This window comes from Aethalodelphis obliquidens, unplaced genomic scaffold (genome assembly GCF_003676395.1).
Source record: "Aethalodelphis obliquidens isolate GAN/ISIS:26980383/991018 unplaced genomic scaffold, ASM367639v1 scaffold38, whole genome shotgun sequence".
Lineage (NCBI taxonomy): Eukaryota > Metazoa > Chordata > Mammalia > Artiodactyla > Delphinidae > Aethalodelphis > Aethalodelphis obliquidens.
This window is the reverse complement of record NW_020837982.1, coordinates 18964775-19025776: the sequence shown is the minus strand read 5'-3', so window position 1 is coordinate 19025776 and position 61002 is coordinate 18964775. Positions and strand designations below refer to the sequence as shown.

The window sequence follows — 61002 nt, the reverse complement described above, 5'->3', positions numbered from 1 at the left end:
AGTGAGGGGCCCGGGTAACGCAAAAAAAAAAAAAAAAAAAAAAGGCCATTGGGATTTTGATGGAAATGGCATTGAATCTGTTTATTGCTCTGGGCAGTATTGCATCTTAACAATATTAAACCTTCCAGTCTATAAACACAAGATGTCTTCCCAGGTATTTAGGTCTTCTTTAATGTCTTTCAGCAATGTTTTGTAGGTTTCAGTGTACAAGTCTTTCACCTACTTGGTAAAAGTTATTCCAAAGTATTTTATTCTTTTTGATGCCATTGTAAGTGGAATTATTTTCTTAATTTCCTTTTTGGATTGTTCACTGCTTTTTGGACTGTTCATAGTGTATAGAAATACAACTGATCTTTGTGTGCTGATCCTGTACCTGGCAACTTTGCTAAATTTGTTTACTAGCATTAATAGTTACTCAGTGGAGTTTTTGAATTCTCTATATGTAAGGTCATGTTATCTATGAACAGAGATAGTTTTACTTCTTCCTTTTCAGTTTGGATATCTTTTGTTTCTTTTTTTTTTTTTTTTTTGCCTAATTGCTCTGGCAAGGATTCCACCGCTATGTTGAATAGCAGTGGTAAAAGCTGGCATACTCTTCTTGCTTCTGTCTTAGGGGGAAAGCTTTCAGTCTTACACCATTGAGTATGATGTCAGCTCTGGGCTCTTCGAAAACATCCTTTATCACACTTAGGAATTTTCCTCTATTCCCAGTTTGGTGAGTGTTTTATCATAAGGGGTGTTGGCTTTTGTGAAATGCATTTTCTGTGTCAGCTGAGATGATCGCGTGGCCTTTTTCCTTCGTTCTGTTAATGTGGTGTATTACATTGATAGATTGGGTAGCTCTGATTTTACAAGATAAGCTGGAAATATGAATTCCAACGGGAAATCTTCTTTCTTTGAAACGATAACATGCGTAAAAAAATTGCACGGGCCAAATCAAAGTCAGCTGAGAGCCAAATTGTCTCTGGGGCCACCAGTTTGAAATCTCTGATCAAGAAACTTAAACATTATTCTGCCCTTTGCCTTAGGAATTCCACTTCCAGGGATCCATCCCGAAGAAGTAATCCAAAATACAGGCAAAGTTTTAAACCTACACTTGAGTGTCATTTTTATTTTTATTTTTTTGCGGTACGCGGGCCTCTCACTGTTGTGGCCTCTCCCGCTGCGGAGCACAGGCTCCGGACGCGCAGGCTCAGCGGCCACGGCTCACGGGCCCAGCCGCTCCGCGGCATGTGGGATCTTCCCAGACCGGGGCATGAACCCGTGTCCCCTGCATCGGCAGGCGGACTCCCAACCACTGCGCCACCAGGGAAGCCCTTGAGTGTCATTTTTAAAGCCTGAAGTCGGAAAGTTCCTGAACACCCAGCAGTGGAGGTCTAAGGGTGCCGTGTTTGCCAGGGAACCGGGCTTTACCGCCACTTCAGGGAGGTTTTTATGAAGATGGGGGGCCAGCAACAGACCCAGGCGAACAACCTTTCTTTTTGGCACTTTCTGCATTTGATTCACATTTGAAAACATTTGAATCTCAGGAGCGCATTTCCATACACCAATTTCCATTTTGCTGCTTACGTGGTCCACCTCCGTTTGCTGGTGGGTCATTATACATTAATTGCTTTGGGCAGAAATCCGTCCCTCGGCTCCAAACATCCCTGTCCTTTATAAGCACTCGAAGCAAAAACCATCTGGATTGTGGTTTTTGGCGTGACTGGCCGCCAGGGACCCACACCTGTTTAAGAATTAAACACCAAGTACAACAGTGTCCCCTCTGTGCTGATTTTGGCCATTTAAACTGTAGCCTTAACACTAAGCGGCTTGGATAGAGGCTGGCCTTGAGATTTATTACTTTATGAAACGTGCCACACCACAGAGACCTGATAGTTCTTTCCGTGGGTTCATCCTGTAAATCCTGAATTCCATTTTGAGTATTCCAGGTCTAGGTATCCATGATGGTGCCTTAATAAGAAAAAAAAAAAATCCTGCTGCAGTTTTCTGTTTTTTTTAAAAATTTATTTAGTTTTGGCTGCGTTGGCTCTTCATAGTGGTGCGCGGACTTCTCACTGCGGAGGCTTCTCCTGTTGCGGAGCACGGACTCTGGGTGCGCGGGCTTCAGTAGTTGTGGTGCGTGGGCTTCAGTAGTTGTGGCTCACGGGCTGTAGAGCGCAGGCTCAGTAGTTGTGGCACACAGGCTTAGTTGCTCTGGGGCTTGTAGGATCTTCCCGGACCAGGGCTCGAACCCGTGTCCCCTGCATTGTCAGGCAGATTCTTAACCACTGCGCCACCAGGGAAGTCCCCCTGCTGCAGTTTTAATACCAAAGTGGGGATGGCCCATTCCTGCTGCATAAGGATGGGGCAGGACGGGGCAGGGGCTCTGACTCCCCAGAGTTGTGCTGGGATATCGTTGTAGAGGTGAGTGTAGGTGGGAACATGCTTCCCAGCCAGCAGGTTCAGAGCAGTGCGGTGCAGACCCCACCCAGCGGCCCACGTGCTCTGCTGGGCGCGGAGGACAGGGGCTGGTCCTGGTGGTGGTCAGGGAAGGCTGCATCAGGGGCCTCTGCTGAGTTCAATAGAATGCACCCAAATTCACGTCCCCCTGGCCTGTGATGTGGTCTCATTTGGAAATGGGGTCTTTGTAGATGTGATCGAGTTAAGAATGAGGCGTACTGGATCCGATGACTTATGTCCTCACGGGAAGAGGGGAGCGAGGACGCAGATGCACGGGAGGCGTCGTCCTGTGAGGACTGAGCAGAGGTGGAGCAGGGGGCCGCCACCCCCGGGAGCTGGGGAGCCCGGGAACTCCCTGGCCCCGGATTTCGGGGAGGGGGGGCTCTGGGCTCGGCCCTGGGAGGGATAAAATTCTGTAGCTGGCACCCCCGGGTTGGGTTGCGGAACCGCACAGACCCCGCCCGCACCCGCAGGAAGCCCGGCCCTGAACGCACCCGCGCGCCCCCCCCCCCGCCTCCGCCAGCAGGTGGCGCCCCGCCCGTTCGGCGGCCGCGCAGCCCGGGTGTGGCCTGTGTGGCATGAGAGTGGCGTCCGCGGGGCTGGGGTGCGCGGTGCCGGCTCCGCCCGGGCCACCCTGATGCTGAGGCCCGTGTCAGGGCCCCCCGACCTGATCCACCTGCGTGAGGAGGGGGGGTCGCCGCTGCGAGGGGAACCAGTCCGCCGTCCTCCCTCCGGGCCGGCCGCCAAAGGACACCGGGGTTCGGGAAGGAGCGCTCGGAGTCTAAAGTCGGGCGGAGCCAGGCCCAGCTCCACTCCCGCAGCCCACCCCAGCGCCCCCGCCACCCCAGCCTCAGTTTCCCTGGTGACACTGGCCTGAGCTGCGCTCCACGGAGCTTGTGCACGTGCGCGGCTCTGCCCACAGACCCGGGCCGACAGCAGAGGAACCTCTGCAGGTGGTCTTGGTTTTTATTTTGGGGGGTTGTTGTTTTAGTATTTTTATTGTGGTAAAACATACGTAACGTCACATTTACCATTTTAAAGTGTACAGTTCGGTGGCATTAATGTTCACGTTGTTGTACAGCCATCACCGCCATCATCTCCAGAAATTATTCATCTTCCCAAACTGACACTCTGTCCCCATCAAACCCTCACTCCCCACCCCTCCCCCAGCCCCCGAGAACCACCCTTCCACTTCCTGCCTGTGTGGATTGGGACTCTAGGTGTCTTACGTAAGTGGGATCGTGCAGTACTTGTCCTTTTGTGCCGGGCTTGTTTCACTCGGCAAAATGGCTTCAGCTTCACGGGTGTTGGAGCCCGTGTCTGAATCTCCTTTCTTTCCAGGCTGAATGATATTATTCCGTTGCATGCATAGACCACACTTTGTTCATCTGTGGACAGACATTTGCTTGCTTCCACCTTTTGGCTGCTGTGAATTGTGCTGCTCTGAACATCTGTGGGCAGGTACATGTGGGAGGCACCTGTCTTCCCAGGGCCTGCCTCTGAAGGGCCCCCGGAAGTGTGGGTGCCGCCATCGTAGGACAAGCACACGCTCTGGCATCAGGTGTGGCCTGTGTTTGCAACGTGCGTCCCACGCCCGGGCTGGGAGAGCATACCCGGATTTGCAGCTCATTCATCCTGCAGGCGCCCGGCTGAGCTGAGAAGGTTTCTGAGGCAGAACCACCTGTGCCTGCCACTCTTCTTCCTAAAAAGGCACCGCGTTCAAAGAGCTTCTCCAGAAGAAAGGCAAAGAATCTGTTCACCTTGAAACCTCATCGCTTATGGTCCTTAAAATCATGCACACGTAATATTTATGTAACTGTGTTCACGTGACACATAAAGGCTTCCAAGCTGCCTGGTGCGTTCAGGGGCAGAGAAGGAGGGAGAAGACGTGAAGATCTGCTGTGCCTTGTCTGTCCACAGCCCAGCAGTCCGAGACCAGCTGGGGGACGGGCACTGACCACTCAGCGGCTGCACAGCGTGGGCCTCCACTCTCGCACACCAGCAGGATTTTCACTGCCTCCTGGAAAGCAAAGCCAGCCAGTGGAGAGGCAGATGTTGGCTCAGGACAGAGACAAGCTTTCAAATGACTAGAGAAGTGACCTTGAGAGGTGGTGAGCCCCGTGTCCCCAGAGGTATGCAAGTAGAGACTAAAAGACCATTGGTGAGGGATACTATGACAGGCAGAGAACGGGGGGTGGTTCTTGGAGGACTCGGTGGCCCAGCAGTGTTGATGCTTCTGAAGGAATGGTGTTCGCCACGCTGCCTTGACTCTACAGAGCCTTGGGAGGCAGCATCCACCCGGACAACAGCAGAGCAAATAACGGCACGAGCTGCTGCACGAGGGCCCTGTAGGGAGGGCCTCCGAGGCCTGTGCTCCTGGCAGGAGGGCTGTGTTAAGAACGTGGATTCTGGAGCCCAGGAATCTGGGTCCAACCCCTTCGTGAGGCAGGACGGGACCCAGGTGGAGGATGTTTTGATGGAGGTGACAGTGAGCCTTTCCCACAGCCGGGAAGGAAGGGCCTCCACTCTAGACAGTCCTGTCCTACTTGAACCATCACCACCACTGTCATCATCCCTGTGGGAGTCTGCTGTGTGCCAAATACTATTTCAGTAACTCACTGAATCCTCCCCAGCCCTCCATTCTAAGGAAATGGAGGCCCAGAGAGGTTCATTAACTTGCCTAAGGTCACACAGCGGATCAGTGGTAAAATCCAGTAAAGCTGGGATTTGTGGGGGCTCCAGCTCTGCGTGCCTGTGCGCAAGCCGGCTGCCTGCAGCCCCCACCTCCGCTGTGATGGGACCCACAGCCCTTCGAGCCCTCTGCCAGAGACACCTCCTTGACCACAGGCTGCGTCAGTGATGAGTCACCTCCTTCATTCCAAGGAGGAGCTGGTTCCGGCCTGGTTACCGCTGGGGTCCGCCCGCAGACCTCTGCAGCCTGTCTCCTCCCAGAGCCCCTCGCCAGTTGTCGTCACCCGCCTTTCCGCAAGCCCTCTCTTCGGGAGCTCCCGAGTTTACACACACACACGCTATGGTTATTTCTTAGATTGCCTGCTTCCTGGCGACATCGTGGGGGACGGTGACCGGATGAGTCTGAGGCTCACCCCGGGAGGAGCACCTGGGGCAGGCACCCCCATCTGGAGGGCCAGCTCGGGCTTTGCCTACATCAGGCATGAGCAAGCGAGGGATGTACGCTCTGGCAGTAGCCTGGGTCTTCAGTGACCTTCAGGTCAGGGGCAGCCTCCCAGCTCTGACACTTGAACAGGCCACGTTCCTTCCTTGGGCCTCAGTTTCCCCCCCGGACCTCTCAGGGGTGGATGCGGTTAATGCTCGCCCACACCCGCCGGGTCCCTTTCGTCAGACCCATGCGTCGCCCGAGCTACCGTGTGTGCTCACCTGCAGGGCTCACTCCTGCACCCTGGCCTGGGCTCCTGGGGCGGAGCCGCTGAACTGTGGGTGGCCCCCCATCCACCCCTGTCCTCAGCTAGTGACTGACGAGGGCTGGAGTTGAAAGCCCAGGTCCCACCTCCTTCCCCGAGATGGAATTTATGCCCTGAGCCACCTGCAGCATCCAGCTGGGGTGGGGCTTCTCCTGAATAAACCACTCACACCAGTACTTGTCGGTGGGCTCCTTCCAGAATCAGCCCCCCACAGAGCTTGAGCCCACCTGACGTGACCCTGTAATAGAAGCTTCCTTATTGCTTATCTCGGAAAGCACCTGTGGTTAATAGGCTCTGGTGTTTACCTGCCGTTCTGGAGGAGAGGCCATGCCCCTTCCCGAGGGGCACCGCGTGGCTCTAACGAAGCGGGAGAACCAGCAACACCGGCAAAGCCCGTTTAAAGCACTTGGTTTTAGGGATCAAACTCACCTGCTTCTAGCAGTGGCTGGCATTGGAAAGTCCCTTGTCTCTCGATATCCCAAATAAGGCAGAAGGAAACTGGGCTTGAATGTTGAGCACAAGAGCCTGCTCATTGCCTGCGCAATATCTAATCTCCCCTTCTCTCAAGGTGACCAGGTGAGCAGCTAAGACTACCTTTCCCGCTTCCCTAGCAAACAGGTTGGCTAATGACATACAAGCAGAAGTTGTTGGGCAGGACTTCCAATAAAGCTCCTAAAGAGCTCGTGTGTGCTTCTCTTATTTTCTTCCTTTTTCTGCCTGCCTGGAACGTATACGTGATGGCTGGCCCTCCAGAGGCCATTTTGTGACCTTGAGGGAGGAGCCAAACTCTAACTATGGCAGAACAGAAAGAGGATTGAGGGTTCCCGATGATGCTCTAGAATTATCACACCTGTCCTGGGAGTCCCTGACTTCTTTGATCTGTGAGAATAAACCTCTATTTTATCTAAGCCCCTATTTCCCAGGTCTCTGCTACTTATAGCTAAATACAGTTTCTAACTAGTATAGATGTTACCACACATCTACAGTTTGTTTTTTTGTTTTTTTGTTTTTGTTTTTTTTTGCGGTACGCAGGCCTCTCACTGTTGTGGCCTCTTCCGTTGCGGAGCACAGGCTCCGGATGCGCAGGCTCAGCGGCCATGGCTCACGGGTCCAGCCGCTCCGCGGCACGTGGGATCTTCCCGGACCGAGGCACGAACTCACGTCCCCTGCATCGGCAGGCGGACTCTCAACCACTGCACCACCAGGGAAGCCCATGTCTACAGTTTTGATCCGAAGTGAAACAGGGTTCTCTCTTCCCAGTCTCTCCTTCACCAGGCCCTTCACCTGGCCCTGCTCACAGAGACTTGACTAGAAGGAGCAGGTGACCGCTCACATCACCGAGAAAACTACACCAACCCTGCGGCCCAGGACTGCTTAAGACAATCGGAGAATTGCACCTTCTAGCCTAGGGCCAGAGTGGGGACTTCCTGGTTCTGCACAGAAAAGGGGGAAACGAAAGTGGACACAATCCAGGGCTTTACCATCTCCATCTAATGAATGACAGTGACAGAGAGTCAAAGTGCCGGAGCGGCACTGTTCATAATAGTGGGAAAAACCCTGGGAACAGCCACATGCCCACGAGCAGTAAGATGGGTCACTTGTGTGTCTTCACCCGGTGGGCACGACGTCACTGAACGTCTGCTGCTGCTCGCGGAAACACACCTCTTGCAGGCGTGGCGTCCAGAGAAGACACTGGATACGGGTGACTGTCGGCTGTGTGATTTCATTCTGAACATGAAGTTCAAAACCCGGCAAAACCGATGTGCGGGTGGGAAATCAGGATGGCCGTTACCCTTGGGAAAGGCAGTAGTGGGGCGAAGGGGGCTCTGGGCTGTGGTCCCACAAGCATGGTCACTTTTGAGATTCAGTGAGCTGTATAATTACGATTTGTGCAAATGTCTGCGTGTGGGTTGAACTTACAGAGAATTGGTGGTGATGGACCCAGAGGAGGGAGGTGACCTAGTTTGGCAGATGTAACACAAAGCAGGCTCAACACGTGGTGGGGTCTCAATAAGTGGCATTACGACCCGAGTGGAACTTTCGGTGGAAAGGGCTGGGTGCTCCCTAAGGTGTAGGTCAGCTTTTTTTTTTTTTTTTTTGCTGCACCGCGTGGCATGCAGATCTTAGTTCCCTGACCAGGGATCGAACCCTCACCACCTGCAGTGGAAGCTCAGGGTCTTAACCACTGGACCGCCAGGGAAATCCCAACGTGGGTCAGCTTTGAAAAGGAGCCTCGCTCAGGAGAGGGGCCGTCGCTGTGGCACTTGGGGCGCCGTGGCCAGTGCAAGGTGGCGGGGGTGGATGGTATGTGCCTGGGCAGGCAGCCTAGACCCCCCCCCACACAAACAGCACTGGCGGTCCTTCCCAGCCCCCCACCTGAGAGGCCCAGCTTGTCTGTGGGTGATGGGGCCGGGGCAGTGGCAGGAAACCCCGTGTAGTACGCATCCTACATCCTACGCACGGCTCTACTATACACCTTAGGTCTCTTTACGATAATTGCCTAAGGTAGTTATTACCATTGCAATCAGAGTGTTAATCAGGGTTCTTTTGGTTGCAAGTGAAGAAAATCAACTCAAACGGGCTTAACGAGAGAGTAAGAGAGAGAAGGAAGGGGAGAAGGGGAAGGGGGAAGGGGGGAGGGGAGAAGGGGGGAAAGGAGGCGTCCACATAGATCCACCCCACAATTCGTAGCGGCTATGCGGTTTCCCATATTGTGAACATACTATCATTTATTCTCCTTTTGATAGAAATCTGAATTGTTACCAACTTGACGGAAGGCCGCGTGTGTGGACCTTTGCACAGCAGGGCAGATACTCCTCCCGGGCTGCTTCTCACAGCGGGCATCTGGGACAGAGGGGAGCACGCGCGCGGATCCTGTAACTCGGTGGGTGTGCCAGTGCCCACCGGTAGCTCTGCACCGTGAGGCTTTCACCCCAGGGCTCTCTCCCCACATCCTTGGTGATGTCCGAGTTTGCTTATCAGTCTGCACCAACCTGGTGGGCCCGTGGCATCTTGTCCATTTGCTCCTGCTTCTCTGCTCCCGGGTCACGTGTGCTCTCGTGTGTGTCTGACGGCCGGGGGCATTTGCGCACGTCGCCTCTTGGTGTCCTTTCCCGCATTGCGATTTGTTTGCCTGTTTCTTGCTGATTTGTACAGCCTTTTTACGTAGTGGATGTTAACCCTCTGTCCTGGTTGACTGGTTACTGACGTTTTCTTAGTTGATCATCTCACTTCCAGCCCTGTTGACGGGGGTTTGTGCGTTTGTTTTGCCCTGTGTTTGGCCTTTGGGAGCGTTTCACGCTCACGTAATCAGATGTGTCATTCTTTCCCTCTGTCATTTCTGGTTTCTGTATTAGGAATCCCCACTCTTAGGCTACATTCTTGGCCTCCCGCTTCAGACTGGCCTGCCATTCTCTCTAGGTTGACTCGCCCACATCCCATTCTCTCTGGCCCTTCATGGAAAGCCAGGTGGCCATTCTCTTCCCCCTGTTCCACAAGAGCAAACTCCAAGCACCCCGTCCAGGACCCTCCACCCTCCCGTCCACTTCTCTGACCCACCTTGGGGTCCACCTCTCACTTTCCTCCTCTCTGGAGCCTCAGAGCCCAGCCCGGTCGCCCCTCCCTGACCTGACAGCAAAGCTCAACACACCTGCTCACCAGCACCGCCCAGCCTGGGCCAGGAGTCAGCATGCAAGGTCATTATTTCTCCAGAAGGGAGTCATCGGGTTGTCCAGATGATTCGGGAATGATCTAGAATCACCTGTGGCTTTGCCCCAGGTCTGCCCTGCTGGTGCCTCCTTCCTGCCTTCTCAGCCCGAACTCCCCCGTGTCTGTCCCGCTGCCCGTGATGGAACACTTCACCTACAGACCAGGCTTGTCACAAGCTTGCGGACAGGAGTCCAGAGAAGCATGCCGTGCGAGCTCCTGCAGCGGGCTCTGTGGTCCTCTCCTCCCCTGCTGGCCAGAGGCAGGGTGCGTAGGGAGCTCGGGCGGCCTTGCAAATATCTCCACGGATGGAGCAGCTGTAGGAAAAAGGTCGCTGTCAATGAACCACATCCCGCCGGGTCGGCTCCCAGGCCGGGACCTGGCAGCCTCCTCGTTGCTCCTGGCTCCCGGGACCATGCCCGGAGCTCCTGGTGCCCGTGCCAGGGTGGCCTGCGTGGCCAGGAGCAGCGGTTCCCCTCCATGCCCTCTGTGGGCTCCGGAAGACCCCGCCCTGCAGGTGGCAGGCAGGGGGCCCCTGCAGCCATGGCCAGTCTGGTCCTCACCTTCCCCTCCTGTTTTCATTGGCAAAGGGCCCCAGCCGATGTGGTGGGGAGCCCCCTCTCAGGTGCGCCGGCGGGTGCCTGGTTCCCAGCTGCTTGGCAGCCGGCTCAGGTCAGCGCACATTTCTGCAGCATCCACTGTATCTTCTTGGTTCCCGTGGGAGATCTTGCGGAGTGCCTGCTTTTATTTCTTCTATGACCCCGACCCTTGCTTCTGCTTTGCCGAGTGCCTGCTATATGCTGGGCTCTCTTCTACGGGCTAGGGATGCAGCCTTGAGCAAAGATGTCACTTTGTGTCCTCCCGGAAGCCGGCAACAAGACGAGCTAGAAATGCAAGGAACATTGGGGGACCCCCCTGCAGTAAGTGGGAAGGGGGCCTGAGCAAGCAGGGGGCGGCCCCAGCCCACAGAGGAGTCTGTGGGAGGGCCAGCAGGGGCCTCGGCCAGGCCAGCGGTGCAGCTGGAGGCTGTCGGCTGACAGCACTTCTTGTGGCAGCGTCTCTGGAAGGGGCATTGCCTGCGCAGCACACCCCACCCCGGCTGCCACGGCAAGATGGTGTGCAGCTGATATCCTCCCAGGTTGCAGGGGGCAGACAGCATACCAGCCGCATCCTCCTTCTGGTATAGAGGCCGGTGCCAGCGTCCGGAAGGAAGAAGCCACCCGTCCTCCCTCCTTTGCTCCCTGCTGCTAAGGACAGGGATGTGGTGGTGAACCATCTCGAGCCTCGTGGCAAGACAAACGCCCTAGGGGTGGCCGGAGAGGAGCCGGGGCCCAGCGACTGCCGAGCAGAGTCTCCACGCCAGCCCTGCACAGCCTCCCTCCAGACCAGGTGCAGGAGAGGTGGATGCTGTCTGTTTCAGCCACTGGTGTTACAGGTGACAGACCCTATATCCTAAATATAGGGATCGCATTCTTTTTTTAAAAAAAATTTAATTAATTAATTTATGGCTGCATTGGGTCTTTGTTGTTGGGTCTTCGTTGCTGCACGTGGGCTTTCTCTAGTTGCGGTCAGCGGGGGCCACTCTCCGTTGTGGTGCGCGGGCTTCTCACTGCGGTGGCCTCTCCCGTTGCAGAGCTCAGGCTCCAGGCATGCAGGCTTCAGTAGTTGTGGCTCGCAGGCTCTAGAGCGCAGGCTCAGTAGTTGTGGCGCATAGGCCCAGTTGCTCCGCGGCATGTGGGATCTTCCCGGACCAGGGCTCGAACCTGTGTCCCCTGCATTTGCAGGCGGATTCTCAACCACTGTGCCACCAGGGAAGTCCCAGGGATCCCATTCTTTTTGTCCACAACAGGACTCTGTCCAACAGACAGTGGCTGGAAAAGATCCCATCAGCCCCCAAGCCCCAGCCCTTAGCACGGAAGCTTAGTTGGGGGGAGGGAGGACGAGGGTGGAACTCCTTTGGGGCACACGATGACGTTTTCTATTGGTAAAATATACATAATGTAAAATTTGCCACTTTAACCGTTGTAAGTGTTTAGTTCAGTGGCATTAAGTACATTCATGTTGTCGGGCAGCCATCACCACCATCATCTCCAGAACTTTCTCATCTTCTAGGCTGAAACTCTGCCCCCGTTACGCCCTCACTCCCACCCTGCCCCCAGCCCCTGTGACCCGCCCTTCTACTTCCTGTCTCTGGATTGGGACTCTAGGGGCCTCCTATGAGTGGAATCATACTGCGTTTGTCCTTCCATGTCTTGCTTATTTCAGTAACGTCCTCAGGGTTCATCCATGTTCTAGCAGGTGTCAGTCTCCTTCCTTTTTAAGGCTGAGTAATATTCCATCGTGTGGATGGACCCTATTGTGTCGTCCATTCATTTGTCGGTGACACTTGGGTGGTTTCTGTCTTCGGCTGACTGATGCCGCTGTGCACATGGGTGTACAAGTATCTCTTTGAGTCCCTGCTCTCTTTTCTTTTGGGTGTATTTATACCTGTAAGTGGAATCGCTATATAACAGGTTAATTCTACACATGACCTTTTAACTCGTTTTTAACTTACTTGGAGCCTGAGCCCTGACAGGGCCGGGTCCCTCCCACACCAGCTGGGAGGTGGTCAGTCCTGTCCTCTGGGGCCGAGCCGGGCCAGAGCCCTGGGCGCCGTGGCCCAGGAGGCCTGAGGCATGTGGCTTTCTTGGGCCGGGGTCCAAGGCCCCGTCTCCAGGGCTGGGGGGCTTGGCATGGGGACCCCTAAGAAACGCTTTTGCCCATGACGGTGTAGCTGCCACCAGGAGGGCCGCCCGGGAGGGTCGGTGACCCGGGGCCGAGATGCAGCTCCAGCCACTAGCTCTCCAGAGGCCGAGCGGTCAGGGCCAGCGTGGCCGCCGCAAACCACCCCAAGCTGGACGCCCTTCAGGCGGACCGGGGGACTCCTCGGGAACGAGGGCGCTAGGCCTCCCCTCCTGAGTCACGGGAAGGGCACGGGCTGAGCCCAGAGGCCCCGGTCTTCCTCCTGGGGCCTCACCTGGCTCCCAGGTGAGTCCCACCTGCCAGACCCTGGGTGGGGGCTCTCTTTGGGGGTAAAGCCCCTGCCGCGTCCCCCAGAGGAGGGGGAGACACGCGGGTGGGCAGGGAGGGGCCGGGGGAGCCCTCAGGCAGGACCCCCGGCTGACTGCTGGGAGGCTGCTCTCAGAGGAAGTTGCGAAATCTTCCTTGGGACTAATTTGGGTTTTGGTTCGGGGCCAACCAGGCCTCTCTTTATGGCTCTGACAACGTTCCCGGCGGTAGACATTCCTTCCGTGACGTGGCTTCATGAACACGAGACTCCCGGGTTCCTCACCCCTTCCTGGGGGGCCGCCTGCTCAGCCTCTCCGAAAGCCTTCGCACTGGGGAGGGAACGACTGCCAACACACGGGACAAAGGGCTGATTCCCCTCCTGTACCAGTAACGGTCTCGCCACGGGGCGCTCGGTCAGGGGGGCCTGGTCCCAAGCCCTCTTCGCGGTGGCTCCCCGGGTGCTCATGGAGGAGGAGGCCTGGGGTGCCGCGTGGGCAGCAGAGCCAGAGCTGGACCCCGAGGGAAGCAGTGCCCTGGCCTCCCTGTGCTGCCCTCACGTCAGTCCTAATGACCGACAGGCGGTGACAAATGGCGGAAAACAGACCAAGGACACAGACGATGCACAGAAGGAAAGAACGCCAAATGGGTACCCCTGCATTCAAGGGAAGCAGCGAGGCCCAGTTGGGACATGCCGGACTGGCTCATGTCTTAATGGCTTCCAGGGAGTCCGCAGCCAGGGAGCCTGGGGCAGGTGCCCCGCGTGGCGGGCGTGGCGGGCGTGGCGGGCGTGGTGGGTGTGGCGGTGGTATAACCTTTCTGGAATGCCGAGACGCCTGCCACCAGGCAGGACCCGCCAAATGCCCTTAAACGCCAGCAGTGTCCCCCCAGTCCTCCCACCTTAGAATCTCCCCGAAGAGCCTGCTCAGAGGCGCGCGCGGCAGAGATGAAGGGATAAAGCATTGCTTACGCAGGCGAAAAATACACAAATTAAAAGGAAATCGTGGGCAGGCTGCTGGGGAGCCATGCAAAGGGATGCTTTGGAGGGAATTTTTGTTACACAGGAAAATGCTCATGATATAATGTTACACGAAAAGACCAGGATACACAACTGTGTGTGTTTAGGGAAAGAGGGTACGTGATTGCTTGCGAGCCAGGCGTTGAGCGGGTGAACGGGGCGCCTTCCTGAGGACTAAGGCACCAGGTACCAGGGCCGGGAGACCCGCTTCCCTGCCTTGTGAACGGCTGAGATCTCTGTCGTGTACACGTATTATTATTATTATTTTGCGCGGCATGTGCGACCTTAGTTCCCCAACCAGGGCTGGAGAACCCATGCCCCTGTAGTGGAAGCGTGGAGTCTTAACCACTGGGCCGCCAGGGAAGTCCCTACATGAATTATTTTAAAAGTTTCTGTTCTGAAATAATTCCAAACCTACAGAAAATTATTAAGAGTAAAAAAAAAAAAGAACTTCCGGGGCTTCCCTGGTGGCGCAGTGGTTAAGAATCAGCCTGCCAATGCAGAGGACACGGGTTCGAGCCCTGGTCTGGGAAGATCCCACATGCCGCAGAGCAACTAAGCCCATGTGCCACAACTACTGAGCCTGCAAGCCACAACTGCTGAGCCTGTGTGTCACAACTACTGAGGCCCGTGCTCCACAACAAGAGAAGCCACGGCAGTGAGAAGCCCTCACACTGCAGTGAAGAGTAGCCCCGTTTGCCTCAACTGGAGAAAGCCAGTGTGCAGCAATGAAGACCCATTGCAGCCCAAAAAAAAAAAAAAAAACTTCCGTGACACCCTTCACCTTGGGTCACCGTGGTCAGCGTTTGATCACGTTTGTTTTCTCACTCACACTTTGTGCTAATGTGGAGTTATACGATGCCGCACGTTGTGCTTTACGTTATATGCATCATACGTGATGATTACACGCGGTGATGTATCACGTGTGCACGTTTACCGAGGTGTTTTTGTGAGCCACTCGCTGGTGAACTGCAGACCGCATGTCCTTCACCCTGATGACTTCAGGGCGATCCCCTAGGGTCCTGAGATCAAGGGCGTTCTCTTCCCCACAGCACAGTGATGGAATTCACAAAGTTAGCGCAAATAAGTCTGGTATACAGTCCATATTCAGACTCTGTCACTGGCCCAATAACGGCCCTTTAAAGCCCTTCGCCCCACTCCCGTCTCCCAGCCAAACCAGGGTCACATCTATTTCACTTCCTTTAATCCTGGAAGCGGTTCTCAGCCTTTCTTCGTTTTCCATGACTATAGACAGTTGCTTTGTATAAAGTCTGTCTTCGGGTCTGTCTGGTGTTTTCTGGTGATTAGATTCACGCCGTGTGTCTCGGGGACATCGCCGCAGCGACCCCGCAGGGGAGTGAGCCTGAGCTAGGAGGCTGAGCGTCCTTGCCTGCAATAAAAATCCTTGTACTAGTGTCGTTTGTACACGTGCAAATGTCCCTGCAGGATAAATTCCTAGGAGGGAGTTTTTAGGTCAAAAGGCACGTGCATGAAAAAAATGGGACTCCCCTGGCGGTCCAGTGGTTAGGATTTGGTGCCTCCACTGCAGGGGCCACGTGTCTGATCCCTGGTCGGGGAACTAAGATTCCACATGCCACCTGGCGTGGCCAAAAAAAAAAAGTGCACTCCCACCAGCAATGTGTGAGGGCTTGTGCTCCACACCAACACCAGCAGTGTCATCACTGCCAACCCAGAGGTGAGAAATGGAGTTGGACTGTACTTCCAATTTGCACTTCTATTTTGAATAAGACTAAACATCTTTTCAGAAGTTTGAGACTCAGTTGTATTTCCTGTTCTGTGGGCTGTCTGGTCACATTCGTGCTTACTTTTCTGTTGCAATTTTTGTTTGTCTTATTGGCTTGTGGAAACTCTTTACTATTACGGAAAGGTGAGTCTCGAACAGAAGGACGCAAGGATGGCAGCAGAGGGGGAACGTTCTTCCCTGAGGCTGCCCGTGAGTTGTTTCCTAAATCTCTGGCCAGACATGTTCTTGCCACTTATTCTTTTGCTCCTGTGAGCCAAGTACACCCCCTGCTTGTTTTGTTTTGGCTTCATTCACCAGAGTGGAGTTCAGTGATTTAACGAACTGTGATGTGTCTGCCTTCTCCCCCCCACAAGGTAGAGGTCCCAGGAAGGGTCTGAGGGGGTGTTCTCCCTCCTGGACTCCCTGCTTCCTCTGCTGCCCCCTGATTCCCAGGTCCCAGGTGCCTGGAGACCCCACCAAGCATCTGCAGCTTCCTGTGTCCCATCCCCTCGTCCTGGCCGGGGCTGCTGCTCTCTTTACTTAGGAGGTGGTGGCAGGGCCTGGGCTCAGAGATGGTTTGTGCTTCCGGCTCTGGGAATGTGGATGGCGGGTGCCCCTTGATGACTGTACCCCAGAATCTCAAGGTCAGAGCCCATGGGTCTCAGGGAGCCTGGGGCTGGCTGCCTCTGTGGATGGAGGAGATGCAGTGGCCAGAGGTTGGCTTTCACGGGGAAGGACTGGCCGCCCCTTAAAGGCTTCGTGGGAAAGCTTGGTGCTGGCTTGGAGGAGGCGTGACTCTTCGCGGGAACCACCCCGCCTTACGTGGCCACTGCGTAGCCCATCCAGGCCTCCCCTGAGCGCTTTCTCTGTGACACCCCTCCCCTGGGGAAGTGCAGAACTCACCCATCAGCCCCAGAGTGGGGCGGCCAGCAGCCAAGGCCTGGTGGGAATTGGCGGGTCAGTATCCTGACAGCCAGTGGGCTGGTGACTGGGGGCTCCTGCAGGCGGGGGAGCCCACCGGGGCTCCTTCCCTTCCACTCACCTACAGTTTTCCGGATCCCCTCCACCCAAGCCACCCGCCCTCAGAACCTGTCTCAGGCTAGGGGACCGCAGAGCCAGAGGAGCTCGCGCAGGAGCCCTGGTTCTCCCCCTACCCGCCCGAGCCACGAGGTGTAATCCGACGCTCCTGACCCGTAAATTCCGCAGAATCGGAACCAGCCCCTTCTTGCTCGTTGCTGGCCCCCAGCCCTGGTAGGAGGCACCTGGTGGGTGGTGTTGGGCTGGGGCTCCTGCAGAGAAGTTGGCGGGGGTGGGGGGGGCCCCTGGGGGACTGAGGCCTTTCCCCAGGTGAGCTGGCCACAGGAGTCGGGCGGCCGTTCTGCAGGGCTGAGTTCTGTCTGCAGCAATCCCGCCAAACCGGCTGGAACCTGTCTGGCTGGGTGCAAGGCCCCTGGGACCTCGGTCCTCCCACTCAGGGGCCGTGGCGTCAGGCAAGGCCCACAGAGGCATTTCCACTGCTGGGCCCCTCCCTGGACAGAGCCCCCCTCCAGATCTGCCTGGGGGCCATACCCTGGGACGGCCTAGTTCTTCTACAAACCCAGAATGGACTCTAGAGTTTGCTGGTCGTCACTGAACACATCCAGTACGCTGGACACCAGGCTGGGGATGAGGACACAATGATGGGTAGCAGGATGTCATGGGGTTTCTGGCCTCCTAGGGGAGCCCAGCCTGGATCGTGTGTCCCGTTCTCAAAGCCTCCAGTGCTGGGCAGGGAATGAGTGGGCAGCTCTGAGGGCCGAGGACAGAGGGGCCGGTGTGGGGGCAGATGGGAAGGTGGCTCAAAGAGGGCGGCCTGCAAAGACTAGTTTGGGCCCGGCGGAGGCGAGTGCCAAGGCCCTGAGGCAGGAAAGAGCAGGCATTTTGAGACCCCAAAGGGAGACCGGAGGGGAGAGAAGTGAGGCAGGGGGGGAAGCGGGGAGTGGGGGGGGGCGTGCAGGTGGAGCCTGGGGGCCCACCAGGAGTGCTTCTGGGTGTGCTGTGAGCGGAAGCGGATGGGGAGCCAGGCTGTGACCGTTCTTGAGACGCAGGCCCTGGGAGGGGTGTGGGCATGAACAGGCTTCACACAGCTGCCCTCTGCCCACTTCACAGTCGAGGAAACTGAGGCTTGGAGACAGGAGGGAATTTCCCCAGTTCCCCCAGCAGCACCCTGCAGCCCCCTGATGCCAGGCTGTTCTCTGCCTCCCCCGACGTCTTGATGCGGGCCTCACGTGGCCAGGGCATCTGTGTCCCCAAGGGGGGGGACGGAGGAGGGAGGGGTTTGCCCACACGAGCCCCGGCCTGCAGCCCTGCCCCACCGTGTTCCGTGTTCTCACGGCTTGGCTTGATCAGTGTGCTGTCCGTGCTGGCCAGGAAGCAAGAACACGCAAGGACAGGGGACCGCCGGGCCGCGGAGCCGACCAGCAGATAAAGGAGTGCACGCGGAGGCGTCCTCCTCTGCTGATCAAGGTCCGACCCCACTCACGAGGCCGGGTGACGGGACCTTGGGTCTGACCTCACCTCCTCCCGGTACTCTCTTGTATGGGCCTTCCTGACCCCTTCGGCCTCCAGGCTCCCAACTGGAATGAGAGGATCCTTAGAGATCCTTCCAGCAAGCAGGGGCTGAAGCCCGGCCAGTGGCTCCTGGCCCCTCGCCCGTCAGCCCCACGGGGTGCCTCCCACCGAGGCCCCGGCAGCTGGGCTTCCGTGGGGCTGGGACCCCTGTCGTGGCCCCCGGGGCTGGTGCGTCCTACCCCAGGGAGAAGGCCGAGAGCAAGGGTCTCTTTCACTAAGGAAGCTCCTGTCCCCTCCAGACCTCAGTTTCCCCTGCAGTGAGGGGTGGATGAGGGGTCTGGGAGGCTGGGATGCATTCCCAGAATCCCTTGGAGTCCCGGGACCGCCCACGCCCTTTGTCCCGCGATCCTGAGAAAGGCCAGGCTGATGAGGCTGTGGGTGGGAGGAGGGGCCTGGCCGCTCAGCTGCGCTGTCGGGGCCCCGGAGGTGGGGGGCAGCGGCCTGGGCTCCGGGCCGCCAGGGCACCACCCTCCTGGCATTTCAGCGATGCCGCGACGCGCCGGCCACCGAGGGCGGCCACAGTCTTATTTTGCAAGGTTTCCCGGAAAGAATGCCAAGTGGTGTAGGAGGGGAGGCGTGGCTGCCCTGGGCCCACCCCCAGCTGGGTCCCTCTGAAGCTCGCTCCTGAGCAGCGCTATTGTACCTTCTCCCTGGAGGATGGGACCCGCTGGCGTCGTTTCTGGGCTCATCCCATCTAGCGGGTGGGGGGCACGGTGCAGGACCACTCCCCTCCCTACCACCTCCAGCCCGGCCTCTCCCCTAGGCCTAGGGATGCAGTTCAGCCTCCGTGCCTAAAATTCCACCCTCGAGGCACAGTTCTTGCCAGGTAAGGCATCACCTTGGGTGAAAAATGTAGGTTTCCCTACTGTGAAATGCAAGCAGGATGGAATCGAAACGGGCTCAAGGAAACCGGCCGCTTTGCTCCGACGCCAGGCTGCGAACACCCAGAAAAAGCTGCTTTAAACAAGCAAGCCTGACAGATGGAGCTGGTCCAGCCTAGGGCTGCCTTGCCCAAGGAGGGCCCTGAAGGATGCTCCCATGGGTTAGGGGAGCGAGGACCCCAGATGAGTTAGGGCGGTGTCCCGGGGCCTTCCGTCGGCTTCTGGTGCCATGAGGTATGGGTGTGGGGTAAACGGAAGCCCTGAGTGCCCCCGCCCCCCGTGGGACCTCAGCCACCTTTGCCCCACTGAGCACCGTCTTTCAAAGGGCGTCACTGTGGTCCTCCTCTCAGAGCTGCTGGGAGCAGGGGCCGAAGCCGGAGCCAGGGCCGGACACACGCTTGGTGCTCAGTAAACGCTGGTGATGCCATAAGTTGCACGTGGCCCCCAAGCCCGTTTGACCCCCGAGCCCTTTTCCATGGGGCGCGCCCAACGGTGCTTGGCAGTGGGATGACCCCCTTGCAAGAGGGTGAACTCCCCGTCGGTGGGTGAGGCAGGTCACCAGGGTCTGGCTGGAATGGCCTCTGGTGGCGGAGGGGGAGGCTGCAGTGGCTGGGGACCCAGGCAAGGCCATGGGAGCCGGGTGGGCCCCTTCCCACACGGTCCGAGCCCACCACGCTCAGAAAATATCCACACTTCCTCTGAGGGCTGCCCCTGGTCTGGGCCTGCTGGGAAGGCAGCCAAAGACCTGGCAGGCGGGGCTCACGGCGGGGCTGTTCAGTAGCATCCCTGTCGCTGTGACACTGGGGTCAGGAGGAAAGCAGGAACTTGGGAGAGACGTTCAGGAATCCTTTTTGTTTTTCCTTAGTGTTAGACCCTTCTGTTCTTTAGTATGTCAGCAACCATTATCTCCCTTCAATGCCCGGAGACTCATTCTCTGACTCTTTCTATATGTGTGTGTGTGTATGTGTATATATATATATATATATATATATATATATATATATATATAAATAATTATATAGTTTTTTCATAATTGGTTGCACTGCGTCTTAGTTGTGGCAGGCGGGCTCCTTAGTTGTGGCAGGCGAACTCTTAGTTGCGGCATGCATGTGGGATCTAGTTCCCTGACCAGGGATGGAACCCAGGCCCCCTGCATTGGGAGCGTGGAGTCTTACCCCCTGAGCCACCAGGGATGTCCCCAGTATACATATATATATATATTTAAAATAGTTATTATTTTTTTTAATTTTCAAAAAAATTAAAAAAAATTTATTTTTGGCTGCGTTGGGTCTTCGTTGCTGCACGCGGGCTTTCTCTAGTTGCGGTGAGCGGGGGCTACTCTTTGTTGCAGTGCGCGGGCTTCTCATGGCAGTGGCTTCTCTTGTTGTGGAGCACGGGCTCTAGGCACGTGGGCTGCAGTCGTTGTGGCCCGTGGACTCTAGAGCGCAGGCTCAGTAGTTGTGGCGCATGGGCTTGGTTGCGCCGAGGCATGTGGGATCTTCCCGGACCAGGGGTCGACCCTGTGTCCGCTGAATTGGCAGGCAGGTTCTTATCCACTGCACCACCAGGGAAGTCCTATATATATATATCTTTTCCCATTTTTTTTATTGTGGTGAAATTACACAATATAAAATTTACCATCTTAGCCATTTTTATTATTTTTTTAATATTTTTTCTTAGCCATTTTTAAGTGTACAGTTCAGTGGCCTTAATAAACACGTCCACATCATCGTGCAACCGTCAGCCCCATCCACCTCCAGAACTTTTTCCTCCTCGGAAACTGGAACTCTGTACCCATTACAACTCCCCCATCACCACTCCTCCCCAGCCCCTGGCACCCACCATTCTGCTTTCTGTCTCTCTGGGTTGGGCTCCTCTAGGAACTGCATGTGAGTGGGATCATACAGTATGTGTCTTTATGTGACGGGGGAAGCCCTATATTTTCAAAATATATTGATTAGCACTAAAAAATTATGAAACCTTTCGGACATCCATAACAAATATCGACGTTCTCACCCCTTGGACTTAACAAATGGTCTTCTTTCCAAAACAAAATTAGACTACACATCAGAGATGAGTTGATAAGTCAAATGTATTCCATCCATATAACGGAAAATCATTCAGCCTCAAAAAGAAAGGAAGCACTGACACATGCTACAACGTGGATGAACGTTGAACACATTATACTAAGTGAAAGAAGCCAGTCACAGAAGGCCACACAGCACGTGATTCCACACGTGCGAAGTGTCCGGAATAGGCAAATGCATCGAGACAGAAAGCGGATGAGTAGTGTCTGGGCGTGGGGGTGTGTGGGGAGCCTGAGCAATGGCCGCTTAACGGGTCCAGGCTTTCCTTTTGGGGTGAAGAAAATGCTGTAAATTTCGATCAGGGTGAGAGGTGCGCAAATCTGTGAACAGAATCAGAGGAGGGAATTCTGTCACGTGTGACTTACACCTCAGTGAAGACACGTGTCAGTTTGCTGGGGCTTCTGGACAAAGCCCCGCACGCTGCGCGGCTTCAACACCGCAACCTCCTGTCCCCCGTCTGGAGGCCGGAGCCCACCCAGGTGTCGCAGGGCTGGTCCTGCTGCGGCCGTGACGGGAGGAGCCTCCCCAGTCTCGCCCCCGGGACTGCAGACGGCCGTCTTCTCTGACGCGTGTCTGTCTCTGTGTCCAAATTTCCCCTTTTTCAAAGGGCACCTGTTATGTTGGATTAGGGCGCCACCTTAATGACCTCGTTTTAACCTCATGAGTCCTGTAAAGGCCCCGTCTCCAAGTAAGGAGACATTATCACCCTTCCCGGCACGTGGTTATTGACACAGAGGCCAGGAGGATTGAGGGCCGGGACACCCGGAGGAACCGGCCTGGGGTCCTGGTCGAGGCCCTCACGAACTGTGCAACTTGGGGAAGTCACGTCCTGACGGAGGAAGGCTGTTGGCCCCTGGCAAGAGGCCAAGTCGGCAGCATCTGCTCCGTCCAGCCCAGCCCAGCCGAGCCCAGCGTCCGCCCGCGGATTGCCGAGTGAACACGTGTGGAATAAGCGTCTCACGGCTCATGGTATAAATCCTCCCTCATTGATGACAGTCAGTCACTGGACCGCTCTCCAGGCCAGGCCCCCTGCTCAGTGCTTTACTCCCGACCCTCCCTGCGGGACCCCATTGTCCAGGAGTGGGCTCACCACCCCCCCCAGAGGTGGGGGCCCAGCCTGGCAGGGGTGGTGCCTCCCCAAGGCCGCTGCTCAAAGGAGCAGCAAGATTGAAGCCAGGCTCCAGAGCCTGTGCTGCTTTTTTCAGAGTTACTCATTTAAAAAACTCGTAACTTCCACACCGTAAAGCGCATAGATCTGGTGTGTAGCTCACATGCGCGTGGCACCCAGATGGGGACCCAGCGTCTTCTTTGAGCTCTGTCCTTGCTGTTGGTTCACCAGCATTTATCCTGACCCCTCCCTTTGCAGGTGAGGAAGTGAGACCTACGGTGTCACAGCAAGAGCAGGACAGTGCTGGGACTCAAGCCCCATGTTCTCTGGGGCCACCATGTGCTCCGTCTGGGTAGGACCTGGGCTCACTGTGATGCCGAGAGCTGTCTGCTAGGGGCTGTGCTGGCTGTGAGTTCCGGCTCCCTGTGCACTAGCTCTGCGAAAGGGGGCAGGTGTCCCAGGCCTCCACTTCCCCGTATGCAGAAGGGGCATGATGACAGCACGTCCTCCTCAGGGGTGTCAGAAGGGCTAGAACATGCCTGCGTTGGGGAAGTGTTACACACATGATTTTATTTATTTAATTAATTAATTTATTTTTTTGTGGTACGCGGGCCTCTCACTGCTGTGGCCTCTCCCGTTGCGGAACACAGGCTCCGGACGTGCAGGCTCAGCGGCCATGGCTCACGGGCCCAGCCGCTCCGTGGCATGTGGGATCTTCCCGGACCGGGGCACGAACCCGTGTCCCCTGCATCGGCAGGCGGACTCTCAACCACTGCGCCACCAGGGAAGCCCACGCACATGATTTTATAACACGGGTTGTTTTTTATTTATTATTTTTTAAAATAAATTTATTTAGTATTTTATTTTTGGCTGCGTTGGGTCTTTGTCATTGAGTCTCCATTGCTGCACGCGGGCTTTCTCTGGTTGTGGCAAGCGGGGGCTGCTCTTCGTTCCGGTGCGTGGGCTTCTCATTGCAGTGGCCTCTCTTGTTGCGGAGCACGGGCTCTAGGCACGCGGGCTTCAGTAGTTGTGGCACACGGGCTCAGTAGTTGTGGCACGTGGGCTCAGTAGCTGTGGCCCACGGGCTTAGTTGCTCCGCGGCATGTGGGATCTTCCTGGACCAGGGCTCGAATCCGCGTCCCCTGCATTGGCAGACGGATTCTTAACCGCTGCGCTACCAGGGAAGCCCCACGGATTGTTTTTTACTCTCATTATAAAGTCTCAGCGTGTGGTGGAAAGATCAGATAACGATCTTTATTCCTGGAGCTGCCCAGACAGTCTTGGTTGGGGGGGCCTTCCCCCAGCACCTCCCCGGCTGCCCTCTCGGCCTGGATGGTCCGACGGCCTCCACCTTCACCTCCGGGTGGGGTCAGGAAGGAATCCTGGGAGGTGGCTCACAATGAGCCGCATTCTTCGGAGAGGCTGCCCCATCCACAGTCCACCCCGCTGATGTACGCCTGGGGTGCAGCCAAGCGCACGCAGGGGCAGGTCTGCAGCCCCGTGACCCAGGGAGCCACACGCCTGCCCAGGCCTGCCAGGCGGCCCAGCTGAGGCCACCGCGGGTACGACTCCCAGCTGCGCCTCTTTCCTTGGCTGCGTGACTCTGAGCTTCAGGGTCCCCATCCTGAACCGCAGGCCAGTCCCCTGGAGAGGCCACACCTGAGGTCAGCCCCGAGGTTGGGCAGGGCAGGAAGTGGAGGCCTGAGGCTGAGGGGAGAGCTGTCACGTGGGAGGTGTGCCCGCAGCCTCGCCAGCTGCTGGCTCTGGGACCAGCCGGGCCCCTCCAGGCCAGGCCCGCTGCACACCCTAGGCACCTGGGCCAGTGACCTCCCACCCCTCCCGCTCCCTCAGAGCCAGGACCCCTCCCTCCAGGCCGTTGGGGGTGGTGACAGCGTGCCCTGCTCCCCTGGGCCATCCGGTCACTCCAGGAGCCTCCGAGCCTCTCCCACGGCCCAGGCGGTTTTAGAAGGAAACTTGGGGAGGGGGTGTCGTACGGAAGGAAGCAAGTTGCACAACAGCTCCGTCCGCACAGAGCAGACCGTCCGGTACGGGAGGCATGAGATTTCAGAGTGAGGTGCCGACCCATGAGGGTGAGAAGGGCCCTGGGAGCCGTTCCAGGCAGAGAGAGGGGTGGGGCAAAGGTCCTGGGGGAGGGAGTGTCGGGCGTTTGGGGGGGCAGACAGCAGGCCTCTGCCCACCGCTGAGGACAGGGCTTACCTGTCCCGTTCTTAGGGCCTTGGGGGCCCCTCCACTAGTGATGTACGGCTATGCCATCCGCTGTTTTTAGAGAGGACGTTCTTCCTAAGATGGAACCAAAGCCTCTCCCCTCGACGTGAAACCTCAGCCTCCCTTCTAGGCCCCCTGGACCCAGAGCAAGCTGGCTCCTGCCGCCACCTCCTCACCGGCTCCAAGGTGACCATCGTGGTGGGGAAGTGAATGGAACACCCGGTGACCTAAAGCATCTACCCATGAACCCAAGACAAACCAGATGGGCCTGTTTTATCAGCCTCGGACGCAGTGAGAGGAGCCAAACTCTGGAAGAGCAACTGGACCCAGGGCAGCGAGGGGAGGCTGGGGAACTGGTCTGAGCGCTCCGGACGGGGACTGGAGGGCTTTCAGTCAGCCTGTGGGGGAGGGGAAACAGGTGGACGGTACTAGTGAGGGTGTTCAAGTGAGTGCCCAGTAACTGAGAGGAGAGAAGGGAGCTTGGGGATCGAGTGAACCTTTGCTGTGCTTATGGTCTGTCTCTGTGACTAGCGTATAAGCTCCATGAGGGCAAGGGTTGTGTCTGTCTGGTCCGTGCCTGTATCCCCAGGGCCTGGCTACAGTAGGTGCTCAGTACGTGTTTGTTGAATGAATGAATGACTCCTGTGGGCTGTGAACCCTGGTGCTACCCAGCTCTCTGAAGGGAAGGCCAGTTCTGCTGGGGAATTGCTGTGTGACCTCAGGTCAGGATCTTGCCCTCTCTGGGTTCAGTGTACTAATCTGTAAAACAGGGGACTGGACCAGAGGGTCTCCAAGGGTCCCTCTGGCCTAAGGCTCTGAGGCTTCCTGCGTCTGTTACTCACCCCAGCTGACCCCCCATTCACCCATCGCCTCAATCCCCCAACCCTCCCCCAGCCCCCCCAGCTCACCTGTAAACAAAAGGCTTTCAGGCAGTACCTTGGTGGGCTGTGGGGGCTGTGTCTTGGAGCAAAGACTCTTCGAAGGCCAAAGGCAAGGGGCCCCCAGGAGCCACGCCAAGGCAGACTGGTGGCTGCAATGTGTGGAGGGGACGCAAAGGAGTGTACTCTGGGGCCTCCAAGCCTGGACTCTGCTGCTGGCCCACCCTTGGCCTTCTCACCCTATGCCTTGGGCTCGGGAGCTGGAGGGGGTGCTTGGACCTACGTGCTTCTCACGGGGACCTGCAGGAACCAGGGAATTGAGAAGCTGGTGATGATTGTGACCTCTAACCCCCAAACCCTGACTCCTGACCTCCAGTATCCAACACTCCCACATACATGCACACATATGTACACTCAGTGGACACGCACACAGTTACAGACACTAACATACACTCACACGGACGCACAGACACACCCGAGACGCCCATACATACAATAGACATACAAGCAAACACAGCTGAACAGAGCAGACACACACACACATGTGCGCACCTGTACACACATGGTATAAACACACAGGCAGTCCCACAGAAACACAGATATGTAGGCATTGGGGCCAGCCAGCCAGGGCACCTGCCCACAGACACATAAACACAGAGGATCATCTCACACGCATACAACAGAGACACAGATGTGCACATCTGCACGATGCGCCCTCACACTCACGGTTGTGGACCCACGGATGAACGTGCCAATACTCATGTAGGTACACAGCATGGCCATGCCTGTGTACACTCTGAAAGACGGCCAGACCCACCCAGACGTGCACAGACACGGACACCCGAGGGGATGCCGGATCCATCACTCACACGCATGCGCGCACACACATGCACAGTGACCTGCCCAACAGAGGGTCAGCACCGGCCCCGTGGGCCCCGAGCAGACCTCCGTCCCAGCCTGGCCGCGTGCAGGGCCGAGGCCGGGAAAGTGGCAGCTCCCCAGCCCCCACCCCGGGGAGCTGGCGGTCCTCCAGGCCCAGGAGCAGAGGGGGCCAAGGTGGGGCGGCCCCGCTGACGCCCGGGTTGCCTGCCTCTTGGCACCCAAGCCCTCTTCTCCTTGGCTGTGTGACCCTGGAGGCCTTCTCCCCACGGCCGAGTGGGTCCTAGAAATTTGGGTAGCAGCCTGGATTTCGATTTCTTTTGGAGAATGAGAAGATCTGTCGGGACTGGTTCCAGGTCCCGTAGGACATTTCAGAAGGACGGTGGGCACCAGCCCACCTCTCCCCCTTGCCCTGGGGCTGCAGCACTGGGAGTCTGTGCACCCAGACCTTATTCTCCTGCGTGTGTGTGCGTGTACATCCATTCACCTATGTGCACACACCTTCTCAGTGATATTTTTACAAAAATGGGCTCGTTCAGCAAAAACTGTATGAGACCAGACACAGATTTCCCCTTTAATATATCATGTGTACGTTCTTATGCTAAAAAATATCTACCTTCAGGAATTCCCCAGCCGTCCAGTGGTTAGGACTCCGAGCTTTCACCGCCCGGGCCTGGGTTTGATCCCTGGTTGGGAAACTGTCCTGGAAGCCGAGGGGTGGGGCCATAAAAAAAAAGAAAAAAAAACGGAAATACCTACCTTCTGGCTCTTTAAAATACTACTACATTTTGAAACAATTTAGATTTGCAGCAAAGAGAGCACAAAGGGCTCCTGTCCACGCTTTACCCAGCTTCCCTGAATGTGAATGTCTTACTTAACCGTGGCACATTTGCCGAAACTAAAAAATTAACATCAGTGAATTATTATTATTTAAAAAAATATTTATTTATTTATTTATTTGGCTGTGTTGGGTCTTAGTTGCGGTACATGGGCTCTTCGTTGTGGCACGCGGGCTCTCTAGTTGTGGCATGCTGGCTCTAGAGTGCACGGGCTTAGTTGCCCTGCAGCATGTGGGATCTTAGGTCCCCAAACAGGGGTCGAACCCATGTCCCTGGCAGTGGAAGGTAGATTCTTAACCACTGAACCACCAGGGAAGTCCCAACATTAGTAAATTATTGTTAACTAAACTAGGGGCTTTATTAGGATTTTGCAAGTTCTTCCACGACTGTCCTTTTCCTGTTCCAAGACCCTGTCCAGGACCCCATACGGCATTCAGGCCAAGCTGTTACCTTTCCTCCTGTTTTGTGACCTTGACAATTTTGAAGGGCACCGCTCAGGCGTCTTGTAGAATGTGGGTCCATTGGGTTTGTCTGATGTTTTTCTCACGATGAGACTGCGGTAATGGTTTTGTGGGGGAGACCCTTCTCGGGGCATCCCATCCGGGTACCTGACGTCCACATGATTTATCACTGCTGGTGTCCAGGGGCGGAGCATCTGCTGGGCTTCTCCACTGTAAACTACTGTTGTTGCATTCCTGCTCCATGCTCTGGATGTCAATCGTGAAGTCAAGCCACGCTCGAGGGAAGGGGGAGTATTGTGCGCGTTACCACGACCTGGTTTCAAATGACAGGGACAACACTCCATTGTATGGTTCTGTCGTCGTTTGTTGAGCTGGGACCCTAATGTCTTACACTTCTTCTGTTGCTTTCGGTTTTTCCTTTTACAAACAAAGCAGCAAAGAACAACGCTGGAGCTCAACCTCACATTCAACAAATATTTTCCAAGCAGCCTCTCTGTGGCAGGCGCGCGGCACACCCGGCAACAGTGTCCGCCTCTCTCTTTCATCTTGTTTTCCTAGAACAAATTCATGGGTTGGGATTGCAGGGTCAGAGATAAGCATATTTTTAAGGCTTTTGATAAGTGTCACTAAACAAACCTGCAGGAGAGTTGTACCAGTCTGTCTGTCCCCTGGATTGGCTTCCTTTTCGTTTTCAACCTTTATTATTATTATGAAAATAACTCACGTTTTTTTGAGATAACTGGAAGTTACCAAACATATTAAAGAATTATTATTTTTTTAGGTGTGATCATGGTATGTGGCTGTTCTAAAAAAATAGTCCTTGGGACTTGCCTGGTGGTACAGTGGTTAAGGCTCCATGCTCCCAATGCAGGGGCCCCAGGTTTGATCCCTGGTCGGGGAATTAGATCCCACATGCATGCCGCAGCTGGGAGTTCGCATGCCTCAACTGGGAGTTCGCATGCCTCAACTAAGGAGCCTGCGTGCTGCAACTAAGACCCAGTGCAACCAAATAAATAAATAAATGTTAAAACAAAAATTTTTAAAAAGAAATAGTCCTTATCTTTTAGAGACACACGTTGAAGTATTTTTGTTGTTGTTGTTGTGCAACTTCCTTTATCGCAATATTTTATTGCAGTGGTCTGGAACCAAACCCGCAATATCTCCAAGGTATGCCTGCGTATGATCTTTGCACACGTTGAAGTACTTACTGAAGAATGGTATGAGTTTGGGGTCTGCTCTAATATAATATGGGAGGGGAGGGGAGGGGAGGAGGGTGCCTGAAAAGAGGCTCTTCCTGAGCTGGACTGTTGAAGCTGGGGGTGGGGACACCAACCTTCATCACATGACTCTCTATAAAAACCAAAAGTTTGTTTTCAAAAATTTACACACATGATATAAATCAATAGCTTAGCTGAGAGTCCACGTTCTTGTCCCTCCCAGGGTTAATTTCAGCAGTTTGGTGTCTGCGCCTCTAGAACTTCTCTGTGCAAATACTGTGTATGTTGTCTCTGTATCCACTTAAGACAGGAGGGAGCTACCAAGACACACACCATTTTCCTACCAGCTTTTAAACTTCACCTTACGTTGCAGACGGCTGGCTGCTTCAACCCTCTCATTCTTTACTAGCTTCGCGGTGCTCCCCTGTATCAAAGAACCATCATTTATTTATCGGATCCTCCGGTGGTGGCCAGCTGGCATGTCTCCGCGGTTCTGCTCTTGAGAACAGGGACGCATCCTTGTGTGTAACATACCTTTGTGCACGTGAGCAACTCCACACCTATCTTTCTAGAGGGAATCACTAGGTCAAAGGGTGTGCATGCTTAAAATTTTAATCGAATGGCGAAATTGCCCTCCTGCCGGACTTTGTATGTCCAGTGCCTGTCATTCTCTTCAAGTGCATTTTTGAGGACTGTTGTCATTCGGTGTCTGCAGGAGTCAGAGCTGGAAGGGGCCTCCATGATCCTCTGATCTCCTTCCAGGGCAGCCGCACCTGAGCCCCGGGGAAGGGCGGGGCCCGCCTGCCCACAGCACCCTTGGCCGGGGTCGGGTAGGGCAGTGGTTATGGATATGCTGCCCACGTCTGAATTAGGCCTCACCGTTTACTGGTTGTACGACCTTGAATGCTGTCCTCGACCTTCCTGGGCCTCAGTTTCCTCACCTGTAAGCTGGGAGTAATACTAACCCCAGGCGGCAGTCAGGGAGGGGCTAGTAAGCTGCATTTGGACCATTTGGGGTGGCTTTGGGGGACAGCTGGGGGATGGGAGGTTAACAGTGACCCCCATCAGGCACCACTTGGCACTGCCAGAACTGCCTTCCAATGGTGGTAGTTGGGTTCAGTGCGCTTATATGTGATGGAACCTAGCATCCAGCCTAGGGCACACTGACAGTGCTCCATGACCATGGAACCCCGAGAGCCGACGTGATGGCTGACAGGGGCTAGACCAGGACCAGGGAGACCCACCTTCCTGAGAGACTGACCAGGACAGGGAGGCCCGACCGAGAGGAAAAGAGGGGACCCAAGGAAGAGGGCCGACCTGGCCCCCCGCTTGTTATTGTAAATAAAGTTTTATTGGAACACAGCCTCGCCCACGTACTTATGTATTGTCTATGAAGCCTCCACGGGACAACAGCAAGAGGGGGTTAACTTGCGACAGAGACCACGGAGCCTGCAAAGCCTAAAATACAAGCTCACCAACCCCGACATAGAGGTTCTAGGCATAATAAAAGCTGAAAGTTTCAGAGCAGTTACTGTTTCAGATACCAAACTAGACACGTCACATGTATTAATATATTTTGTCCTCACACAATAACCTATGAGTAGACACTGTTTGTGGCAGCCAGTCTCAAGGGGGCCCCCGGTGAAGCTCACGGAAAGGGGACTGAGGCCCTGGGGCAGTGCCCGGGGCTGGGGCAGCTGTGCTGACTCATAGAAGGCGGAGGGACTTTGAGACCCTGCTGGCTTCTGCCTCCCCCTCCTGGAGCACTTTGGGGATCCCTGAGCTGTGGGGAGAGCCTGGGCACCACCTCACTGGGCTCACACTAGACCCCCAGGCCAGGCCAGCAGGACGGAGCCGGGGCCCAGTCAGCCCGCACAACCTAGAGAGGCAATAAAGCAGCAGCCGGTGGCGCTGGGTCGGTGGGTGGTTTCGTGCAGCCCTGTGACCTCCTGGGCCCTCCTGGGCTGGCGACCTCGTGGGCTGTCCCTCCCACTCTCCCTGAACCAGTGGGCCGCGCCCCTGCCCCTACAGTAACTCCCTCGGGGAGTTTTTCCAGATGCCGATTAAATCCGAATATCTGGGAATCGGGGCCCAGAGTAGGTATTTTTTAAATCGCTCAAGACTGGAGAACCACAGCTCCATCACTGTTTCCAAAACTCGCCTAAAGGTCAGGCAGGCCTGGCAACCCATGGCTTCCAGAGTGCCGACAGGCCCTGGTTCGGCATTTCCAGGGAAGGCCCCGTGAGCTGGAGAAGCAACACATCCCCCAGGTGAATCTTATTACCAAGTTAAGAAGCGGAGGGGGAGAGGAGGGCCAGCCCCCAGATGGGAGGATTGTCCGGGAGTTTCCTGTTCTGTGAAACACAGGCTCACCAAATCCCCAGCTGTGCCCTCTTGGGTGGTCCCAACAGAAGTAAGTGCTTATGTGGGCCAGAGTCAGGCCAAAGGGTGCCCCTCCGAGCCTCACTCACCACGGCCCAGACTGGGGACATTCGCGGGGCCGCCCAGCCAGTGGACTCTGCGGCAGCGGTGAGAAATCGTGAGGCACTGACACACATGACGGCACAGGGTGCACAGACCCACGGGTGAGTGAGAAAGCCAGACACAGAGTGCACATTCCACTCACACGCGGTTCAAGGGCCGAGTAGACTGATCCGCGGTGACCGAGATTAGAGCAGTTACCTCTGTGAGTGTGTCCACGCGGGGGTTCCACAGCTGGGTCTAAGAGTGGATACGCACACGTGTGCATACACAAGTCCCGCTCCTTACAGGATGCTGTCAGGTGTGCAGAGCACGACTTGCCTGCATTTGGGGCCCAGGTGAGAGAGCTTTGCTTGCTTGCCTGTTTATTGCCTATTTGAGCTCTACATTATCCAGAGATGTCTGCAGTGAACAGATCATAAGTGTACAGCCCGATGAATGTTTCTGTGTTCATGTGCAGTATTTGACCTTGTCCCAAGTGCTGTTCTAGGATCCCGGAAACGGAAACCAAGGCTGGAAGACACCCTGTTCGCGTGGGTTTTATACTCTGGTGGGGGAGAGACAACAATATGAGACAGAACGGTCAGTTTTCGTTGGTTCACACTTTGTGAGTGCCTACCACATGCCGGGCGGTGAAGCAGGCGCGGAAATGCAGCCGGAACCACAACCCAGCCCTGCTCGGACAGTGCCACAGTCTGGTCATGTCTGGAGAGCCCCACTTGGAAGGGTTAAGTACACCCGTCCGTCCTGAATATTTCCCGAAGTCTCCCACTGACTCTGTCCTGATTCAAGCCTCTACCTTCGCTGCTCTGTGGCCTGTCGGAGTAGTTTCCTAATCAGTCATGTTTCTGGTCTCCACCTCTGCTTCATTCTCCAGGCCAATAGCCCTTCTTAAGTGTTCAATCTAAGGATTTCACTTAATGGTTCCCTACTGCCCAGGCAGCTCTGGGGTCAGTCTGTGTGGGCTTGAATCCTCACTTGGAGAGTGCATGTTGGGACCACAGGCAAGTTCTTCAAACGCCCTGAGCCTCGTGTGTTTTCTGTAAGATGGAGACAAAACAACAATAATAATAAACACCAACATCGCCCATCTCCCTGAAGACGGTGAGCTTTAATCTGCCGTAATAGGTATTCGTTCAGCGAGGGCTAAACCTGTGCGAGCACCGTCTGTTTACTGTTCCCCCTCACTCTCACCTCTCTGTGCTACTTCTGTCTGGAGTGACTTCCCTTTGCCTTCTCCTGGCTGGTTCTTATTCAGCTCAGGTCTCAGCCTGGCACTGCCTCCACCAAGGAGCCCTCCCTGAAGCCACAGACAGTGCTGGGTGCCCTTGACTGGACCCTCACAACACCCCGGATTGAATTTGTCTGTCTGCCCTCTGTTCTTATTTGTCTCCGCTTGCTCAAGTGTGAGCTCCTCCCAGGCAGGCCCGAATCAAATGCCTCTTTATTTCCCCAGCTGCAGACCCTTGCCATTCAAGGCAGGCACTGGATGTGTCCGCTGACTTGAGCGGAACCTGCCAAGCATCTTCTTTTTTCTTTTTATTATTTATTTATTTGGCCACCCCATGTGGCATGCGGGATCTTAGTTCCCCAACTAGGGATCGCACCCATGGCCCCTGCAGTGGAAGCACGGAGTCTTAACCACTGGACCTGCAGGGAAGTCCCCCAAGGATTTTCTTAAGGGAAGGGGCCTTTGAGTTGGCCTTGAGGCATGGGTAGGACTTCAAAAAGTTATTTTAAAACAAGTTACACATGCACACAATATCAAATCCAAAGTAGGACTTTAAAAAGTTACTTTAAAACAAGTTATACATGCACACAATATCAAATCCAAAGAAACAAAAGGGCTCACAGTGAAAATTAAAAGTAGGTCACCTCTCACCACCCAGCTCCCTCCCCAGAGGCCACCATTGGTGTCAGTTTCTGAGTATTCTGTGCAATTGTCTGTCTTCCCCACCACACACACACTTTTTTATTTTGCAAAAATTTAAACCAACAGAAAATTTGCAAGGATCGGACAATAAACACCTTTTGCTTGGATTCACCAATTAACATTCTGGCACATTATGCTAAATATTTGATAGGCATTATATCATGTAATGCTAACAATAAGCACACAATCATGCCAATTTTGTTGATGAGGTAACTGAGGCAGCGGGTAGGTGAAGGCACTCAACCAAGGTCAAGAGCTGGCCTTCCCCCTTAGGTGACCACAGGAGTTTGATCCACCTTTTTTCAGCTCTCTTGGGAGGAAAGTATTTTCTTACACTGACTTGAAATTCACCTCCCCGGGTTGTTCACCGGATGCTCAATGGAAAAGTACACAGCCCTGGAAGCAGTTGCTGCTTCTCCTAAAACCTTCCATTCCCTTAGCAACAGCTGCTGTCGCTGCCACTAACACATGCTTCAGTGTCGCCTCCTCTGTGAGGGCTGAGTTGGCTCACCCCCCGTTTGGAAACTCCCATGGTAGACTCCTGGCTGCCGGCAGGATGACCTTTACGCGCGCCCGAGCTTGGAACCCGAGGCGTGGGGTGCCCTGGCCCTCGGGAATCCCTCAGCCTCATCCGTCCTGCTCCTTCCTCTGCTACCTCCACCCCAGCCCCTCTCGACCTCTCACCTTCTGCTTGAATTTCCCCTCCTCTCTGAAGCCACCCCTAATTTCCCCAAGGAGCCCCCCTCTCTTGGCTGCTGAGCCTTCTGCCTGCGCCCCCTTTACAGTCTTCTCCAAGTGGTCTTCTGGCCAGGAGGCTGGATAGTGGACGATTGGAGTGACAGTTGGGCCGCCTAGTAGACCCCGCACACGCACACATCGGAGCCTTATTTTCCTCAAGCACGTAGTGGGGACAGGAATGCCTGGCTCAGTACCTGGCACCGCGTCAGCCCTTACTAATCTTCTGCAATAGAACTGACAGCTCTTCCGGGCTGACATCTCTTAGTCACCCCCCGCCGCTCAAAACCCTACGTCCCTCTCCTTAACTTCTCTGCGCCTCAGTGTCCGCCCTCGTAAGATGGGGATGGGGATGGGGAGGCTGTGAGCCTTCGCTGAGCTCATGCATATCAAGTACTTGGAACAGTATGTAGCCTTGCTGACCGCCACGCGGGGCCGGCGCATAGTGGGTGCCAAACTAATCGTCTCCGCATGGGCGCGGGACCGCGAGGTTGCAGGAACTGTTTGCAGAGCCAGCCCGCCGTCCCCGTCCCCGCCCCCGCCCCCGCCCCCGCCTCCGCCCCCGCCCCCGCCTCCGCCCCCGCCTCCGCCTGCAGGCCCCGCCCCGCCTTCAGGCCCCGCCCCGCCTTCAGGCCCCGCCCCTCCCGCAGGCCGCGCCCCCCTCCCGCAGGCCACGCCCACGCAGCTGTCAGGACCGGCGGCCGCGCGCCCGTCCACCAAGCCTGAACTCCCCACCACGCCCCGCCTTACTTCGCCTACACAAGTTACCTTGCGCCTGGCCGCCTTTTGTCCCACCCCCGGCTCCCATTGGCCAGGGGGTTTCTTTGTTAGCCAGGACGCGTCGCTGCCATTGACCCGCCGGGCCGCCGATCGCGCCGGGAAGCGGCCCCGCCCCGCGCACCGCCACGCCCCGCGCGCTGGCCTGTCGCTCCCTCGCGCGCGCCTGCCGCCCTGGAGTGCGCCCGGCGTTCCGCTCCCCTTCGCTGCGGCCGAGGGCGGTGCGGGCACCGAGCGCGGGGATCGGCGGGGCGGCGGCGGGAGTGGGAGTGGGCGCGCGAGGCCGTGTCCATGGGCCCGGGACCGGCGGGCGGCGGCGGCGGCGCGGGCGGGCGGCGGGGGCCGCGCGCTCTGTGAGGCGCCGGCCTGCGTGCGCGGCTGGAGGCGGCGGCCGGGGATGCGGCGGTGCCCGGCCTGAGCCCGTTCCCGGCCATGTCGGCGGCCAAGGAGAACCCGTGCAGGAAATTCCAGGCCAACATCTTCAACAAGAGCAAGTGTCAGAACTGTTTCAAGCCCCGCGAGTCGCATCTGCTCAACGACGAGGACCTGACGCAGGTGAGCGGGCGGCACGGGCGGGGCGGACAAAGCGGCGCCCGCGGGACTGAGCGGCGCCCCCCGCTCGCCGCCCGGTGACTCATGCGTTTCGGCGTCTCGAGGCGCCCGGCCGAGCGCGGGAACAAAGCGCGGGGCCACACTCGGCCGCCCGGCTCCGCGCCCTCTCCCACCGGCGGCCACCGGGCGGGGGCGGCCTGGGTCCGGGTCTCGCTCTGGGCCGCGACCCGGGGCCGCCGGCGGGGGAGGGGCTCGCACGGCCTCCCCGCCCCCAGGGTCGCCGCTCCCGGCCGAGTCTCTGTCTCTCGTCCCTGGGGGGTTTCGCACGCTTTGGCGGCGGAAACCCGCCCACAGCGCGGCGCCGGGCCGTCCCGCGTGCCCCGGCGCGGGACCTGGGCCCGGCCGGCCCTTCCGGAGCTGGGCTCTGCGGCCCCGCGCGGCCACTCCCGCTTTCCCGGCCGGCCCCGCCCCCCCCCCACCCCGGCCTCCCCCCCGCCTCCCTCCCCCCCCCCAGGCCTCCGTCCCCCCAGCCGCCACGAGCTTCCCTTGGTCCCTCTGCGCGAGGCCGGGAGCCCCTTCCCGTTCCAGCCCAGCTGACTTCGTCGTGGGCGCTCCTTCCACCGACACGCTGCTTTGGAGTGGACTGGCCTGGCCGTTTCTCTTGCTGCGAAGTGTTTACACGGCCGGCCGAGTGGGTGGCAGGGCAGGGGTGACGGCCTGGGACCGGCTGCCTTCCCCAGTGGCCAGAAAGAAACTTCTGGTACCCGAGACCCAGAGCTTCACCCCGCACCCAGGGCTGCGGAGTCAGAGCGTTAGGACGGCAGGGTCCGTGTCCTGGTGGTGTGCCGGGCTGTGGTGGGCTTCTGAGGGAGATGCTCTCCTCTCCACTGGACGCCTTGCCCTGGGAAGCAGTTCATGTGGCCATGAGGGTCCTGGACCAGGAGTCAGGGGACTGAACTTCTAGGCTTGGCTATCACTTGCAGCTGCGTGACCTTGAACAAGTCCCTTTGCCTCGTTTTAGTTTATTTTCCTTCTCTGTAAATTGGGAGCAGGGATCCCTGGCTCTCCTGCCTCACTAGGCTGTTGTGAAAAGCAAGGCATGACATCGTATGAAACTTTTTCTTCTTGCAGTTTAAAAAACAAATGAACAGGAATCACCTACAGAACAGTAAGCTTGGATTTAGGAAGTTTCTGGTTTGGCAAGTGTTATTCTGAGAGAGTTTTCTGGTTATTCCAGGCAGCTGCCTAAATTGGGTGTTTACACCTCCTAGGGCTTGTTTTCCGATTCTTAAACTTAGATGAATTAGAGTGGAATCTGCATATTTGAATTGAGTCTGTTTTTAAAATGCTGATTATTAATTGGATTTGGTGGGGAGGGGGATGTCACAAATTTAAAAGTACCTTAATCTTGCACTGTATTCACAGTTGAATTGTGGGTTTTGAAATAGGCCTGGGCCCTCCAGGGCACAAGTGGAATGGTCGTTTCTGAAATGAGTGGGGTTATTTGTGCTGGGAGAGACTAGGCCAGCCTTCTACCTCTTGGGATCTTTCAGGAAGAAACTGTTTTTGAAGAGAGACGGAGGGAGACTCAGGGTTGTTGCCAGCAGCCTTAGCTGCTGCTCCCTGCATCCGGCCCTCCCCCAGCCTCTTACTCTCATCCTCATGGCTCCATTAGAAAACCTCAGCCAATCGGTTCCCATCAGTCTCCTTCAAGCCCCTGCTTCCTGTTGCCCCTCCCACCCTGAGCTTATTTTAGACCATCAAGGCTGGAAGATAGATCAGTGATCATTGAGGCCACCTCCTCTTTAAGGCATTTATCCTTTAGTCCTTCTCCTATGCATTTCTCTGCATACATGCAGACTCAAGTACAGTTAAAAAACCTATTTAAACCTAAACTGTATGTGCGTTTTTGCTCTGAGATATATTTTGTTTTTTCTGCTTAATGATGTTTTATAGCCATTTTCATGGTAATACATATCAATATACCAAACTTGTTTTTTGCACATTGTACCATCAGGGATATTTTGCATATTGTACCATCAGGGATGTACCATAGTTTAACCATTCCCTTATTGGTGGACAGCAAGGTTACTTCCAGGTTTTGCCATTATAGACAGTGAATGCCTCAACGAACAGCTTTCTAACTGCTTTTGGGTGTGTGTGTGTGTGCGTGTGTGTGTGTGTGTGTGTGTGTGTGTGTGTGTGGGAGAGAGAGAGAGAGAGTGAGAGCCCGAGAACGCATGTGCGTGCGCGCACGAAAGCAAGTATTTCTCTGGGGGCAGATACGTAAAAATAGAATAGCTAGGTTGACATCAAGTGCATTAAATTTTTTTTTTTCTACAGATAATCACCAAATTGTCTTCCAAAAAAGGCTGTATCATACCATTGCCAGGATTGGGTATTATCAAATTATTTAATTCTTTAATAATTTCCCTAGTTACCAGTGAGATTAAGCCTCTTTTAGTAATATTTATTGAATATATTTTGTTCTTTCGTGGATTTTCATATTATTTGCTCATTTTTCTATCGGGTTAGGGCCCCCCCACCATTGATTTGTAGGAGCTTCTGTATATACCCTAGGTCAGCGGTCCACAAACTTTTCCTAAAGGTCAGATAGTAAATATTTCAGCCTTGTGGGCCATAAGATCTTAGTGGCTACTACGTAGCGTTGCCATTGTAGCACAAAAGCCGATGTGTGAAGTTGCTGTATACAAGACATACACTAAGGGGTATGGCTCTTTCCAGTGAAACTTTTATTTACAAAAATAGGTAGCTGGCAGGATCGGCCTGTGAGCCATGGTTTGCCGACTCCTGCTCTAGATGTTAATCTGGCACCTGTCATACATTGTCTTTAATTGTATGGTCATTTCTCTTTCTCATGTGGTAGTTTTAAATATGACAGTTTAATTCCCATGTTTTTCTTTATAGTTTGTAGTTTTATTCTCATTCTTATGAAGGTGTTCTTTCCAATGTTATAAAATAGTCTCTGATGTTTTTCTTAGTTCTTTTATGGTTATTTTTATGCTTAGCTTTGCTTGTTCGTTTGGTTTTTGGCTGCACCGCATGGCTTGTGGGACCTTAGTTCCCTGACCAGGGATCGAACCCAGGCCCTTGGCAGTGAAAGCGTGGAGTCCTAACCACTGGACCTCCAGGGAATTTCCTATGCTTAGCTTTTTAATCCATTGGATTTGTGTTTTAGGAAGATAATTCTGGCTAAAGGCAGAAGTTCTAATAGATGCTCTTGAAGAAGTCCAATTAAATGTCAGTAAAGGTCTTCTCTAGGTCAGTGCTGGCCAGGAGGGAAAGGAGTCGTCAGACACCAGGGACAGGATATTGGCAGTTGATCGGAGTGGGGATTGAGGAAACCTGTGTGGATAAAAGTACCCTTAACGGCAGTTGAGAATAGCAGATTTGGAGTAGATTTGAGGGAGCGGGGAGGAGTAAAAATAGTGTGGTAAGTTTGACTTGGAGGAGGTAGAGGTCCAATTTGGTCCTTAGGTGGAATCACCCACTTAAGGCAGTAGGCGGTTAGAGCTGGAGGAGGGGTGGGGACCAGGTGGGAATTCTGATGTCATGGGAGTGAATGGAGTCACTCAGGAGGCTGTGTAGAGTGAAATGAGAATAGAGGGAGCAGAGCAGCAGGTCTGGAACTAGGGTTCTTGGCTTCCAGGTCCTCATCCCAGCCAGGGTTCCTGGTGGGTATTGACCTGACATGATGTCTCATTCTCCTGCTGACTCGTGCACTATTAGGAATCACTTTTTGTGGAAGGAGTACCAAACTTCAGTTCTAGTCCCTGGTCTAGCATTGTTTTGTTGTGGGACCTTGGCTGGGTTGTTTCTCCCTCCTGGAGAATGAGCAGGTTGGTCTTGATCTTTCCCAGCTCTTCAGTCCTTCTTTGTCCCCCCTCAGCCCTCCTGGTCTAATTCTGCCCCTTGCTGTGTCCATACTCCGCTGCTGGGACTGCTGGGGCCTTGGTGTAGGAATCCCAGACATAGAGGTGGGTGGGCCAGGAGTTGGCCTCAGTGAATCATTTCATCAGTCATTTCAGTCAATCATTTCATCATTTCCCTTTGTTCCTGTGACTTTCTTAGAAGTTCCATGGTATGGAACTTCTTTATTTGACTTAACATTCATCTCAGAAACAATGGGAAGATTCCATGCCCACCCTTTTTAGAAGATTTGTGATTATTCACAGATTGGTAGGTAGTTTGGCAAGGGGTGTGTCAGAAGTTCCAGACCTTACAAATGGCCAATAAGCACATGAAAAGATGGTTATCATCATTAGTCATTAGGGAAACGCAAATTGAAACCATAATGAGGTACTACTTCACACCTACTAGGATGGCTTTAGTAGAAAAGGGGAAATATTAAGTGTGGTGAAAATGTGGAGAAATTGGAGCCCTTGTGCATTGCTCGTGGGAATGTAAAATGGTACAGCCGCTGTGGAAGTCAGTTTGGCAGTTCATCAGAACAATTAGCGTATGACTCAGTGATTCCATTGCTAGCATATACCCAAAAGAATTGAAAACAGGTATTCAAACAAATAGTTTTATGCATATGTTTGTAAGAGCGCTATTCACAATATCTAAAAAGTAGCAACAACCCAAATATTGATCAGTGGATGAATAGATAAACAAATTGTGGTCTAATCCATACAATGGAATATCATTCAGTCATAAAAAGGAATGAAGTACTGAGACATGCTACAACATGATGGACCCTCAGAAACATGATATTAAGTGAAAAGAATCAGACTCAAAAGGTCACATACTGTATGATTCCACTTATATGAAATGTCTACAACAGGTAAATCTGTAAAAACAGAAAGCAAGTTAGTGGTTGCCAAGGTTCTGGTAAGGGGGGAATGGGGAGTGCCTGCTGATGGGGTTGGGGTTCTGTTTTCGGGTAATGAAATGTTTTAGAATTAGATAGAGATGCTGTTTATATAACATGAGGAAATTACTAAATGCCACTGAATTATGCATTTTAAAGTGGTTAATTTTATGTGATGTGAATTTTATCTCAGTTAAAAGAATAAACGTGCAAAAATCACACACACACACAAATTCCAAACCTGCCCCCTGCTCCTTGTGTCATTGGAGTGAATATCTGATTGTTTCTAGAGTCTAGACAAGGGATTGGCAAATTTTTTCTTAAAGGGCCAGATAGTATATATTTTAGGCTTTGCAGGCCCATAGGAAAAATCGAGGAATTTAAGTAGGTACTTATATAACTCTTGGAAAATGTAAAAACCGTTCTTGGTTTTGAGACCTTAAAAAAATAGCCAATGGGCTAGATTTGGTCAATGGAACGAGCATACATAGCTTGCCAACCCCCCTGGGTTAGACCAGCCCTGTCCAATAGAAGTGTAATGCGAGCAACATATGTAATTTAAAATTGTCTAGTTGCCACATTTAAAAAGTAAAAAGAAACAGGTGAAATTAACGTTACGTTTTATTTAACGTATCCAAAATATTATCATTTCAACATGTAACGAGGCTGTTATATACACTTCTACCTTTACAGCACCTTTGGTCCGGACTAGCCACTTTCCCAGTGCTCCGTAGCCACGTGTGGCTGGCGCCTACAGTGGTGGATGGGCGGCTCTGGCTGCAGTGGCCTGGCCTGAGACCCTTGGGGGAAGTCCAGGGTGGGAAGGCTGCACTTGTGGGTTTTTCTCCTTGGCCTGCATTCGGATTCCTGGAATGTTGGCTCTCTCGTGCTGTTACTCCTGTTTGCATCCCCCTCTTGATGTCTTTTTGCCAACTTCAGGGGGTTCTTTCTTTGAATGTCACTTCTTTTTTGGTGACTCCTTTTACTGTGTTTTAGAGCTCTGGGGCTCTGATCCCTACTCCCTGCAGGGCAGAAGAGAGAAGGGTGTTTGCTGGTCAGGGCTTGGTGGACCTATGCTGTGGGGAGTGAATGAGAGCCCGGCGTGGGGGGGGTGGGGACAGGCTTACATGTCCCTCCAGGCACATGGCAGGACGTGGTGACTGCATTCTGCACAACCCTTTGTATTTGCTGAGTGTTTTGCCGCTGTATCCTAGCTGCCTTTTTCCCTGTGTTCTAGCCTGCTACTTGACCTTTCTTTCTGAGTTCCTGTGCCCTTGCCACGCAGAAGGACTACAGTCGACGACCTGTGTTCTGTTCTTGGCACAGACGTGGCAGTGTGACCCAGAAAGGTTACTTACATTCTCCCGGCCTCGGTTTCCCACCTGTAAAGCAGGTGCCCACGTTCTGTACACAGGGAGTGTCCACTAATGGGATGGATGGAGACTCCTGAACCCCGTTTGTGGTAATTAATATTCCAAGAAGCATGCTGACGGTCTCTCCTGTGGGGAACAGATCTGCTCTCACCTGATCACTAGGACCCTGATGTTGTGTAGCTGAAATAAATTTGACTTGGAATATTTATCTTTAAATTGTTCCCAAGCTGCCAGCTAGACTTGAAGGAGAGGAGAGAGCATTGCAATCAGGGAAAAGAGACAAGAGGGAAGTAATATCCTACTGCCCACATCCTCGTCCTGTGGGGGAGCGAGGCACACAGGGAGGCGTGGTGAGCACTGGGTGCCAATTTCGAAGCATTTAATCTGAGAAAACAGGCTTTTCGTTTATCCTTGGAAACTCACTCTCCAAGCATCACTTTCTCATCTGAAACGACATGGTTGGGCCAGGTCAGTGGTTTTCAAACTTTAAATTGCGGGGCCTTTTACTCAAAGGAATCTCGTACAGAAATATTGTGTATGAAACAGAAAAAGTGACACTGTTCTGGGCGACACGGGGTCAGAGCTTGGCCTCTCAGCCATCTGTTTCCCACCCATGGGACCTCCAGTCATTTCTGAGGTCTGCGAGGGGCAGGTTTGAAAACTCTGCCCTAGATTTCGTGGTCCCTTCAGTTTGAGCAGCTGAGGGCTCTGTGAAATTGTCTGCAGCTCTTTCTCAGCTGCCCTGGGATGGGACCCCTGAATGCCCATCCCCACGACTCCCATTATACTGTCACTTCCTTTGGGGGCGAGAGAGCCAGAGGATTGATTCGCTGCCATTTTGTTTCTGAAGCCTGGAACTAGAATCTTCCAAACCACTTGCTGGTTTTCTCAGTCAGGGTCATCCTAGTTCACATGAAACCACAGCCTGGTTCTTGCCTGGAGTCTGTAACCCTTCCAGCTCCTTCCTCTCCTCGCTCAGCTTGGTGTGTGTGCTGCGCTGGACGGTCTCCTGCCCAGTGCTTGGGGCAGCTCGCGGTGAGAATGAGTGGACGGGCCTGTGGAGTCCTCCTGAGCCTGCTTCGCACTGGATCAGGTGTTGTGTGTACTGTGACTTCCTGCCATCGCCGGCGGCTGGGGAGGCGAGCAGGGCTGGTGGCAACATGGCCACCTGTGGAGTGTAGGGGACGTCGAGTTTCAGAGAGGTTGGGTGCCTGCCCTAGGTCATGGAGCTGCCTGCGGATGGGGCTGTGTGCCACATGGTTCACACACCAGACTTCGTGCGGCCGGGAACCTGCCCTCCCTCCTCCTGGCAAGGCCGCTTTGACTTGTTAACGTGGTACTGTTTCAGTAGGAGGCTGGGGTATTGCAAGCTGAGTTAGAGCTGTTTAATGGAGCTCTAATTCCTTCCCCCGGGAGGAGGGGCGTGAGGGGCTGGGGGATCCCCCCACCCTTGAGCAGGTGAAGGATTGTCCCCATTAGCAGGTGGAGCCACTGAGACCCAGGGAGGTGCAGCCTAGGTCACAGGAAGGCCAGTGTGGGTTTTTTCAAAGTTTTTCTTGGCCCTCCCTGTGTCTGCTAACATGCATTAACCTTTGCTGTCAGAAACAGGGCCTTACCCTGACTTGAATTCCTTGGTTGCTGGGGGCGCATGGGGCAGGCAGAGCATTTTACAGGTCCTCCTGCAGGTCCTAACATCTCAGCCTTGGGGTGTCTCATGTCCCCTGGACAGGCTGCTGGCCTGTTGCAGTGACCACACCTTTGGTGCAGCCCTGAACAGGAAGCACTGTTTTCCCCTGAGGGGTTCAGAATCAGGAAGTAGTTGTGTCCTTGATCCCTAGGTCCTAAAACACTGGTTGGAACAGGCAGACCGGGGAGACTCCATGTGCACCTGCGGTCCCGTCTCTCCCCTCCTAGTATCCTGGCCCACAGCTAAAGGGGCTGGGCGGGGGAGCAGCTGCTGGGAGTCCCAGCTGAACCAGAGAAAGAGTCCAGGTCTCCCGGGTGCCGCACTCAGAGCCTGTCTACCTGGGGCTGGCGGGTCTTCCGCTTAGGGACCGCCCTGACCTAGAAATCTGACACAGTTATACGTGCTCAGGTAAGGGAATGGGAGGGTTGAGGGAGGGGGCTTTCAGCTCAGATTTGGGTCTTATGCTGCTTGAGCAACTTACTCAGAATTTAAGAGTCTGCATCCCTCCTCTGAAAACGGGGGCTGCAACAAGATTCATGTCTGTGGGCGCCTGTGAGGATGGTGGAAGATGCAGGAAGTAGCAAGAGTGCCAAATCTGTGAATGCTTGGGTGTGTAGTGGGCGCTCAGTATACGGGGTTCGTTTCATCAGCACTGACCCAGAGAGGGGAGCCACCTCTGTGGCGAGGTGCTAGCACGTGGGATGGCTGGCCCTCAGACTCTCTTTCTGTCTGCCCTGTGCCCACAGGGTAGGGGCCCAGGCCGCCTACTCTCCTGCGAGCTGCTTGGCATCACCCTAGCAGCTTCCCCACTTCAGCCCCGAGGGATTGGAAGGGCCTTGTGGGTTTCCTTATGTGGGTTTGATTTTCAGAACATGTTTAAGTGTAAAGAGTGAACTGATTTGAAGAATTTTTACAGTATAAGAAGCGAAGAGTCGGGACTTCCCTGGTGGTCCAGTGGTTAAGACTCTGCACTTCCATTGCAGGGGGCATGGGTTCGATCCCTAGTCAGGGAACTAAGATCCCATAGGCCGTGCAGCGTGGCCCCCCTCTAAAAAAAGCGAAGAGGCCAGGTACCATCAGGCTGAGACTTACCATTAGAGGGTGTGGGCTGCTCCAGAGGCCAGCAGCCAGCGTGACAGCCACCCCGAGCACCTGCCAAGCCCAGAGAAGTGCACAGTGCACGTCCCGTGAATGGCAGTGGCACATCCCGATTTCAGAAGTCACTGTGCATGGAAGTGTCTGAGTGGCCGTCAGCAAGGTGGGAGAGGGTTAAGAGAAGCTGCTTATCCTGCTGGTGTCCCTGGGAGCAGTTGTCTGGGAATCCAAGTTTTCTTGCCTGTGGGCCTGGGGGAAATGGGCAGAGGCGGGTAGAGAGCAGCCTGGGCCCAGTCCTGAATCACTGGGCAGTGAGCAGGAGGTCTGGCCAGGCCCTTTGATCGCCAGCATTGATTAACTCACTTCAGCTGGCAGGTGGGTTCTCCAGCTTCCTCCCCTGCTGTCCCACATCCTTTACAGATCACACACTCTTCCAGGGGGTGGAGCGTTCCGTGGGGTCTAAACAAGCAGATGTGGCTCCTTGCGAGAGCCTGTGAGCAAGCTCTTCTAACAGGCAGATGCCATCTTGGCACACAGCCCGTTGACTCTCATCCCCACGTCTCCCTTCCCTCCTAGAAACCCTGTGAGCTTAGAGGATCTTCCTGGGAACGGGGCCAGCGAGCTGGCCATGCAGCCTTGTCTGGTGTGGCTTTCTATACTTAAATTGAAGGAGCAGTTGACGTGCTCTGAGATTATTTATTGTGGCAGTGGTCAGTGGTGGCATTCATAGCTAACAATAACTGCTGTGTGCCAGGCCACTGTTAACTCATTTATATTCATAACAACCTTATGAAGTAGAGAGATAAGAAAACTGAGATGGAAAGAGGTCCTAGAACTTGTCCCGGGGGTGACACAGCAAGTGGCAGAGGTGGGACGCAAACCCAGATAGTCTGACTTGGCCTCCTCCCACTGTTCCCCTTGTGGACCTGGGTGGGCTCAAGTAGGCTTTCTGGACCTTAGATCTCTAGCTGTGTGTGTCCCTTGGCCCCTCGTGTCCAGCAGCCAGGGGCTGCCCTGCCAGGGGTATATGTGCTGGGAAGGGTGGGGCTGGAGGATGAGGCTGGGGCTGAACTTGTTAAATTTCCTGTCTCTTTTTTTTTTTCCTTCCATTGGACTTTCCTGTCCTACCTGTTACTTTATAGGAAGCACAGCTTTTTGAGGGACAGGGTGTGATATTTTTCCTGCAAAGCCGTTGCCTCAGAAATTTGTCCCCACGCGTTCTCTAGCATTCCTCCCTTTGCCACAAGTGGCGTCATGTTCCAGAAATCCCACGGCCATCGGCTCCTTGTCAAGCCCAAACAGGGAAGGGGCTTTCTAAAGTGTCCCTTTCCCCTCTTCCTGCAGCTGCTGCTGTCCAGGGAGGAGCCCTGGGCATGGGCTGGGCTTGCAGGGCATGTGTGTGGGCAGAGGGGTGAGTGGGCAGCTGAGCTGGGGCGTGGGAGGGAGGATGGCCAGCAGGCCGGCGGCCTCGTGCCCTCCCGTCTCTAGGCCTGAGATCTAGTGAGGTCTGCGTGTGGGTTTTTGTTTGTTCTTGGTTTTTTGAGGTAAAATTCATGGAACGTAAAATTAATCACTTTAAAGCATACAGTTCAGGACTTCCCTGGTGGCGCAGTGGTTAAGAATCCGCCTGCCAATGCAGGGGACACAGGTTTGAGCCCTGGTCCGGGAAGATCCCACATGCCGCGGAGCAACTAACCCCATGCGCCACAACTGCTGAGCCCGTGCGCCACAACTACTGAAGCCCGCGGGCCTAGAGCCCGTGCTCCACAACAAGAGAGGCCACCACAGTGAGAAACCTGCACACCAAAAGAGTAGTCCCGCTTGCCGCAACAAGAGAAAGCTGGCGTGCAGCAACAAAGACCCAACGCAACCAAAAATAAATAAATAAATAAAGTGTACTGTTCAGTTGCGTTTAGCACATTCACAATATGCTGAATTCACCAGCAGTCTGTAATTTAAAACATTTCATCACCCCAAAAGAACACGCCATTACTATTGAAGAGTTAGGCTCCACTCCCTACCCCCATCCTCAGCAACCACCAATCTGCTTTTCTTCCCTATGGATTTACCTCTTTTGGAAATTTCACCAAAATGGAATCGTAGAAATTGTGACCCCTTTTGTCTGGCTTTTTGCACCGAGCATGTTTTCAGGGTTCATGTGGTAGCATGAACCTGTGTTCACTGCTTGTTTCTGGCCGAGTATTGCATTATGTGGCATAGCGCATCTTGTTTATCTCTTTGTCTGTAGATGGACCCTTGGGCTGTCCTGCCTTCTGGCTGTTGTGACTAGTGCTGCTTTGAACACCCACATGCACACTTCTGTCTAACCCTCCTTTCAGCTCTTCTAGGTGGAGACCAGGGGAGGAATTGTTGGGTCCTGTGGAATTCTGTTGTGAGCCGCGTTGGGAAGCGGCACATTAAGCCAGACCTCAGCACTGCGGACTGTGGGGTGGGCGGGCAGATACGGTGCTGGGCGGGTGGAGGAGCCTGGGATGGGGACCTGGGGTCTGTGGCAGAGGCGCTGAGCCCGTGTACAGGGCTGGCCGAGCCACCTGGAGCTCTGCTCCCTCCTATCAGCCTAGCTGCCGAGAAGGAGCTAAGCTGGGGCTTCAGAGTTGTGGGGAAGAGGGCCGAGGGGGCGTGGGAGCTGAAGGCCAGGTCGTGTAGGGAGACACCGGTGCACCCCAGGGTGGTGAGGTGCGGAGGAGCTGCTGAGAGCCAGTCTCCGACCGGATCTGGCCTGTTTACTACTTTTTATTTTTACTTTTAGTTTTTGCGTTACGCGGGCCTCTCACTGTTGTGGCCTCTCCCGCCACGGAGCACAGGCTCCGGACGCGCAGGCCCAGCGGCCATGGCTCACGGGCCCGGTCACTCCGCGGCATGTGGGATCTTCCCAGACCAGGGCACGAACCCGCATCCCCTGCATCAGCAGGCGGACTCTCAACCACTGCGCCACCAGGGAAGCCCCTGTTTACTACTCTTATTACCAGTTTTCAAACTTTATTTCTTTAGCCATGGAGCATGGAGCCCCTTGAAATGGAACGCGGAACTTGCCCATGTGAAGTCCCCGGAGGGGGGAAGGGATGGTTCTCCAGCCGCCTGCCCCACCCCATGGTCTGCAGTGGCCCTGAAGCACTGTTTGAAAACCACTGATTGACTCTAACCCTTGCATTAAAATTTGTTGATAGAATGAAATATTTGATATATACGGAAGAACTTCAGTGGTGTGTGTGTACAGCGTAGGTGCAGCCTTCCTGCTGAATGTTCGAGGTGCTGGTGTTTCTGCTGTGTCAGCCTCCCAGATGCTGGGATCCAGGGGAGGGGACCACAAGTAGGTGTTGCCCCGTTGTTGGGCCCAGCCCCCTCTGCAGACTTCCTCTCCATGCAGAGGCTCGCCTCTCGAGAGGAAGGTCTCCCTGCCCAGATGTGTGCAGGAGTCTTCCAGTTCCAGATGGACCTTAAGGCAGCTGCTGGGAGCAAGTCTGGTATGAGATGCGACCCGTTAAGATAATGCTGTTGAGGAGAAAGGACTCTGTGTGGAGACCTGGAGACAGACCTGAAGGCTTGTGTGTTTGGGCTGACAGAGCCAGCGTGTGAGCAGGGCCCCCGAGAACCAGGAGGGCTGATCTGAGGACGGGCTGGGCTGGGGGTGGGGCGGCTGGCTAGGTCAGTGGTTCCCAGAGTTGTTGTTTTTGGGCCCCTTTATGCTTTTGATTACTGAGGTCTTCAAAGGGCTTTTGTTTATGTCGGTTACATCCAATGGTATTTAACTGTATGAGAAATTAAAATGAGACATTTTAAAAATTTTATTAATTCATTAAAAAATAAAATAAACTTGTTACATGTTCACATAAATAACAGGTATATTCTGAAAAATAACTTTTCCAAAACAAAAAAAGTTTTGTTTAGAAGAGTCGCATCATTTTACCTTTGCAGATCTCTGTACCATCTATCTTAATGGAAGACAGTTGGATTCTCATATCTTTTGCACATGATCTGTTGTGATATCCTGTCGTGTAGCCTCTGGAAAAGCCTATATGCTAGTGAAAGAATGAGTGCAAAAAGGGCAAATGATGACTTAGTATTTTTGTAAAAATAGTTTTGGCTCATGAACCCCTTAAAAGGGTCTCAGGGCGCCCTTAAAAGGGCCGTCCCTTTGAGGACCACTGGTCTGGCTCAAGCTGGGCCATTTGCTTGAAGGCCCCGAATGCCCCATGGGAGCGGCAGTGAGGACGTCTGTCAGGACGGGCAGAGCCCCAGGCGGTGCTCAGAGTGCTGGGGTGGGTAGAGGATGGAGCGGGAGGCATAAGCAGCCACCCTTGCCTCCTGCTGCCAAGGGCTGTCCGTGGAATAAATAAAGTGTGGGTAAGGCACACGGCATGTGGTGGGGACTCGACGTGACACACAGGGAATGTTTATTCTGAGGCTTGGCGAAGTTGTTTTGCTGTCACATCTCCCCACTAGGCTCTGCAGCTCTCAGGAGGGAGGGTGGAGATGACCGGAGGTTTTAGGATGGAGCCTGCAGTGCTGGGGCTGGTGCCACCGTGATGTGTGGCGTGAGAGGTGGCTGAGGACTGCGGAGCAGGGCAGGCAGTCCTCCTTGGGCTCTGCCGCTGGTTTGCTCGGCAGTCAGAAGGCAAGGTGACCTCACTCTTTTCCCCTAGTGCTGCTTGACACATTCCGAGACCCTGGAGGCACAGCGTTGGGGCTTGGGTGGGAAGTCAGGGTGGAGAGGGAGATTAGGATTCCTCGCTCTTGGAGTGACGGTCAGTCGAGTCCTGCGCTCTTGAAGCATGTTGGCGGGAAGGGGATTCATGAGAGTCTCGGAGGCCCCCAGAGGTCTCAGGTGACACAATAGGGATTTTTAAATTCTATTTTTGGGGAAGAAGCTTGGATCAACCCTCAGGATTTTCCTTGGAGGAGGAAAATTACCTCTTCTGTTTGGGGTTAAAGTGCTCCTTAGCCGGGTCCTGCCCCTTGGATTTGGTAGCTGGCAGGAATTTAGTTGTCTTTCTTTAAAAAAAATTTTTGGCTGCACCTCACGACATGTGGGATCTTAGTTCCCCAACCAGGGATTGAACCCGCACCCCCTGCAGTGGAAGCACTGGAAGCGTGGAGTGTTAACTACTGGACAGTCAGGGAAGTCCCGGAATTTCAGCATCTTTAATGTTAGATGAGAAGATATCCCCATAGACTTAGACCTTTTAGTTATACCACAGTTTCTGCTGTGACTATATCGTATGGCCTCTGTTAAAGAAAATATTTCTTTGCCCCTCCCTTCTTGTGCACTGGTTGCCCCGCCCTGTCCAGCCCGGGTGTGGCCGGCACGTGGAGGCTTCCAGCTTGAGCTTGATCTGAGCACTTGGGGCTGCTGCCCCCCAGTCTGCTTTCAGGGAGCCTCTCAGGACTCCCTTGCAGCACCCCATTCAACCCTTTTCCCTTTGCAGCTTTTGAAGAGCTGATTGTTCAGACTTCACATGACATGTGGTGTTTACCTCTTTGGTCTCTCCTAAAGGAGTTTTAACAACAGTCACCAAACTTGGATATGAATGTTCACAGCCACCAAAAGGGGGAAACAACCCCACTGTCATCAATAAACAGATGTGGTCCATCCACACAATGGAATATTACTTGGCCACGAAAAGGAGTGTGGTACAACCAACAACTACAGCATGGATGACCGTCGAAAACATCCGCTCAGTGGGAGAAGCCAGACACAAAAGACCATGTGTTATCTGATTCCATTCATGTGAAGCGTCCAGACTAGGCAAATCTGTAGAGACATAAAGCAGATTAGTGGTTGCTGGGGACTGGAGCGGGGAGTGTGTGGGGAATGATAGCTAAAGTCTACAGGGCTTCTTTTGGGGATAGATTTGATCGTGGTGGTGGATGCACTACAAACCATTGACTTGTACACTCTTAAATGGGTGAGTTGTATGGTATGTGAATTATATCTCAAAAAAGTAAGTTATTACAAAAATACACCAGAACAGTTATTACCCGCACCGCCCCCCCCCCGTTTTTGGTTTGTGCTTATAATTCATATTTTTAAAAAAAATTTATTTATTTTTGGTTGCGTTGGGTTTTCGTTGCTGCCTGTGGGCTTTCTCTAGTTGTGGTGAGCAGGGGCTACTCTTTGTTGCAGTGCGCAGGCTTCTCATTGCAGCAGCTTCTCTTGCTGTGGAGCACGGGCTCTAGGTGCGCGGGCTCAGTAGGTGTGGCTCGCGGGCTCTAGAGTGCAGGCTCAGTAGTTGTGGCGTACGGGCTTCGTTGCTCCGTGGCATGTGGGATCTTCCCGGACCAGGGCTTGAACCCGTGTCCCCTGCATTGGCAGGTGGATTTTTCTTTTTTTTAATATTTTATTTATTTATTTGGTTGCTCCGGGTCTTAGCTGCAGCAGGCAGGCTCCTTAGTTGTGGCATGCAAACTCTTAGTTGCAGCATGCACGTGGGATCTAGTTCCCTGACCAGGGATCAAACCCTGGGCCCCCTGCACTGGGAGTGTGGAGTCTTATACACTGCGCCACCAGGGAAGTCCCGGCAGGTGGATTCTTAACCACTGCACCACCAGGGAAGTCCCTGTAATTCACATTTTGCCAAACCTTTATTTGACATCTTTGTTTCCTGTCTTTTTGTCATTTTTGGTTTGACATCTGCTACCCATGAGTAGCTAACACCTCAGATTCTACCTCCATCCTGCGCTCTGTCCTGGTTACCCCAGGTCCCCAGGAGCATGCTGGACGGGCATGGTGTTGGCCTCGCCCTCTTACACCCACGTGTGCGTGTCTGTGCACGCACAGCTTGGGGCTCAGCCGTGGTCAAGTGCGTGGCAGCTGCATGGCAGCAGCGTGGACGTGTTCTGTGCTGAAAGCAACTGGCCATCAGATAACTTTATTTGGAGTTCGGTTCATTGTTTCACCAAGTATTTATTGTCTTTGTCTCCACCCAGTGCTACTTCTGATTTGGCTGAAGGGTGGGACTTTATCTCGAGGTTTAGAGCTCTGGAGGAGGGGGCCCCCAAAGACACTGGGCCTTATGGTATTTTGGGGGTGTGCCCTCTCCCCTTGGAACCCCGCGCCATAACATGCTGCCGGGTGGGCGGCATGAGGCAGTGTGTGAGGCTTGGCGGCCTCTGGAGGGAAGTGTGGGCCTCTGCACATGCCAGCCGGCCTCCCTGTCGCATGTCCCCTGACCTCCATTTCTGAGGTTGCCTTTGCTCGCTCCTCACGGAGGTCTCTCCCAGATCCCTCCTCTGTGCTCCCTGGTGCTGAGTTCCTTACCCTTAGCTCCAGTTTTTGTGTCTTTGTCTCGTTGTGGGTATTCTCAGTGGCTTTGTTGTCTTGGCATCCTGACATTTGACAGCAAAGATGGGTAAACTGCATTTCTTGTAAGTTTCCTTCTTCTGGGCCACATGTCCTTGTGTAATTAGTAGGCTCCCTACTCATTCCCCAAAGTATCCCAGTTTGGATGATAAATGTACAGGGTTTCTCTACATTTGAGGCTCTGCTTTCTCTGGGTGGAGGTGGGAGCCTGTGCTCACACTTACGTCTTTCATCCACAGGTACGAAAGACTCCTCCTTCTGGAGAAGAGCCCCATGGTCTCTGTCCACTCCCCAAATGCCTTCACAGCCCGTAGTGCCTGGCCAAGCTGGGTGGGCGGCTTCATGAAGGGTGGTTTGTGGAGGTTCATCCTCTAGTGAACTCCTTACGGGGACCATGCATTGGCACTACACACAGGCCCCAGGCCTCAGCTGCAGGGATGTCTAGGGGAGGCCCTGAGTGAGGTGCTGGTCAGGACTAGACCCCCAAGGAGAGTCACCCACTTGGGAACGTGCATCCTGCTGGGATAGTACCAGCCTTTACTTTTGGGAGTGGCTCACTGATGGGCGGTGTCGAGAGGTTAAAGGCAAGATGTGGGGCCAGGTGGCCTTGACTCACACCTGCTTAGACACTGTGGTTTCCTTGTATGTGAAATGGAAGAGTGGCACAGGGTACATGATGTGAAGTGCCTGGAGCAGTGACTCGCCTCGTAAGCCGTGAGCGTTGGCTGTGGTGACAGTGGGGACAGCTGTGACTAACAGAGCAAACTGATGGGCATTTCAAGCAGACTTCCCACGTGCTCACTCAGAGGGAACGTGTTTCTTCAGGGCCACATACCTGATGCTTTCCTTTCTCGGAAGCTGGGCTTCGCCCTAGGCCCTGATGGCATTGAGTTGCATACGGTGGCTGCCCCACGATCGTGCGTATCTTCGCAGCAGCTGACGGTCCTCTCCTGACTTTCAGAGGCAGATGACAGGCCCTGGGCGCTCGTGCCGGCAGGTGGTGCCCACGTGGAGGAATGTAGTTTGGGTCTAGAACTGAATGTCTGTAAAGCAATAGGACAGTATTCTCCAGGGCTTCATTGAGACACCTTGGACGAGGCTTAGAGACGAGTTCCAACACAGTTTGGTCCACGTGGCATTGGGAGGAGAAGCCTGGTGTGGCCTCTTGAGGGATCTGCAGAGATGGCTGACGCTGGTTGGCCCTGACGGGTTTGTCCTAAAAGAGAAGCCCCACGTTCCTGGGGTCTTGGCCCTACTGGCCTGTAGAGGTGTGTGCTAACCCAGGTGTGGGTCAGGCAGGTGGGCACAAGCTCCGCTGACAGGCCTCCCTCTGCGGTGTGCTTGGATGAAGTGGTCTTTGGGTGGCCAGGACACAGCGAGGTTTTGGCGGGGGCAAGGCCTCCGACTGACTTGGACATTTGCTCACATTTCCTTTTACTGACTTAACATCTACACATCCCAGAAGAGACAGGCAACCTTGGAATCTCCCATGATTTACAAGCTTGTAAAGATGGCCAGACGGCTGCTACCCAGGCATCGTTTCTCCTTTTGGAATTGAAATGCAGAAAATATTATACATCCTGTTTGCTATGAGTATGGAAGCGTTTCCACAGAAACTCTTTTGTGGAAAAGAAGGTCAAGGAACCAACCTCAAAACCACAGAAGATATATTAGCTGCAATTTACACACCTTCTGCCCATAGATCTTTCAGTGAATCTTCTACCAAAGGGCCATTTGCCCTCACCTCATGCTTGAGTGCAGCTCCTCAACCCCCCACATCGGGCCCAGAGAAATCTTTGCCCCAGGAATCTCCCCGAAGCTGGGATACTGGCCCCCATAGGTATGGATCCTTCTTCAAGGCTGCTTGGAGATGGTTCTTCTTGAAGAACTTTCATGGGGATGGTCATTGTGCTTGGAGGTTATACGTTCAGGCTTGTGTGCGGGAGCCTGTGTGGGGTTTGCATGCTTTGCCCCTCCCCTCAGAGTCAGGAGTCCTGGGGTCCATCTGGACTGGCCTTGAATACTCTACAGTCTTACCCTTCACACTTGGGGTTCATTCCCCTGAGCACTGCTGGCCTCTACACACCAGCTGTGTGCATGGGCCTGAGTAGATGCTGGGATTTATGTCCCTGACTCTCAGGCATTGATTGTTTAGTGACTCAGTGTGTGTTTGTGTCTGATGTCATTTAAAAATTTTTTAATGGCAAGGATATATATTTTTTCCTTTTATTGTAGATGTTGAAACTGAGATTCACAGCCGTAGCGTCTTGTTCTGGGCTACACAGTGATGAAGTCAAGGAACCAGGACTTGAACTTGGGCCTCCTGGCTCCCAGGCCGGGGTCTTTACACTGACTACCCAGAACTGTTAGGTCATGTTGGTGGAGAGTGCAGTACAGGGGTTCCCTAACCTCATCTTCTGCTGGGAATGATCAAGGCTGTATCAGAAGGTGTGCATGCATGGGCAGTCAAACATCTTCCCTTCCTTTTAAAAAATAATATCTAGGGGTTTCCCTGGTGGTGCAGCGGTTAAGAATCTGCCTGCCAATGCAGGAGACATGGGTTTGAGCCCTGGTCCGGGAAGATCCCACATGCTGCTGAGCAACTGAGCCCGTGCACCACAACTATTGAGCCTGTGCTCTAGAGCCCGCGAGCCACAACTTACTGAAGCCCGCGCACCCTAGAGCCGGTGCTCTGCAACAAGAGACGCTACCACTGTGAGAAGACCGTGCACTGCAACAAAGAGTAGCCCCCGCTCGCTGCAACTAGAGAAAGCCCGCACACAGCAACGAAGAGCCAACGCAGCCAAAAATAACTAAAATAAATAAATTAATTAATTAAAACAAAAAATCTGGTAAGTGCTATATAGTAGCATTAGTTTACAAAAAATGATGTTAAGTAAACAAACAAAAACCCCCAAGAGTTGTTCATGATCCCAACAGTGAACACAATAGCTGTTTTCTTGTTGACTCCCAATCTTACTCAGTCCTGCTGTATTTTTAAATCATAGGCCACATTTTCACATCCTGCCTTGGTTCCCTGAAGGAGACATCCCTGGTCCCCTTCACTAGACTGAATGCCCCTTGGGGACTATATGTGTTTCATGTTTTTATCTCTGATACCTTGAGTGATTGCAGCTTCAGAGCAGCTTGTGGGGAAATTCTGCTGAACACTTCCAGAGGGCTCTGATCACCCAGGAGGCAGAGAGAAGCCCCCAGCTCTGGGTGGGGAGCACTGACTTGATGGGAGTCCTGTGGGTTCATACTCTAGAGGGTTTCTTGACTTCCTCATAGTTATCTATAATTAATTAATTATAACTGATTGCTGTGTAATATTTTAGAGAGTTGATAGATCAGCATTCATTTAGCCATTGACTTGTTGGACAGCAAGTTGCTGCCAAGTCGTGAGTGGAGCTGTTTGTTGCTCTGTGTTATTTCTTTAGACTCCATTTCTGGCTGGTGGGATTCCTGGGGGCAGGAGCATGGAAATACCATGGTTCTTGCCACATGTGGCCGCGTGGCTGCTCCCCGAGAGTGCTGGCTTCCCTGTGGTGTTTCTGCCTTTTGTCGAGGCCAGCGTGGTGCACACGGTGTTGGTTGGGGATTGGATTCAGGAAAGGGAGAGACAGTTGGAGGTCAGCCTGTCTGCGTGCTCCTCAGCGTGCTGGTTTGTCCCTTAGTGTCGGGGGTGGACCGGTTCCTCCCGGTGACCGGGCTCTGAGTGTGGAAGGCAGAGGTGTGGCCCGGGCTCACCCAGCCTTGGCCGGGAGCCCTCACAGCAGCACCCAGAGAACAAGTAGGGAGCAGTTGGGTGAAGCATCAGTGTGTCCACTGACTCATCCCGATCACTCGGCGCTGCTTTGCACTGGGCACCTCGCTGGGTGAAGGTGTGGAAACGGGAGGGATGGAGATGGCGTGGGGCTGGGAGATGGGTCTTAGGGGCGAGCAGACCGTTGCCAGCAGGATGTGGTGAAGAGCCCTCCACGCAGAGAACTGCTGTGCAAAGCCCAGAGGCCTGAGGTGGTTTTCTTTCCACGGGGAGGTGTAAGTGTAAGAGCAGCTCAGCAGGAGGAGCCCCAGGAAGTTCTCAGTAAGCATCTGGCTTTGGGTTGGTTACTGTACTTGAAGGGGGCTTGCGTTTTAAAAATATATATGTATTTATTTATTTATTAATTATTTGGCTTCATCGGGTCTTAGTTGTGGCAGGCAGGATCTTCGTTGCAGCATGCGGGGATTCTCTTTAGTTGTGCTGCGTGGGCTCAGTAGTTGCAGTGCTGAGGCTCTCTAGTTGTGGCACGTGGGCTCTAGAGTGCACGGGCTTAGCTGTCCCGCAGCATGTGGGATCATAGTTCCCTGACCAGGGGTCAGACCCGTGTCCCCTGCATGGGAAGGCGGATTCTTAACCACTGGACCACCAGGGAAGACCCAGGCGTGGGATTTTTTCTTTTTTTATTTAATATTTATTTATTTATTTAGGTTGCATTGGGTCTTAGTTGCGGCAGGCAGGCTCCTTAGTTGTGGTTCGCTGGCTCCTTGGTTGCGGCACATGGGCTCCTTAGTTGCGGCTCAGCAGCTCCTTATTGTGGCATGTGAACTCTTAGTTGTGGCATGCATGTGGGATCTAGTTCCCTGACCAGGGACTGAACCCATGCCCCCTGCATTGGGAGAGCGGAGTCTTATCCACTGGACTACCAGGGAAGCCCCCTGGGCATGGGATTTTGAGGGGACCTGCACAGGGGACAGGGAATTACCCTAGTCCGTGGAGTAGAGGTGTTTGTGTCGGGGGGTCAGCTTTGGAAGTGAGGGGCCCCAGTCCGTAGAGCGCCTTTAGGATGATGGGGTGTTAGCAGGGGGTCGGAAGGTGGTACCCACATTTCTGCAGGGATAGTTTTGGGTGCTCCCTCTATGTTGCCATACTGTGTGGCGTGTCTGACTGCCTTTCTCAATGCCCTGTGCACTCTGAGGGCGGGTGAATCTGAGGGGACAGAAAACTGAGCTTCACCACCTGGCAGAAATCTGTCACTGATGTCTGCTCTCTTTGAGCCTCAGATGGGCACGGTGAAACTGAGAGACGAGCATGTAATGTTCTGGACGCCTTGGAGCTGGTTGTGATTGGGCAGCTGTGTGCAGAGGCCTGGATGTGTCTGGGAGGCATCCGTGTGGCAGCTTGACCACGCTGTATAAAGCCAGCCAGGGTGTTTGCTCCTTCACCTGCCTGCAGCCCGCCCACTTGGCCTGAGTCAAGACATCAGGCTGTCCTTGATGCAACGCAGATCTGCCTGAGGAGGGTGGCGAGGGGGAAAGGGGCTGAAGAATCTCGCCATGGTCAAGTCCACAGGCCTCAGAGAAGGTGTATGCATGTGTGCCTGTGGCCTCAGGAGAAGCTGGTGGAAAGGCCAGTGGAGCTCATGCAGCACAGCTGAGGGCCATGCAGGGCCGCCTTGCCTGGGCATGACCCCTCTGGACTGCAGAGGCTTTTGTGGCTGGAGCCTCTGTGCTCTGGGGCTGCGATGGGTCCCCTTCCAGGGGTAAACGCTCATATGTGGGTGCAGGGAGTATTCTGAAGTAACAGGTTTTTTTTGTTCGTTTGAATTTTATTATATTTATTTTTTATACAGCAGGTTCTTATTAGTTATCTGTTTTATACATATTAGCATGTATATGTCAATCCCAGTCTCCAGTTCATTCCCCCCGCACACACTTTCCTCCCTTGGTGTCCATACATTTGTTCTCTGCATCTGTGTCTCAATTTCTGCCTTGCAAAACGGTTCATCTGTACAATTTTTCTAGATTCCCCATGTATGTGTTAATATACGATATTTGTTTCTCTCTTTCAGACTTACTTCACTCTGTATGACAGTCTCTAGGTCCATCCACGTCTCTACGAATGACCCAATTTCATTCCTTTTTATGGCTAATATTCCACTGTATACATGTACCACATCTTCTTTATCCATTCGTCTGTCGATGGGCATTTAGGTTGCTTCCATGACCTGGCTACTGTAAATAGTGCTGCAGTGAACATTGGGGTGCATGTGTCTTTTTGAATTACGATTTTCTCTGGATATATGCCCTGTAGTGGGATTGCTGGGTCATATGGTAATTCTATTTTTAGTTTTTTAAGGAACCTCCATAGTGTTCTCCATAGTAGCTGTATCAATTTACATTCCCACCAACAGTGCAAGAGGGTTCCCTTTTCTCCACATCCTCTCCAGCATTTGTTGTTTGTAGATTTTTAAAAAAATACATATTTTTAAAATTTAGTTGTTTTATTTATTTATTTTTGGCTGCATTGGATCTTCGTTGTGGTACATGGGCTTCTCATTGCAGTGGCTTCTCTTGTTGCAGAGCATGGGCTGTAGGCACACGGGCTTCAGTAGTTGTGGTGCATGGGCTTCAGTAGTTGTGGCTCGTGGGCTCTAGAGCACAGGCTCAGTAGTTGTGGCGCACGGGCTTAGTTGCTCCACGACATGTGGGATCTTCCCCGACCAGGGCTCGAACCTGTGTTCCCTGCATTGATTGGCAGGAGGATTCTTAACCACTGCGCCACCAGGGAAGCCCTGTAGACTGTTTTTAAATTAAACTTTTTATTTTGAGATAATTGTAGTTTTGCATGCAGTTGTAAGATACAATCCAGAGAGATCCTGTGTACTCTTTCCCCAGTTTTCCCCAGTGGTAACATCTTGTAAAATTACAGCACAATGTCACAGTCAGCAGGATCTCAACATCCCTGCAGTCAAGATGCAGGATGCTTGCACCCCCGCAGGGTCCCTCACAACCACACGTCCTGCACCTCCTACCCTTGTTGCCTCCTTAACTCCTGGCAGCTGCAAATCTGTTCTCCATTTTTAGAAATTCCACATTTCAAGGATGCTATATCCGTGGAATCATACATCATGTAACCTTTCAAGGATTGACTTTTTTCACTCATCCTAGTTCTCTGGAGATTCATCCAGGTTGTGTGCATCACCAGTTGTTTCCTTTTTATTGCTTACTAGTATTCCATGGTGTACACGGCTTAACCACTCATTCGCTGAAGGACATCTGCATTGCTTCCAGGGTTTTTTTTGGCCTTTACAGATAAAAATGCAGTAGCCACTCATGTACAGTTTTTGTGTGAGTGTAAGCTTTTATTTCTCTGTAATAAATGCCCAGGAATGCGGTTCCTGGATTATGTTGTAGTCGCATGTTTAGTGTTTAAAGAACCTGCTAAACTGTTTTTCAGAGTGGCTGTACCATTTTATGTTCCCTCCAACAACATACGAGTTTCTTCACATCCTTGTCAGCATTTGGTGTTGTCACCATTTTTTTTTTTTTCTTTTGCGGTACGCAGGCCTCTCACTGTTGTGGCCTCTCCCGTTGCGGAGCGCAGGCTCTGGATGTGCAGGCTCAGCAGCCATGGCTCGTGGGCCCAGCCGCTCTGCGGCATGTGGGATCTTCTTGGACCGGGGCACGAACCTGTGTCCCCTGCATCGGCAGACGGACTCTCAACCCCTGCGCCACCAGGGAAGCCCCGTTGTCACCATTTTTAATTTTAGTCATTCTGATAGGTGTGTAGTAGTATCTCATTTTTTAAAAAAAATAAATTTATTTATTTATTTTTGGCTGCGTTGGGTCTTTGTTGCTGCGTGTGGGCCTTCTCTAGTTGTGGCGAGCGGGGGCTGCTCTTCGTTGAGGTGCGCAGGCAGAGCACGGGCTCTAGGCGCGTGGGCTTCAGTAGTTGTGGCTCGTGAACTCTAGAGCGCAGGCTCAGTAGTTGTGGTGCACGGGCTTAGTTGCTCTGCGGCATGTGGGATTTTCCTGGACCAGGGCTTGAACCCGTGTACCCTGCATTGGCAGGCGGATTCTTAACCACTGCACCACCAGGGAAGTCCCTCTCATGTGGTTGTAATTTGCATTTCCCTAATAGCTAACGATGTTGAACATCTTTTCATGTATTTATTTGCCGTATGTATATCTTCTGTGAAATATCTTTTCATGTCTTTTGCCCATGTTCTAACTGGGTTGTTTGGTTTTTTTATTATTGAGTTTTGAGAGGTCTTTATATATTCTAGATACTAATCCTTTGTTAGATATGTGGTTTGCAAATATTTTATCCCACTCTTATTTTTTCACCCTCCTAGTAGGACCTTTTGTAAAACAAATATTTTAAATTTTAATGTGGTCCAAATTGCCAATTTAAGTGTGTGCTCCATTTTGAGTTAATTTTTGTGTAGGATTGAGCTTTATTTATTTTTTGCCTATGGATGTCCAGTTGCTACAGTACCATTTGTTGAAAGACTGTCACTCCTCCCCTGAAATTTTTAGCACCTTCGTTTTTTTTTTGTGGGCGGTGCCTCGCCGTGCAGCACGTGGGATCTCAGTTCCTCAACCAGGGATCAACCTGTGCCCCTGCAGTGGACGCATGGAGTATCTTTTTAAAAAAATATATTTATTTTTTTATTTGGTTGCACCAGGTCTTAGTTGTGGCATGCAGGATCTAGTTCCCTGACCAGGGATTGAACCTGGGCCCCCTGCATTGGGAGTGCGGAGTCTTAACCACTGGACCACCAGGGAAGTCCCTTTTAGCACCTTTGTTCAAAGTTAAATTGGGCACATTTGTGTGGGTCTGTTTCTGGGTTTTCCAGTCTGTTCCATTAATCTATGTGTCTAACTTTCCATTAATACCACAGCTTTGATTACTGTGGATATATAATAAATCTTATAATCAGATAGATGGATTCCTCCCTCTGTCTTCTTTTTAATTAAACATAGTTCCTTTGCCTTTCCATATAAATTTTAGAATAATCTTGTCTATATCTGCAAAAAAGTCTTTGTGAGCTTTTGTTAGGAATTGAATTAAGCTTATATATCAGTTTGGGGACTATTGACAATTTAGAATCTTCCAGTCTATGAACACAATATGTCTCTCCCATTTATTTATGTCTTCTTTGATTTTTCATCAGCATTGTGTAGTTTTCAGCATGCAGTTCCTGTACATGTTTTGTTAGATTTACACCTAAGTATTTCATTTTTTTTAACAATTGCAAGTGGTATTTTATTTTTAATTTTGGTGTCCACATATTCATTACTAATACGTAGAAATACAGTTGATTTTCATATACCGATCTTATATACTATAACCTGTTGAACTCACTAGTTCTAGGAGTTCTTTTTTTAAAATAGATTCCTTGTGATTTTCTACATAGACAGTTGTGTCATCTGTAAATACTTTATTTCTTCTTCCCAATCTGTGTCTTTTATTTCCTTTACTTGCCTTATTGCACTGGCCAGATAGTCTAGCACTATGTTGAATAAGAGTTCTAAGAATGGACAACATTGCCTAGTTTCTGATCTTAGAGGGGAAGCATTTAGTCTTTCACCATTATGTATAATGTCAGCTCTCGGTTTTTTGTAGATGCTCTTTGTCAGTTGAGGAAGTTCCTTTCTATTTCTACTTTTCTGAGGGGTTTTGTTGTTGTTCATGTTTTTTAAATGAATGGGTGTTGAATTTTGTCAAATGCTTTTTCTGCATTAATTGATGTGACCACAGAATTTTTCTTCTTTAGCCTGTTATTATGGTAGATAACACTGATTGATTTTTAAATAGTAAACCAGCCTTGCATCCCTGGAATAAATCCCACTTGGTCATGGTGTA

General features: G+C 53.4%; 1 protein-coding gene, 1 long non-coding RNA gene and 1 other non-coding gene across 10 annotated transcripts in view; 2 read left to right on the top strand and 1 right to left on the bottom strand.

Moving 5' to 3' along the window:
* Positions 1-3527: 3527 nt before the first annotated feature.
* Positions 3528-29942, top strand: LOC113633167 (uncharacterized). The gene is made up of 2 exons (XR_003438092.1): positions 3528-5671; positions 28499-29942. It is a non-coding gene; the product is annotated as an uncharacterized LOC113633167 (long non-coding RNA).
* A 4750-nt stretch (positions 29943-34692) lies between these two features.
* MPRIP (myosin phosphatase Rho interacting protein) overlaps positions 34693-61002 on the top strand; it is a 134399-nt gene continuing 108089 nt past the window's right edge. For 7 of the 8 annotated variants that reach the window (XR_003438091.1, XR_003438090.1, XM_027131316.1 and 4 more), the window contains exon 1: positions 34824-35061. Coding sequence is in view for 6 of the 8 variants with exons in the window: in XM_027131316.1 (XP_026987117.1) it covers positions 34939-35061 (123 nt within the window). In the remaining 2 variants the exon portion in view is untranslated. Of the gene's footprint in view, positions 35062-61002 lie in introns of all 8 variants that reach the window. The other variant, XM_027131317.1, reaches the window with a different exon arrangement.
* On the bottom strand, positions 59849-59921 carry TRNAG-CCC (transfer RNA glycine (anticodon CCC)). The gene has a single exon. It is a non-coding gene; the product is annotated as a tRNA-Gly (tRNA).